General features: G+C 38.3%; 4 protein-coding genes, 2 long non-coding RNA genes and 3 pseudogenes across 11 annotated transcripts in view; 4 read left to right on the top strand and 5 right to left on the bottom strand.

Moving 5' to 3' along the window:
* Positions 1–925, bottom strand: part of LOC126623121 (uncharacterized) — a 2,831-nt gene extending 1,906 nt beyond the window's left edge. For all 5 annotated transcript variants that reach the window (XR_007623627.1, XR_007623628.1, XR_007623625.1 and 2 more), the window contains exons 1-3: positions 766–925; positions 527–659; positions 1–58 (exon numbers count right to left, since the gene is read on the bottom strand). The exon at positions 1–58 is cut by the window's left edge and continues 66 nt beyond it. This is a non-coding gene — a long non-coding RNA (uncharacterized LOC126623121). The remainder of the gene's footprint in view (positions 59–526; positions 660–765) is intronic.
* The window catches only part of LOC126623111 (nuclear pore complex protein NUP160-like), a 10,477-nt pseudogene extending 2,536 nt beyond the window's left edge, over positions 1–7,941 (top strand).
* A 5,838-nt stretch (positions 7,942–13,779) lies between these two features.
* On the top strand, positions 13,780–15,633 carry LOC126622711 (two-pore potassium channel 2-like). Its single transcript, XM_050291449.1, has 4 exons — positions 13,780–13,942; positions 14,472–15,107; positions 15,203–15,479; positions 15,592–15,633. Exons 2-4 carry the CDS (start codon positions 14,479–14,481, stop codon positions 15,631–15,633), a joined length of 948 nt encoding a protein of 315 aa, XP_050147406.1. The 5' UTR covers positions 13,780–13,942; positions 14,472–14,478.
* Positions 15,634–15,923: 290 nt separating this feature from the next.
* On the bottom strand, positions 15,924–30,825 carry LOC126623117 (AUGMIN subunit 3-like; annotated as a pseudogene).
* Positions 30,826–31,042: 217 nt separating this feature from the next.
* LOC126623112 (uncharacterized) lies at positions 31,043–33,881 on the bottom strand (annotated as a pseudogene).
* A 78-nt stretch (positions 33,882–33,959) lies between these two features.
* Positions 33,960–37,585, top strand: LOC126623135 (uncharacterized). Of its 2 annotated transcripts, XM_050291921.1 has the most exons (9): positions 33,960–34,299; positions 34,472–34,628; positions 34,875–34,960; positions 35,121–35,233; positions 35,450–35,515; positions 36,025–36,134; positions 36,246–36,311; positions 36,455–36,530; positions 36,836–36,977. In XM_050291921.1, exons 1-8 carry the CDS (start codon positions 34,205–34,207, stop codon positions 36,485–36,487), a joined length of 726 nt encoding a protein of 241 aa, XP_050147878.1. In that variant the 5' UTR covers positions 33,960–34,204; the 3' UTR covers positions 36,488–36,530; positions 36,836–36,977. The 2 variants fall into 2 exon arrangements, with proteins under 2 accessions (XP_050147878.1, XP_050147877.1); XM_050291920.1 differs by lacking the exon at positions 36,455–36,530 and having other exon boundaries at positions 33,973–34,299; positions 36,836–37,585.
* On the bottom strand, positions 35,719–38,647 carry LOC126623136 (uncharacterized). The gene is made up of 2 exons (XR_007623642.1): positions 38,601–38,647; positions 35,719–35,778 (listed from the first exon to the last, which is right to left on the bottom strand). It is a non-coding gene; the product is annotated as an uncharacterized LOC126623136 (long non-coding RNA).
* A 1,207-nt stretch (positions 38,648–39,854) lies between these two features.
* Positions 39,855–42,049, top strand: LOC126623137 (uncharacterized). Its single transcript, XM_050291923.1, has 2 exons — positions 39,855–39,997; positions 41,410–42,049. Exon 2 carries the CDS (start codon positions 41,452–41,454, stop codon positions 41,920–41,922), a length of 471 nt encoding a protein of 156 aa, XP_050147880.1. The 5' UTR covers positions 39,855–39,997; positions 41,410–41,451; the 3' UTR covers positions 41,923–42,049.
* Positions 42,050–44,202: 2,153 nt separating this feature from the next.
* LOC126624627 (uncharacterized) lies at positions 44,203–45,851 on the bottom strand. Its single transcript, XM_050293702.1, has 2 exons — positions 45,577–45,851; positions 44,203–44,804 (listed from the first exon to the last, which is right to left on the bottom strand). The coding sequence occupies exons 1-2, from the start codon at positions 45,697–45,699 to the stop codon at positions 44,520–44,522; spliced, it is 408 nt and encodes a 135-aa protein (XP_050149659.1). The 5' UTR covers positions 45,700–45,851; the 3' UTR covers positions 44,203–44,519.
* Positions 45,852–60,948: the final 15,097 nt, after the last annotated feature.

Raw genomic sequence — 60,948 nt, forward strand, 5'->3', positions numbered from 1 at the left:
AATCTTGATTCTGTTTTGTATTTAGTTCACATGCTGCTATTTATTTGTAATCCTACTTCTACACGTATATCAATTGTAATTAGTGCAATGACCCAAACAACAAATTCCATTAAAAAAAAAACTAACCAAAAAAATCAAATCATAAATCTCAGAAAGCCCAATGCACAAAATTGCAGAAATAGGGAAGGAATCATAATCAAAACAAATGATACAAACACACACAGAGAAAATATATACTTTTATGTACTTAGCTACTATACAAACCGCTCATTCAATTGCCTCATTCCCTTTTCCCCTACTAAATAAAAAAGGGGTCAGTGAATCAATACAAATATTCATTGAAATTAAAAAAAATTTAAAAAAATCCAAGATTTTCCTCAAGGGATATCCCAGAATTTAAATTCACGCTAAACCCATTCCCTAATTCTCTTAATTGTAGGCAACCCAGAAACAAAAAAAAATGAAAAACTTATTCTCAGTATCCAAACAGCTCAAAACCCAGAACCAAAAGAAAAAAACATAATACCTTTGCGGGTTTGGAGCTCTTTTCTTATAATTGTTACAGTATTGGTGTTGCGGCTCAATTCGTTGTGTTTCCGTCCGTATCAATCGAAGGTGGGGCAGCTGGTTTGGGTGAAGAAGAAGAGGAGGATCCGAGCCTACAAACAGAATCACAAAAAGCAAACATAAACATAAAACCCATTTGCAAATCTAAAACCCCAAAAAAAATTAACGCACCCACACTGAGAAAGCTGTCAAACTCACCAGGAAACGCCAACGTTTCTGGGTAAAAAATTGAATCGGATCTAATTGCACCGTTGTGGATAATTCCTCAGAGAAAGATGGAAGGTTGGAGGGCGAGAAAAATCGCCGTTTTGGAGACAGAAAGCTAGAGTTGAGAATGGCGAGAGAGAGAAGCGAAAGCAAAGAAAAGTCGAAAGCAGGTCCAGCGATGATCGACACGTGGGAAAAATGGAAACGGAAGGGAGAAGAAAAGTGGAGGAGCAGGCGTTGCACAGCCAATGGGCAAAAACGTAATCTCACTGTTCAAAGCAGGTCACAAAGGAGGAAACCAAGAAGAAATCCAGGGGTAAAACTGTCATCACACTGGTCATCCACAGTGATCAGGGGGTTTGAGTTTTAGACCCTCTCCGACCCTTGGCTAAAAGCCAAATTTTTTAGCCCGGAAAATTTGGCTTTTAGCCCAGAAACATCTTTTCTGCTTCAACCCGTCTCTCCTAAAATTTTAGCCCGGAATTATTAAAGAATGAACTTAGGCTAATTTTTTTTCTTAAATCAATTTTTTTTAAATAAATATGTAGATTATTGTAAATTAATTTTATGAACATTTTAATCTAAAAAAATTTAAATTCCGATAAATATTTTGCATTTAGCCCGGGGGAAAGCTGGGGGTATTTGGCCCAGAAATAGCATTTGGCATTTAGCCTAAAATTTTAACATGTGTTGGAGAATGTTTGGGGGTAATTTGGCTTTTAGCCCAGGTTTGAAGATGGTCTTAGTATATATGATGATATATATATATATATAATAATTTCTACCGATTACCAACGATAGAAACCGTAACATTATCATTCCCTCAGGCGTCTTGTTCATCTTTTCTCCCACTGCCATTGATCGATCTACCTAGCTCATCCGTTTTCGTTCTCAAATAATTAATCAACAATGAGGACATCCAATAGCCACCGCCCTGCCCATATGAAATATTACAGGCCTGTACCTGTTAAGGTAGAACAGTCATTCCCCCCGACGGGAGTTGTCGTTCTTATTGTGAGCTTTGTGGTCTTCGTCCTCATCCCGTCGTTTTTGGTTTACTCGCCCTTCCTGGACCCATTGGGCCCATTGCAAGTAAGTGTCGAGTCGATTACCGTTTCCCGACTCAGCGCGCCCGGGTCCGAGTGTAGCTCCGAATGGGAGCTGAAGCTCGTAGTCACAAACCCCAACGGCAAGTACGGCTACGACCTCTACTTTGAAGATCGTCTGCAGGCCACGCTCTTCTTGCACGACCGCTGGTTTTACGGCAGCTTCATGCTGGCTACCAAGTCATTGCCTCCTCCCTTGCCCTTAACCAACGAGACCAGCCAGACGGCCACTTTGAGTTTCAAAATGCAGACTGACAGTGCCTACTTAGGTGAAGTGCTGAGCGAGGAAATCTCGCGAGGGATAGTTGAAGTCCACCTGATAGTGACGGCTCGGTATATGATCTTGCCCACGACTGGGGAGATTGATGATGGGGAGACTGACGGATTGTCTGTGTTGCGGCTCTTCTGCCCCAATAGCATGGGGCTGTGCGAGGTCGATTCTACCCGTGGGAGGGAAATTGTTTGACTTTTTATTAAATGTGTTGGTTAATGTAGTTGCTTGCCGTAGACAAACTGGTGTTATGTAATTGGAGATAAATTGAGTCTAATCAATTCCAAATTAATCCAGTGATGTCTTTTCTTATCTGACGTGTGATTACGTATTACATACATTGCTGTTGGGAAATGCAGGGTTGGGCTCATTAAACCGATTAAGTAATTTAGTGATTTTATTTTTAAGTAATTTAGTGATTTTATCTGTTATATGGTAGTGAATCATGTAACATTATTCTTCATCTTAATGATACACTTGAAGGGAAGTGTGCAAGGTGCAGCGCTACATTTCCTAGTCATAATTCCCTCTGCACCTTGTTGTATTATGTTGTCGGAGCTGGTGAAAGTAAAACGAATTTGACGTTTTTAGATGGCACAGCTGTTTATCACGGTATGCTTATTGTGTTCTTGTTCTGAATTCTCCAGATTTATATTTGTTTGATATCGCTTTTAGCTTTTGTGGGTAAAGCAAAAACGCTGGCAACACCAAACTGAACCAAACAAAAACGATGTGTATAAAGGAGTTGACTGATTTTAGATGTTTGAAGAAAATGCCAGTCCTTTGAATTTTAGTGGTAGATGATATAGTGCCTTATGTGTATGTATGATGCGGACAAAACATGTGTTCCCTCATCCCCAATGCCTGATTAATTACTCCTTTGGAATAATTAGTAGACAGCACCACATTTCACATAGTTGGCCATCATGGGAAGAGTTCTGCACATTTCTATACCCAGCAATCCTACACCGAACACGTCTTGTATAATCTTCAAAAGCTGCTCCTGAGCTCTTTCCTGTTATGGTTTATGTGATTATTCCTGTCTGTCCAGGTGTGGTAAATGAAACCACTCCAAGCAAACTTTATAACCAAAGTTAATAGAATATTGTCATCAAATTTTCTCACAACCCAGTCCGGCTAATTTGATTAGTCTCCTAGTTGCCTATTAACTCTTGCACTTCATCTTGTCATGGTTCTCAAGATTTATTGTCATGCTCTTCATTAATGATCTGACACCCAGATTGTTTTTGTAGTGTAAGATGTGAAACCCCTTATTCATGGTATCCGCTATACGAGAGTGTTGCTTGTGCTACCTTTGCTTTGGATCTATCTGACTACTTTGGTCCGGTTGTTATTGAAGTGTCAGATACACTCGACTGACTTGATTTTGTTGCAGGACAAGACAATGGTTTGGGGAGCTGGCAAGGTCATACCTGGGAAGGTCAACCAGATTCGAGATAAATTTGAGTATGACCGAGAAAGGAGAATGAGAAAAAAAGGGTTAGTTGAAAGTACTTTGACAAGTTTTATGTTGTGAACTTTTTCTTTTTGGGATTTGGTTTCCGGCCAGATCAACACTCCATTTTGTTGAAGAAGGTTCTTCGACCAATGTCTTTGATAGTAGATTATTTGGTGCTCATTAGTTGGCTACTCCACGATGTTGCTCACGTCTTTTGTTGATTCCTAATGTCATCGGCTATAGAACTTCCAAATTTCTGTGCATTGATGATTGAGTTAGCTGCAGTTGCCATAGACTGACTTTGATTTGTCCTGTTATTGTTGCTGCTAGAGAGGTGACCTCATATTCGCAATGCCCAGAGTGATTCTGAAATGTCCATTGCTTGCAATTTTGAGAAAGATCCTCGTACGAACAAACTTGCATTTACAGGGCAGCAACATCTAGCAAATTAGAACAGTTGACAGTCCATTAACATGTTCATTGTTAAGCTGCTTAAAAGGATGGTCCTTTCGGAAACGACTTTTGTTTATGGCATAGTTAAGTTAGCCGTTTGTTTCATATAGCAAATTTCCTTTTCTGTTCAATTATTTTGAGTTGGAAAATTGTCTCGAGTGTGCAATCCTCATTATTTCTAGTGTGGAATGAGTCAATCATCCACTTCAGTATCTTATTGAAAAAAAATGGCGATGGTTTTATGTATTTGATCTCCAGTGTTTGCACCCTTTTGTCTGGAGGAGCTCCTTCTAACTTCCATGATATGAACTCCCGGAGGCAGCCATTTATCGCTCAGAGATGCTTGTCGGATTCTGAAGGAGAGTGAAGGAGAACTGCTAATGGTCTATGTCTTATATATCTTTACTACGAGAGGCCTGGAATGATGTGCACAGGCTTCCTCGACCGTCACTGTGACGTCTTCTGATATCTACACTACCTAACAACAGGCAGCTTGTTAGTAACTTGAGTCAAGTAGTGAAAATTATATTAATTTCGTGTCATTAGTATTGTAGGTACGCCTTCTTAGTTCATGTCGATTTTTGCTCTGCTGGTTGTTTTAACAAAACATTTTCTCTTCTACAGAGGCTGGCTGACATAATCAAGCGTAAAAGACCACTTGGAGTCTGGTTTCCATACACAGGAATACAGCGTCTGTGGTGCCAACTTGAGGAATTGATCAGTACGGGCCACATGGTAGATGAATGTAACAAGCTGAAGAATTTATTACGTGGAGCTTTACTGAGCCATCTCGAACTGGTATAGCCATATTTGCAATCTACAGCTAGTAGGGGGACAAACTTTTAACATTGCTGATGTGTACGCATTGGCCAATACCATTGCCGGTGTGTTGTTTTCAGGTAAAAGTAGACTCGGAAGATGCGGTTTCTGCTTTAAGTTGAGAGATTTTTCGGTAGCCCAACAAGATGGATGGCGCACACTATGAATTCAACCTTGAAGTTGAGCATCAGCTGCAATACGGATATGCATGGTTTGTTTTTTGCAACCAGACTATGTATCAAGTTACAGTGGTTATTGAAAGCGAGGTGATGCCTATTTTGTTGTTGAGAATCTTCTGCCCCCCTCTCTTAATGTACGTATACAAGATATGAATGAAACTTTGAAACTGGGTGTTGATTTCATAGGGGAAATTTTATTGAAGATAATTAGTACATTATTGAAAAGGAAACTATAGTCTCTAGATTTTAAATATGATTTATGGAAGAAGGAATAGATTCCATGTTTACATTATTGAAAAGGAAACTATAGTCTCTAGATTTGGGTTTTGAGGGGTTTAAAAGATAATTAGTACCAGCCTACTCTATTATTATGCTGAATCTGGTCAAGTGCCTTAGATATTATCTTTTTTTTTTTCTTAAAGTTGTTTGACACAAGTTTGCGGTTCAGCAAAAATAAAAAAAATTATGCAAAAAAATTTCTTAAATTTTAAAATGAGTATGTTATTGATCATAGATTGATGCGAAAGTATATTGTAACTGAGCCTTTGGGGTTGCCCCATGTCGGTGGTGAGTGTTGCTTGTGAAATGGGTTAGGAATAGGCCAGGTGAATAGAAGTATATTGTAAATAGGATTCAGATATATAAGAATATTTGGTTCCTAGTGTGTTTAGTGATCTAGCTTCCTAAATTAAGTGTTTTATCTTCCTCTAATCTAATAGTTCTGTTTAAATTCTCTTAGGCTATCAAATTTTGATTAATTCATTTCATTCTCTTTATAATTTTTCAACACAAATGTAGGCGAGGGAGCCTTTACTGGTGTTTCTACCTTTTTCATGTTCAAATATAATACGTATGTTTAAGGAAGTTTTACAAGCCACCATGAGTTTTGTTCACTCTTTAGTCTTTACCTGTCCCCATCCTTTGTCTCTTTGCCCAAGCACTTTCATCTTATACTTCCCGTTTGATTTATTCAAAATATGCAGGACAAGTATAAAGTGTTCCATGCCAGTTTACCAGTAATTGTTGCTGAAACTCTTCTTCGTACGGATCCTCAAATTGAATTGCCTCTTTGGCTGGTAAAGATGTTCAAGGTAACTCTCTAGGTGTTTTAAATAAAAGAGGAAGCCACATTTTACAGCTTCTATATTTTTGTTTAATTGAACAATCATCTCTCTCTCTCTCTCTCTCTCTCTCTCTCTCTCTCTCTCTCTCCACCCTTCTCTCCATCTTATTAGTTTATCCTTCTTCATTAACGATGCTTCTGGTGTCCCATGTTATTTAGTTTATCCCTTTCTGTAATTATGTTTTTATATTATTAGTTCATTATTATTCATTAACTCTCTGGTTTATTGGTTATTAATGAAAAGTATAGGGTTTTGTCGCACGCTTAAAAATTTAAAATGACCCATTCTTGTAACATTGTAGCCTTGTGACCCACTTGAGTTTTGACAGGATGGTAGAAAGGACAAGAGTTGGGACATGACAGGCCAAGAATCAAATCCAGCATTATTATTCCAACTATATGTTGATTATGGTCGATACAAAGAAGCTACGAATCTTTTGCTTCAGTACCTAGGATTGTTTGCATCAATGGTAAATTGCAGAAATTGCAGCTTGTTATTTTCTATTTTAAGCTTCTGCCTTCCTGGTTGGCTAATGGTTGCCCGTGATATTAACTTGGCATTTTAAAAGTTCATGCCATTTTGTGCTTTCTGTGGCGGAGTTTGATTTAGTTTCTAGGTTTCAGGTTCATTGTGTGGACTTACGATGGGGGGTGTATGGTGGAGTTTGGTTTGAAGGTGGAGGTGGGGGCGATGAGGGAGGGGGGAATGGGGTTGGAGTGATGGGAGGCATGGAATTAGGGGAAGGGGCGGGGCTTCATAGAGGGGTGGAAATGTAGTAGAATGGTTATTGATGAGGTAGTGGGGGGAAGTTTTTCTCCAAAAACAACAGTAGCAGTGATATTTTTAATTGATTTTATGTATTGTTGTCCCTTTTAGACTATTTTGATCAAAAGGTACGGATGTAAGCAAGTCCCTGTTAGACTATTTTGATCGAGTCTGAATAGCATTCCTCTTTAATGTAATAGTGCTTCCTTAATCAAAATGTAAGTGCCTCCTGTGCGTAATACTGGAGTTTTTGGAACAATAGAATTAATGGTACATGTATAGGGAGGTTGAATAAAAGGTCTATCAAAATAGTCGGGTTGTTGATGTACCTTAGATGAAAAAGGGGACAAACTAAGTGAAGCAAAAAAAGTGTGTTAATTCCGTGTCACTAGTATCGTAGGTACGCCTTCTTAGTTCATGTCGGTTTTTGCCCTGCTGGTTGTTTTAACAGAACATTTTCTCTTCTACAGAGGCCGGCTGACATAATCAAGCGTAAAAGACCACTTGGAGTCTGGTCTCCATAAACAGGAATACAGCGTCTGTGGTGCCAACTTGAGGAATTGATCGGTACGGGCCACATGGTAGGTGAATGTAACAAGCTGAAGAATTTATTACGTGGAGCTTTGTTGAGCCATCTCGAACTGGTAAAGCCATATTTGCAGTCTACAGCTAGTACGGGGACAAACTTTTAACATTGCTGATGTGTACGAATTGGCCAATACCATTGCCGGTGTGTTGTTTTCAGGTGAAAGTAGACTTGGAAGATGCGGTTTCTGCATTAAGTTTAGAGATTTTTCGGTTGCCCAACAAGATGGACGGCGCACACTTTGAATTCAACCTTGAAGTTGAGCATCAGCTGCGGTATGGATATGCATGGTTTGTTTTTCGGTACGAGACTATGATATCAAGTTACAGTGGTTATTGAAAGCGAGCGATGCCTATTTTGTTGTTGAGAATCTTCCGCCCCCCCCCCCCCTCTCTTAATGTACGTATGCAAAGATATGATGCAACTTTGAAACCGGATGTTGATTTCATTGGGGGAATTTTATTGCAACTTTTAAATCCAACAGCTAAAATCCATTATGTGGTTCATTAAATGTCGTTTGTATTAAGTTTATGTGGTTTATCATGATTTTCATGTATTGATTTAGTGATTTTTCAAAATTTATCGGAATTTAAATATTTTTAGGTTAAAATGTTCATATAATTAATTTAGGATAGTCTACATAATTTTTTTTTAAAGTTAATTTAAAAAAAAATAGCCTTAATTCATTATTTGATAATCTCAGGCCTAAAATTTTAGGCCAGAAGGGTTGGAGCAGAAAAGTTGAAAAATGCCCCGCTCATCTAAACTCCAAAGTGGGGTACCCGACCGACCAATCATGTCATGTTTCCCCACTAATTTAAATTAAATAATGTTTTAATTGTGAGATTTCGTCGGCCAAACTTATTTTTTTAAATAAATAGAGTGGTGAGCATACACCACACTAAATAGTGGTGAGCAAAAATACTCCCATTTTCATCTGGCTAAATTTTTTTAAGTACTTCATTTTCAGAAATTCAACGAAAATTTGTCGGCTTGCAAGAATAGTTCTTCAGGTAAGGGTTGTCGATGCTCCTTTACTCAATGATTGTCGAGCAAAACTTAGAGCGATGACCTTTCCACAGCCAACTTTGCCCAATGGATATTCGTCGACTACACGTTTAGGCGATGACTATATATCTGAGCTGAGAAATTTTTTTTCATCTAGCAATGGATTACTTTGTAGTGTATGGAGCAATGGTCTTTTGGGTAATTCCGTTTAGAATTTTCATCATTCTTCCCGGTTAAGTCATTTATTTTGAGTGAAAATTCTAACAAAATTAGCCGAAAACATTATTACTCCACGTTATAACAATTTCATATGCCTAACAATTTTTTATTCAAAGACCAACCAAGAGCCATTTCCAATTGCTCCAATTTACCTTTCTTTTTTCTTCTAAACTTCAGACCCTCTCACTTTTCTTTGTGATTATCTTTAACCTTATTAATCAACCAACCAATCAACTTATAAATAAACTAACTGAAAATCTCAAAGTAAGCATCCAGACGTCCATTGTCCTTTCTAAATTGATTCACAAAGATTGTCAATTCTTTCATTTATAAACATGCCGAAAATTAGAGCTAGAGCGATACAGAGGAACCATAATGATTTTTAGAGATCTAGTACCAGAACAACTCAATGGAATCGAATGTAAAGAGGGATTCTAGACAACTCAACGGAACTCCGCTAGAGAATGCGTATGGTTCTCCAATGTGGATTAATTACGCAAAACCATAACCATCCATCCGTTAGCGTGGTCCCCCAATGCAGATTAACCGGGCATGACTACTTATGGATAATAATGTGACCAAGAAGTCAGTGACCTCTCAATACGGATTAACTAGGCGGAGTCACCCCTAGAATGCGTGTGGTTCCCCAATGCGGATTAACCAGGTGAAGCCACCCCTAGCGTACGCGTGGTCCCCCAAAGCGAATTAACCAAGCGAGACAATGGACATGCCTCCAATAGTGTGGTTTCCCAATGCGGATTAACCATGTGAAACCACCTACATAAATAATGTAACTAGGTAAACGGTGATTCCTCTAGGCGGAGTCACCCTTAAAATGTGCACGCAACCCGAGACATACATCAATTGGTATAGCTCGCTGACCAAGGTAGGCCGACTATGCTCTACCTAGTCTCTAGCCTTTCAATACTACGATCTGGTGGTATTTCTCTTCACTTGGAAGTGAGAGGTCTTAGGTTTGAATCTCATGGATGGCGAATTCAATACCAAATTAGGCTGCCCATTGTGTGCCTTTTACTGAACTCCCCATCCCCTTAGTGTGAAAATATCGATGTACTGAAAAAGAACAACGATCGATTATGAACATGTTGACCAAAAGTCAACCATCAGTCAACATGGTCAACATAACGATCAACAATCCTAGTAATCCAATCCGGAAGATTCATCCACCGAATTTCCAATCCATAACTTCCTAAGAGTCTTAATATGGTTCTAGGAGTACATATTAAAATTTTGTGACGATCTGACAGTTGGATATCTGCCAATTACAAATTTAAGTGTCGATCAATGATCGGTTCTACAAACTTAGAAATCCAAATCCGAGAAGATCCATTTGTCAAATTTCCAATCCGTAAGTTTCTAAGGTACTCAACTATTACGCACAACAATACACTGTAATTTCATAATGATGCAATGGTCAGATCTTTGTTTACTTCAAAGTTTAGCAATATAAGATTTCCTTTAATCCGGAATATCCGTAAATCGGATTTCTGATCTATAAGTTCCTAAGGTCCTCAAATAATACGTATAATAACATAATATAAATTGGTGATGATCCAACGTTCGGATCGTCGCTTACTACAATGGTCAAGTGGCGGACCTTAACAAAAGTAGGTTCACACGACGGAATTTCATCAAACGGATGGCAAAAATGGATTCAGTGCATCGAAATTAGTCAGGTAACAAAGTGGGTCTTCAAGCCCACGTGTCGCCTTAAGCGACGATCGACTGCCATGACCCGCCGGATTTTCCAACCAACACAAAAAATAGCTCAAAATATATCAAATGGAAGATCGTGAGACGTATAGCATTTCTCATACCTTCGTCGGAGTTCAATTGTGGACGGAAAGTGGTGCAAATCAGTTGGAAAAGGGCAAGATGGCCGAAAAACCTCGATCACCGTCGCTCTACCGTTAGACGTCCGATGACCATGATTTTTGTCAGGTTTTACTCCTTCAACAAAGGGCTACCAATCCCAAGTGATGCGCCACTGAGTTCCTTGCTGAAAACAAAGATCGCGGCCCTTAAGGTTTAGGGTAAGCCGAGAGCTTATCTAGCCCAATTTGTCATTTACTGTGGTCAAAAGGCTTAATTGAGGTAAGGGTTCAACTGGGCTCAAAGAGAGGAAGAAAATAGGTTCGGTCTCATCTTTCAACGGTCGCCAAAATCGAAAACTATAATCGTGACGGGCGACCCATGATTTGACCCAGATTTCTCACGGGTTGGGCATAGGAGCTGGTTTCGAATTTTGTAAAGGGAGCATTTTTGCTCACCCACACTACCTATAAGGTATGCTCACCATCCATTCCAATGCTTGCCATGTGTAATCCATTTTAACCCTAGTTAAGCCTGATTTATTTAATTCCATAGCCAATAATATTGTTTTACTAAAGCGTTATTGATTTTGAATTTGTGATCAAAGTCTTTTAATTTTGTACACATTAACATATTTGCATTTAAAACGTGACACATCACCATTTTGCTTTCTTTTCTTCAAATGTGAATTTATTTATCAAAGCCATGTATGTATTTATCAAAGCCAAGTAAAAATATGAATTTACAAGGAGAGAGTTTAAGCTGGATGAATGTGTTTACCAAAGCCATGTAAAAATATGAACTTACATCTGCCTTCACCTTCACGTGATTAAATTAAGCAGCAAAAACTTGCTTATTTCTTCATAATTTTTTGTTTGGGAGGAAGGGTAGCTAGAAAGCGTTTTCTGTTTTCCTCCTGCTATCATGGGGAGGCAGCAACAGCACAGCATAATTAAGGCAGCAGAAGGGTAGAGAAGAGGGTCGGACGAGTTGTACCGTTGTTTTGTCTTTTCTCTAATAAAACAAAAACAAAGGTATCCATAATATTTTTTAATTTCTTGGTGGACTTTCTGTTCATAAGCCAACAACAACAAAGGTATGTATACATAGGTCGTGACCAATCAAGAACGGCGTAATTTGACGAAGCCATGTTAGCTTAAGGAATTGAGCCACATTCGGTCCGGAAAGAGAAAAAGAAGCAGACGTTGACATGGTGGATGAGAAGGTTTCAGGATTTCAACGATGAATACGGAGAAATAGAGGCAGATGAGATGAAGATCCCTCTAGAAGATCGCTGAAGGGATGTGGCAACAAACGAGTTTCAGTTAACTGATTAAAGGTAGACATGTGCGGAGAAAACGCCCATTAGAGCTTTTAAGTTAGGGGGTGTAATCAAATTAGGATTTGACAGTCCTGAAGCAATAATAAGAGTATTGCTAACCAGATTTTGAATTTTGAATTTTTTTTTTTTTGAAAAAACGATATTATCTATTAAGGGGTGGGTAAGTAGGCTAAGTCTCACAATGAGCTTGTAATAATGTAGTTCAAATTAGCTTACATTAATTTTTTTAGACCATACTTGTAAATTATGTATTGTGTCACTGCTAGGAAATAAACACGTACATTACTCAACATTTAAACAAATTCAATCATCAACCGCCACATTAGGTGGTTTACAAATATGGTCTAAAAACATGATATGCCTAGTATTTTCCCTAATAGTATGGATTGACGCCCCATCATATGCCTCATGTACGAGAGTAACAGCTAGGGTCAAATTTTTCCTCTCCAATCTCGTTGTATAAAAATTAAAAGGCAGGTGGACATCCCGAATCGAGACTTGTCATAAAGAATGAGATATGTGCATTTCTCACTCTAAATAGGAGAACGCAAGTTTTATCCATAAAAAATTGAGAACGCATTTCTCACTTGTGCAAACAAGGAATCAGATAGTTGACATATTTACGAAGCCGCTAAGAGCACCTGCCTTCAACTCGTATCTTAGCAAGTTGGGTGTCATTGACATCCACACTCTAACTTGAGGGGGAGTGTTAAAGGAAATAAAATAGTCAACTATTTGATATGATTTGGAGTGATTGTAGGATACAACAATCCATCTTCGAGTGATTGTAGGAGAGCATTGTAATAGCTTAGAATTAGCTTCAGTTTACCTAGAAATGCATCACAATTCTTGTGTAAATTCATACCTCTGTGCAGCTTCAGTTATGCAATACAAATACATTCACATAACAATCGGGTTGACCATTGTCCGGCATTTCCTAATCGGATCGGACCTGTTGGTCGCCGTAATTGACAAGTCTTCCGTTGCTCTGGCGCCATCGGTGCCGGTAATGTTAACATTTTACTTCTTACTGACTGTTCGGTAGGCGGGAAAATCAAATAAGATGCCGAAAATTGTTGGGTCAAATGTAATCTGATGAAGATGTTGATTGAGCAAGGTTTGGACCCTCTGCAACTATTGGGTTGGAAGAAAACAAGTATTTTCTATGTTTCGAATGCTCGTTGGCTACCGTTTTTGTAGAAAACACTTTAGTTTATAAGCGTTCTTAATAATAAAAAAAAATTTGTTACAAACACTTTGAATTTTATATTAAAATTTCAAATGCTGCATTAAAAAATACTTGGAAGTGCTTCCATGTGGCAAACTCTTATTTAGATAGAGCTTCTGACATAACCTAGAAGCAATCTTAAATTTTTAGGAAAACTAATGAAAAGTACTTGAAAACTTTGAGTTTTAACGATAAGGAGAAAATAAATGGTAAAGTGAATAGTATCAGATTTGATTTTTTAGTGTAAAAATGTGATTTTTCATTAAAGTGAACAGTACCGTAAGCTTTTTGTTAAAACTTTCTAAATTTTTCTGCCAAACAGGACTAGAAGAGATTTTGGTTGTCATAAAATATGTTTGAAATTTCAAGTAATCCCAAATATGCTTTGTTTATTCAAATTTTGACCCGCTATGAACCTCATTGATCATTAACAGAAAAGATACTACATGTATCACGTTGTTTAGTAGCAAATTCAGTAAACAAATATTATGATCCTATTATTTTTTATATTTGTTTTGAAGGGTGAGTCTGCTTTTATAGGAAGCTTACAGTAGCATAGCAAACTTCTTCTCTCTAAATTCTCTCTCTTACACGCTCTATACAAAAATTATTCCGGGAACGGCCTCTGCCTCCGGTGACGCTCCTTTGCTTCCGCTCACTGTCACCGCCGTTGTTGCTGTGTAGTTTGGTGTTCGTTGCAGTGGTGTCTCCATTGTCGAACCGTGTCGGTGATTCCTTTCAATCGCGTTTTCGATTTCTGTGTTGAAGAATTTCAGGTGACCTTACTGTATCTTTGATTTCGGTTACTGTTTTCACATCGTTCGTACTGTAAGGCTAGTGTACTGTGATTCTTCTTTCTGTGAATTGTATTCTTGTTGCTGCGTCTGAGATTTTGCAAACCCTAGAATTTGGGGATTTCTTGAATTTTTGCTGAATTCTTGTTGTCTTTGGTGGTTAATCAACTACATTACTTGTTCATTGTGACATCTGTCTCTCTCTAAATTCTCTCTCTTACACTGTTGACTTCTCTTCAAGCTTCATACAAAAATATCAACTACTTCAAGACGAACAAAATTTTGTAATGGTTTACTCACACTTGTATACTTACCTTAATGATATTATATTATGAAACCAAAGTTTGGATGCTTTTTTCTATTTTTCGAGTTTGATTATTTACGTTTGGACTCAATGATTTATGGGTTGCTCTTTGTCTTAACTTGTTTTCTGCGTTTTGGGTCCTCGGCATTTACGGCGTTATGTATCGATCAAGATATAATGAATGTTTGTTGTTAAATGACTTGCTAGGCTTTTGATGGATAACCAAGGTAATCCAGCCGCCAATGCCGCAGCCCGACCATGGTGGTGGTTTTGGCTGCAATGTGTCGCAGTGATTCTTGCATTCGTTATTGGCATATGTGCCTATTACATGCGTGACGAGGAGAGTATCGCAAAGGGATCCGACGGCGTTATTGAATCTTTATATTTCAGTGTCATTACCATAACAACGGTGGGTTATGGTGATTACTTCCCGAACACGGGTATTTCGATGTTGTTGACATCAATACTTGCGATTTTTTTTGCACCTGGGGCTACGTCTGCCATCAATGCAGCCATTGGTTGGCTTCTATCTCAAGCAACTCAGCGGACAGGGCTTAACCATAGGCCTCGCTATATTCAGATAGTTTCTGCAACTATTTTGTTGCTTTTATTGCTGATAGGCTCAGGTATTTCATTAATATCTGTATTGGAGGGAAAGAAGTTCCACTATTTAGATGTGTGGTACTTCAATATAATCACTGTAATGACCGTCGGCTACGGTGATTTTTCTTTCACGTCCCCCAAAGCTCAAATCTTCGCCTCATTTTATGTGTTTATCGCATCGCTGCTTGTGTCACGCTATATCAACTTCTTGAATAGCTCGTGGCGGCATTGGAGGATCGGGTAACTAATTAATTTTATAAGTAAATATATATATATATATATATTTCATGTTATCTATTTTTGTGTCTTATAAGTGAATTTTATTATTTATGCAGCCCAAACTCGATTGAGCAGCAGTACTATCATACCAGAACCACCTTGGGATTGGAGAGAGCTTATGAAATTACTAGAGAGAGAAGACAAAGAGTGATGTTATTGGTGGAAAACTCTGAAATAAAATTAGAGAATGTTGCTAATGAAATTAAGAATGCAATAGAACAATTACAAGTTTGGCATGAAGTCTGTGATAACACCCGAGCAGACCATACGAAGTTATTCGATCTCCTCAGGAATGAAATACCGCTAATGGACGACATCATCCGTCCGCTTCAGGTAGTTTACAAAAATTTACTATAATACGTTTTCCATTCGGGGTTGAATTTATATTTTTATTTATTTATTTATATTTTGTTATTTTCTGACATGTGTGTTTGATTCATTGAAGGACACAAGACCAGAGAACCAAGAAGGTGCAGTTGTCAACTGAATTCTCCGGAATAATATCACTGTTTTTTGTTTAGTGGCAAATTAGTTTTGTTTTCTAGCCAAGAATTCATTAATTAGTTTTGTTTTTTTTTTGGGGGTTGAGGATTAATTAGTTTTGTTTAGTGGCCAAGAATTCAACGGCTTAGAATTTTTAAACAAGAACCTATTGACTTATAAGTCATTTTATTGGTGTGACTGAGTTTAATTTTCTTCCTATATTGATAACTACTGGCCTCTTTGGGAGTGATTTTTCTAACTGGTACGAACGAGAGGAAAGATACGGATAAAAAATCATAAAAACAGGACCACATTCGTTGAAATTGAACTTGTGAATTTGGGTACAGAGTCATTGGGACCATCCATGGCTTTGATAAATACAGCAACTGAGCTCAACCCCTCTCTCTCTAGTCTCTACCACACACACAAAGAAGCAGGGACAATGTATATGCACGTGTTATGAAACCTCAACAAAGACACCTCGTTGAAGCCCAATTTCCTTGGCTTAGAATTTTTAAACAAGAACCTATTGACTTTTAAGTCATTTTATTGGTGTGACTGAGTTTAATTTACCTTTAACCAACAATATTGAACTGAAAGTTACACTAAATCTATCAACTTCAGATATTCTTCCTATATTTTTAACTACTGGCCTCTTTGGAAGTGATTTTTCTAACTGGCACGAACGAGAGGAAAGATACGGATAAAAAATCATAAAAACAGGACCACATTCGTTGAAATTGAACTTGTGAATTTGGGTACAGAGTCATTGGGACCATCCATGGCTTTGATAAATACAGCAACTGAGCTCAACCCCTCTCCCTACTACACACAAAGAAGCGGGGACAATATATATATGCACGTGTTATGAAACCTGCAAAGTTGCTCAACCCCTCTCTATCTACTACACACGCAAAAAGCAGGGACAACATATATGCACGTGTTATGAAACCTGCAAAGCTCTGACACGCGCAGTTAGCTCCCCAACTTGACTCCTCGGACAATCAGATTACAAAAAAACTCAACAAAGACACCTCGTTGAAGCCCAATTTCCTTGGCATGATGTTTTACAATCTGCATGCCATACATATTTCCAATATTTATAACACGATTATGGTCCAGAAAGTAGTTAAGTAAACCAATATAAGCGCCAGAAAGCAGTTACCTCATTTTTCTTACGATGCTCCAGTGTCACCTCTTCAACTGCAGCAGAGACTTTTGCATTTATTTTCTCCATTTCATCAAGCTCTTTCATCAATGGCTCCCAAACAAAGACAAAGATAAATGTACAGGAACAGAGGCGAGAATGTACTAAAGAATTACCGCAACAAGCTGCAATAACATTGTGTTCAAATGGCCCAATAGCGGATCAGAAAAAGTGGAAGAAAAGTAACATCTAAAATGAAACTATGATTTCAACCCTAGGATACGTTAGGACAACTAAAGGTTTTTTTCATTCTTTTAGTCGTTCGTATAACTATCATTTTAAAAGGAAACATAAAATGTCAACCACGGTGAGTTTATCGCTATATTACGAACAACATTCTGTCTTTCAATTTAGATGTCAAATTTATCGCACACGAAAAAACATCAATTTCAAAGCAAGTTAAAACATAGAACCGTTCAAGGTTGAAAAAATATCTCAACAAGACACGATTCTCCGTGTTCAGATCTTCTACTTTGTGACTTTAAGGTGCACATGATGCATAGAATACCATACAAGGGGAAAATGAATACCAGTGAAAATAGAAACCAACGAAGCAATAAGAAAAGAAGGTTTAATAGTGATGTCTTACCCGTGGGGTCAGTATAGGTTGTGCGGTTGTCGAAGACGCAAATAGCAATTGCTGCAAACTTTGAATTAAAGTGCACCTGATACAATTAACAAGCTAGAAGTTTTCCCACAGAATGAAAAAGTGAAGAGACGCAAATTCATTGTAGATGCTTTTATGCAGAAGAGATGACCAACAACAACAACAACAACAAAGCCTTTTCTCACTAAGTGGGGTCGGCTATATGAATCCTAGAACGCCATTGCGCTCAGTTTTGTGTCATGTCCTCCGTTAGATCCAAGTACTCTAAGTCTTTTCTTAGTGTCTCTTCCAAAGTTTTCCTAGGTCTTCCTCTACCCCTTCGGCCCTGAACCTCTGTCCCGTAGTCACATATTCGAACCGGAGCGTCAATCGGCCTTCTTTGCACATGTCCAAATCACCGGAACCGATTTTCTCTCATCTTTCCTTCAATTTCGGCTACTCCAACCTCGGATATCCTCATTCCCAATCTTATCCTTTCTCGTGTGCCCACACATCCCACGAAGCATCCTCATCTCCGCTACACCCATTTTGTGTACGTGTTGATGCTTCACCGCCCAACATTCTGTGTCATACAACATCGCTGGCCTTATTGCCGTCCTATAAAATTTTCCCTTGAGCTTCAGTGGCCTACGACGGTCACACAACACGCCGGATGCACTCTTACACTTCATCCATCCAGCTCGTATTCTATGGTTGAGATCTCCATCTAATTCTCCGTTCTCTTGCAAGATAGATCCTAGGTAGCGAAAACGGTCGTTTTTTGTGATCTTCGCTAGATTGCTCTGGTCATTAGTGTGGATAAGTATATAAATGGATAGAGATAGGAAAGCAAACACAAGATGTACGTGGTTCACCCAGATTGGCTACGTCCACGGAATAGAAGAGTTCTCATTAATTGTGAAGGGTTTACACAAGTACATAGGTTCAAGCTATCATTTAGTGAGTACAAGTGAATGATTTAGTACAAATGACATTAGGAAATATTGTGAGAGAATGATCTCGTAATCACGAAACTTCTAAGTATCGGAGTGTGGTATCGTCTTGACTTGCCTTATCTGTCTCATAGGTAGATGTGGCATCTTCTCTGGAAGTACTTTTCCTCTATCCAGGGGTGGTATCTTTAACTGGTGGAGATGCACAAGGTAATGTATCAATTTCACTTGAAGCTTACTTGTAGTTTCCGGCTTGGTCAAGCGCGATACAAACCATGTAGTAGGAGTCCCCCAAGTCGCCGAGCTAGGGGATCTGCTGAAAGAGGTGACAGACAAGGTAAGCAATCAGAGCTCCGGCTGATTGTTCACCTTCTCCCCATCTTGCAGCAGCACGAAGGATAAAGAGAAGAAAAATGAAAAGAGATGATATGGGATACTTTTGCTTTTGAAGAAGTAACTTTCCACAGGCTTATTCTTGAACTGAGCTGGAGGGTTTTCTGGTTTCCTCCAGAGTATAAGGCCGACTGAAGAATTTGAGGGTCAAAACAAGTCCATCAAATCTAGAGTACGTTCGACCCTGCTGATATGGGATACTTTTGCTTTTGATAGAATAATGGATGTATCGGCACGTGTGCTGTTACGCTTGTCTCCACATGCTTCCTTGTATCCTTCGCACTTGCCCTATCTGTTCCTCAAGCAGATGCGGTATCTTCCCTGGAAACATAAGATGTTGAAGATGAGTACTCGAGAGCAATGCCAGGTAAGTAATCAGGTAAGGGGTTCCAGGCAGTTAGTTCCTGGCTGGAAGCTTGATTCCAAGTGCTGATTGATTGCTCTCTTTCTCCTTGTCTTGCAGGTAAAAACAAGGCCAAAGGAAAAGACAGGGAAAAAGCATGATATGGGATACTCTTGCTTTTAACCCTGATGATATGAGATATTCTTGCTCTAGTATAGCTTGTTTGCAGAGGTATTATCGGGGGGAAAGAAAGCTGAACATTTCGAAAGGCTTCGTTGGGAGTGCCCTCTCAGATATGAGGAAGGGTTGAGCATTTTTGCAGGTCTGCCTGTCCGTTGGGGATGGAGGTCGACATATATAGGAGTCTCCCTAACAACAAGTAGTAATGCTATTCCTTTACCCTGCTTGGTCATAGCACGGTAGTGGGAGCTGCCAGCTTCACATGTTTTAACTCTGTCAGAGCATTTTGAAAAAGTGGTCTGTGGTATCTGGCTCTCGAGAAGTCTTCGATAGAATGCCCATAATTTCCGCAAAGCTGAGTGTGCGTGTGACAGGTGCTGACAAGGCTAGAAAAGTAGGTGCCTCTTCGATTTCTGAGATCGGCCCTCGTGGTCTCTGAGCAGCCCAGCTTTTGAGAAAGCGAGCGTCTCTTCGATTGATTCGGAGAACGATGCCTCTTCGATTTTTAAGAAAGCAATCATGCTGGGGGTCTGGCTCTCGAGATTCGGGGAGCAGTATCTCTTCGATTTTTGAGAAAGTAATCATGTTGGGAGTCTGGCTCTCGAGATTCGGAGGGCGATGCCTCTTCGATTTTGGAGCAAGCAATCTTGTTGGGAGTGTTTTCTCGAATGTGAGTAAAGGTTGGGCATGTTTGTTAGTCTACCTTGCCACGAAGCACAGAGGTTGACACACAGGGATTTTCCAATTATCTAGCAATGGTACCGTTCCTTTACCCTCTCTTCGATTTTTGAGAAAGTAGTCATGTTGGGAGTCTGGCTCTCGAGATTCGGAGGACGGTGCCTCTTCGATTTTGAAGCAAGCAATCTTATTGGGAGTGTTTTCTCGAATGTGAGTAAATGTTGGGCATGTTTGCTAGTCTACCTTGCCACAAAGCACAGAGGTTGACACACAGGGACTTTCCAATTATCCAGCAGTGGTACTGTTCCTTTACCCTTGTGGGTAATAATATGGTAGCTAGACCTTCAAAATTTATGGGTCTAAACTTTGTTAGTGCTGTTTCTTTGCTATTCTTTTACCCTTCTTGGTCAGAGCGATGTAGTGGGAGCTGCAAGCTTCACGTGCTCAACTTTGGCAGAGAACTTTGGCAAAGTTATCTGTGGTACCCATGAGCTATTGTTACGTGTGGGAAGTGGGTGATTGAACAGTAAGATTCATGTGTTTTCTACTTCCCCAGAAGTCTTCGACATAATGCCCATAATTTCCGCAAAGCTGAGTGTGCGTGTGATAGGTGCTGACAAGGCTGGAAAAGTAGGTGCCTCTTCGATTTCTGAGATCGGCCCTCGTGGTCTCTGAGGAGCCCAGCTTTTGAGAAAGCGAGCGCCTCTTCGATTTCTTAGATCGGCCTTCGTGGTCTTTGAGCAGCCCAACTTTTGAGAAAGCAAACGCCTCTTCGATTTCTGAGCAGGCGCCTCTTCGATTTCTGAAGCTCCATCGAGTGCAGATTTTTATAGGGGCTGGCATTAAGTTCCAAAGCACACTTGAATCTCCACCAGTAGAAGCTCCATTCTTGCACTTCTAAGATCTTGATTTGTCCGACCTCTTCTCTCTTCAACACCTTTGAAAATGTCTGGCCCCTCCGACCGTCGTTTTGACTTGAACCTTGTTGAAGAGGCAGCCCCGCCTTCTCTAGACAACATATGGCGCCCATCCTTCGTCTCCCCTACTGATCCTCTTACCGTTGGGGATTCCGTGATGAAGAATGATATGACCGCTGCGGTGGTGGCCAGGAACCTTCTCACTCCTAAAGATAACAGACTACTTTCCAAACGATCTGATGAGTTAGCTGTTAAGGATTCGCTGGCTCTCAGTGTTCAATGTGCAGGTTCTGTGTCTAATATGGCCCAACGCCTATTTGCTCGAACCCGCCAAGTTGAATCATTGGCGGCTGAAGTGATGAATCTCAAACAGGAGATTAGAGGGCTCAAGCATGAGAATAAACAGTTGCACCGGCTCGCACATGACTATGCTACAAACATGAAGAGGAAGCTTGACCAGATGAAGGAAACTGATGGTCAGGTTTTACTTGATCATCAGAGATTTGTGGGTTTGTTCCAAAGGCATTTATTGCCTTCGTCTTCTGGGGCTGTACCGCGTAATGAAGCTCCAAATGATCAACCTCTAATGCCTCCTCCTTCTAGGGTTCTGTCCAGTACTGAGGCTCCGAATGATCCCCCTCCGGTGCCTTCTCTTTCTGGGGCTCTACCGACTGCTGAGACTTCTCCTAAGCAACCTTTGTGAAGGCTCCCTCTTGTTTGTTTATTTTGACTCATGTATATGTACATATTTGTAGCTTATCGGGGATATCAATAAATAAGTTTTCCTTCATTTCAACGTATTGTGTTAAATACACCAAAGCCTTCTTCGCTAAGTTCTTTGAATTTTCTTTTATTGAAGCTTGTATGTTGAAGCTTTGTGAGTGGAGCATGTAGGTTGGGGTAGTGTTCCCTTAATTTCCCGAGTGAGGAAAACTTCTCGGTTGGAGACTTGGAAAATCCAAGTCACTGAGTGGGATCGGCTATATGAATCTTAGAACGCCATTGTGCTCGGTCCTGTGTCATGTCCTTCGTTAAATCCAAGTACTCTAAGTCTTTTCTTAGAGTCTCTTCCAAAGTTTTCCTAGGTCTTCCTCTACCCCTTCGGCCCTGAACCTCTGTCCCATAGTCGCATCTTCTAATCGGAGCGTCAGTAGGCATTCTTTGCACATGTCCAAACCACCGTAACCGATTTTCTCTCATCTTTCCTTCAATTTCGGCTACTCCTACTTTACCCCGGATATCCTCATTCCTAATCTTATCCTTTCTCGTGTGCCCACACATCCAACGAAGCATCCTCATCTCCGCTACACCCATTTTGTGTACGTGTTGATGCTTCACCGCCCAACATTCTGTGCCATACAGCATCGCCGGCCTTATTGCCGTCCTATAAAATTTTCCCTTGAGCTTCAGTGGCATACAGCGGTCACACAACACGCCGGATGCACTCTTCCACTTCATCCATCCAGCTTGTATTCTATGGTTGAGATCTCCATCTAATTCTCCGTTCTTTTGCAAGATAGATCCTAGGTAACGAAAACGGTCGCTCTTTGGTATTTCTTAATCTCCGATCCTCACCCCTAACTCGTTTTGGCCTCCATTTGCACTGAACTTGCACTCCATATATTCTGTCTTTGATCGGCTTAGGCGAAGACCTTTAGATTCCAACACTTCTCTCCAAAGGTTAAGCTTTGCATTTACCCCTTCCTGAGTTTCATCTATCAACACTATATCGTCTGCGAAAAGCATACACTAAGGAATATCATCTTGAATATGTCCTGTTAACTCATCTATTACCAACGCAAAAAGGTAAGGACTTAAGGATGAGCCTTGATGTAATCCTACAATTATGGGAAAGCTTTCGGTTTGTCCTTCATGAGTTCTTACGGCAGTCTTTGCTCCTTCATACATATCCTTTATAGCTTGGATATATGCTACTCGTACTCCTTTCTTCTCTAAAATCCTCCAAAGAATGTCTCTTGGGACCCTATCATACGCTTTTTCCAAATCTATAAAGACCATGTGTAAATCCTTTTTCCCATCTCTATATCTTTCCATCAATCTTCGTAAGAGATAGATTGCCTCCATGGTTGACCGCCCTGGCATGAACCCGAATTGGTTGTCCGAAACCCGTGTCTCTTGCCTCAATCTATGCTCAATGACTCTCTCCCAGAGCTTCATTGTATGACTCATTAGCTTAATACCCCTATAGTTCATGCAATTTTGTACGTCGCCCTTATTCTTGTAGATAGGCACCAAAGTGCTCGTTCGCCACTCATTTGGCATCTTCTTCGTTTTCAAAATCCTATTGAAAAGGTCAGTGAGCCATGTTATACCTGTCTCTCCCAAAACTTTCCACACTTCGATTGGTATATCGTCTGGGCCTATTGCTTTTCTATGCTTCATCTTCTTCAAAGCTACAACCACTTCTTCCTTCCGGATTCGACGATAAAAAGAGTAGTTTCTACACTCTTCTGAGTTACTCAACTCCCCTAAAGAAGCACTCCTTTCATGTCCTTCATTGAAAAGATTATGAAAATAACCTCTCCATCTGTCTTTAACCGCGTTCTCTGTAGCAAGAACCTTTCCATCCTCATCCTTGATGCACCTCACTTGGTTGAGGTCCCTTATCTTCTTTTCCCTTGCTCTAGCTAGTTTATAGATATCTAACTCTCCTTCTTTAGTATCTAGTCGTTTATACATATCGTCGTAAGCCGCTAACTTAGCTTCTCTGACAGCTTTCTTCACCTCTTGCTTCGCTTTTCTATACCTTTCACCATTTTCATCAGTCCTCTCCTTGTATAAGACTTTACAACATTCCTTCTTAGCCTTCACCTTTGTTTGTACCTCCTCATTCCACCACCAAGATTCCTTTTGGTGTGGGGCAAAGCCCTTGGACTCTCCTAATACCTCTTTTGCTACTTTTCGGATACAACTAGCCATGGAATCCCACATTTGGCTAGCTTTCCCCTCTCTATCCCACACACATTGGGTGATTACCTTCTCTTTGAAAATGGCTTGTTTTTCTTCTTTGAGATTCCACCATCTAGTCCTTGGGCACTTCCAAGTCTTGTTCTTTTGTCTCACTCTTTTGATATGTACATCCATCACCAACAAGCGATGTTGATTAGCCACGGTCTCTCCTGGTATAACTTTGCAATCCTTACAAGTTATACGATCTCCTTCAGTGTTATTGAGAAGGCATGTTTATTCGAGTTAAAGATAGGGAAGACATGCTAGACCACTACCATAAAGTCCACCCAATACCAGACAGGTCCATGATGCCAAACTACATCAAATTCTACCATCAACCATGCATATTTTACATTTTTCACCGGAAATACAGGAACAGATGCCAAATATTAGATAATTAGTTGGTTTCATTGAGGTTCTGAACGTCATATTGTATAGAATTGCTTGTCAAATCAGGCTATCAGTGTTCCAGCAGGACTGCTTTTCTAACATATTTAGTGTACCATGGATGTGGATCCATTCAGCCATCGAATTTTCAAAGTGAATGGGCAAAAAGATATCAAAAAGCAGGCAAAATGCCTTATGACTACGTGCCCCTTTGTGGTCCATATGGATGAAAAAAAGAATACCATGCAGAGCAAGGCTGGTACTATGTGATGAAGGCTACAACGATCATCAATAGGGTCAGTGTCCCATCAATAGAACATATGAAGTAAGCAATGTATATTCTTTAATTCTGGGGTGTAATTTCATTAACTAATTTGTCGTATGTTGAAATCCTATTATTGCAATGAGTAGGAAAAAACCTAAGAGTACTAACTTGCATGATTGCAATAACCAACATGCACAAGGTATATTCCATAATTTGCAAACGGTTATTTATAGGCCAAGTAAAAAATTGTTAGCCAAATAACCTCAGTGGATAAGAAAAAGAAGAATAACTCACAACTCATTTACACATCTATTTCTGTCCTCTGGAAGTGAGTTCTCAAGATCAGACTGAAAGGTCATCAAGTCTGAATGAAGACTAGATATGTGCTGCACAATACCCGGAGCTGATAGATATGTTGATAGCCCAACTTGAGCATCTAATGCAAGAACGTATTGAATAAAAGAGGAAATAATGGTATTAATAAAAAAATCTTATCAACATTTATGTTTATTGAAGTAGAATGTATTGTCATTACTTGAATGGATATTTGAAAGATCTCTAACACCATGCAAAAAGTGATCCTGATCATCCACTCCTTGTTCTTGTACATCAGATGCCGCTTGAATTAATGCCAGGCAACGACCCTATAATGATTAGAAAGGAACATCAACATGCCATGATAGTGGACAAAAGGAAAAAGAGAATGAAGGGTTTAAGCATGCAACTGTAAGCAAGGTTTCCCAAATAACCCGGAGCATAATACTACCCAGTTCTGAGAAACTGAGCATAATAGTATTACAATGTGACGTGTTATGACTTCAAGTTTTGAATGCATTTAGAATCATCCAACAGTAAGAGAGAATATTTGATGGAGGTGAAGGAGAAATGGATTTTAGATGTCTACAAAGAGAGAGAGAGTAGAGAGAGAGAGAGAGAGGAGAGAGAGAGATACCACACGGCCTTTTGTTGCTGATAGGTAGGCTTGCACCTCTGATTCAATAACTTTAAGCAAGGAGTATGCTCCGAGCATGTTTTTCTTTTCCAACTGACAAGCCATTTTTAAGAACTGATGCCTTGCAAGCTGATTAACAAGATGATTTATAAACTGCCAAGACAATTGAATAAGAAAATGTTAGACCAGAAGATCAGGAATCTTTGTGATATGAACTCATTGCTATTTGATTGATAATTAGACAATTAGTAGCTAACAATACCGCTTTCTGCCGGTTAATGTAATATTCTTGTTGCATGACCTTTAAGTCAATCACCTACAAATTGATAATTCAGATCACATTAGCTATAAACTTTTTGAGCCATGGAAGGCAAATAATCTGATGCTGTTTCATCTTACAGTTCTAGATTGGTTTAGTTACTAATAATATCTTGCGATACGTGTCTTGGAGTTGAGCCAGCACCCAACAAAGACCAGGAATAGTCTGAGAAAGGAATACACAGTAAATCAAACAGTATAACTCAAACTAAATCAATGATATGAATTTGTTTTGAAGGCAGAAATAAGCATACAGAAAAATCTTGTAGAGTATCAGTCTGCGTCACCCCCAAGAAAAACAATTTAAAGAGAAAACCCCAGAAGATAAATGAAAGTACAAATACAAGCAACATGATTAGCAGGTAGCATGTCCACGATCCTTTCCCCATGGGGGTCTTCTCTATGACTACAACTTGAACTAGAATCCAACTTTTTTTCTGAGGAAGATTTTGGAAATTTGGATATAACAGGTAAACATAGGAAACTTAAAACCCAAGAGCACATTCAAACCTCAAATAATAATTTCTCTTCCTTGGGATAAGAATTTAATAGTTCTCCAACAAGTTCTGCATGCTTTCTGCTGTACACATATTAGATAGCCTTTCGTCAAAAGATATTGTCAAATGTAGCAGATATGGAAAAATTGAAGTCTACCACTATACAAAGCATAATGAATTGACATGTAAAATGCATTGTACCTAAGGGAATGAAGATCAAGATGGAAGTGAGCTTCATCTGATGATACTTGAGATTTAAGTGCCATTAGAATTGCCTGCTGCTTAGCATTCTCAATTTGGGCTTCCACCCATTGTCTTTCACTTGTCCCAAAACTGCACAATATTTAGCAGTAACAGAGTCAGCAGGGATTCCATATTTACGAACAACAAAAAATGCCAGCATGACAGTTGACAAGAAAAAGGTTAACCAGCCACAGATATAGAAATACCACATCTATTCAAGTACCAAAAATAGATAAGTCATCTAAACAACAGACGTATGGTTGAATTATTAAAATACCACATCATTTCAAAGAATGTGTTTGTATACACAAGCATGTGTGTAGAGAGAGAGCGATTGATGATGAAGAAGATATAACAGAATACAAACAAATAAAAAGGAAACTTTCTGTACCTCTCAAGTGTCAGAGAAGTAAAATAATTAATATACCCTCTCACTCTGATTACACAAAAGGAATACATCCTCTAATTTCCATCATACCGTAAATCAAAATATCAACATTTTTGGACCTTCTTTGTGGACTTTCATAAAGGCTATCAACCTTTTGTATCTTCTTTGTAGATTCTTAAAAGAAATAAAATGATTGAAGTAAATAATAACAGCAATTGTTCTGGTTTCTTAAAGAGGGTGTAGTGATCTGAAATCTGACAAAATAAGTAGGCATCATATCATTTTATATAAGTTAAAACTTTGTAAGTAGGGGGAAAAGTTACATACATAGAAAGAAGTCGTTGCAACTCAAAGACACGTTGATGATGAGATTTTTCTAAATCTGCTGCAATCAAAAGACCAAGTAAAAGGAGTCAATATTTGCTACTCTATATAAGTTAAAACAGCTTAAGATATCCAAATACCTAGGCAACTCTAGATTATGAATATTCGCTTATGCAAATAATCAACATTTACATCAAAGTGATAATGACGTGAATACACATGGATTGCACATACTTTCTGGATTGAGAAAAGTAAAACTACAACGTTACAAATGATAACATATCCCTATTTTTCATTTTTCAAGGACGTATGGGCAGAAAAACAAGAAGAAAATTATTTGTGGCAGGCATATTATCCTTCTGTACATGATTAAAGCTGTGCATATCACTCCATTCATTGGTCTGTGTAATTGTCTTTTCTTTTAAGAGGAGGTTCAAGTTATTTTATGACTCGACTCTTCTGCTTGGTTAAAAAGATCCATTTGATTCAATTCATGAATTAGCCGGAATTAATATTTTCAAAACGAAAATAGCATCTGGTACCAGCTGAGACATCAAATAATATTATTATTTTTTTTCAAAGTTAAAAGCATCCAGCATGCTCATGTAATCTCGACTCTATTACACCAACAAAGTGGAAAAGCAACATATTGGAAAAGCAAAAACAATCTGTAGATATTAATCTTGAAAACTTAATGGGGAGTGAGAGGAAAATACAAGAGTGAAAAATAAGCAATAAAAGCCAATAGACGGGTTACCTCTTACTATGATGTTTGAGATGTCTTCAAGACTCACCCATGAACACTTAGATTTGCCCTCTTCAGCAACTAAACGAAAAGGACCCTGTTCATATCACTTAGTAAGGCCTTCATTTTCCTTTTAATAAAGGTCGTACCCAGTGCACAAGGCTCCCGCTTTACGCAGGGTCTGGGAGAGGTGAATGTCGGCTAGCCTTACCCCCATTTATGGAGAGGCTGCTCCCAAGTCTCGAACCCAAGACCTACCGCTCATGGGCGAAGGTACTTGCCATCGCACCAAGTAAATTCTTAAAAGGTGCAACTCTAGTACATGAAGTATACAATAGAGAAACTGGCAAGAAGCAAAAAAGATAGTGGAATAGATAGGTCCACAAGAAATTTACAAGAGATGAGAGGAAAAACATGATTTCAAGAACTTATCCAGAAGATTTTCAATACTAACAAGATAGAATTCCCCAAGATGAACTTGTGAAATATGAATACTAGAAATCTGAATTTTTCTAATTTTTTTCTTTTGATAAATAGCGGTCTTGAAATTATTCCCAAAAAAAAAAACATACACAGTATTACAGTTTACTTTCAATGCAGAGGATCTAGAAATAAAAGCTGGCAGCCTGGCACGAAGTTTTGATGGATTTCTGAAAAGTAAGTTGCAGCAATACTGGCTAAATTTCCGTCCTAAGTGAAAGCAACAATGACACACTGATGCACGACCAATTAAATTAGCAATATTAAAACTGGAAAAGAAAAGGATGATCGTTCATACACAATCCGTAAATAAATAAGATTAACAATGCTGAGAGGAGAGGGGGGGGGGGGGGGGAGAGAGAGGAGGAGCAGGAGGAGGAGGAGGAGGAGAGGGGGTGGGGGGCGCTATTATCTACATACCGTGTCTAACTGCCTGGCAAACCACTGATTTAACTCCTTGATACAAGATGAATCTCCAATTAAGTATGGATGAAAGTCTGAGTAAGCTAAATGGATGCCATCCCCTGCAAGTTAAGTAGTGCTAAACATTCATAAATATGAAACGCAGAAATAGTGAGCTTGATTGTTGAATTCGTAAGCAGAAAAAGTGATCTCGCATTTCTCCATCAGTTGTGCACAAATCACATAATAATTCTCATATTAAAATGCAGAACGTATACTGGCCATTAAATAACAAAGATAGTTGTAAAATGTCCAAATAGTCAACAAAAGTACTGAAAGGTAAAAGAGTATAATACCATCCCCAGAATGATAATGGGCCGGCCAACTCTTGTGCTGTAGAAGCCATCCTTCCAAGAACTGCATTCATCTAGATTACAATGAAAAAATTCAGAATCTTATGAAATTTTAAGTAGAAATAAACTTCTAAAGGTACTTTTCTTGTTAAAAAATCGATCAAAAACCCTATACGCATAGTTGTTTGTACAAAGGCAGGTTAAACTGCAGGTTTTTGTTTGCACACAAGTCACTAAGTATCCAAATGCTCATTCACAGGGTTGCAGACAACATAGTATACATATTATATGGAAAACCAAACCCAATCAAATATTTTACTAATACAAAAAACCTAAATGGATCAAACTTATCAATTATCATTGTCCTCAATTTGCTACACCACCAATGTCTGAGAAATTGATTTTCAACTTAGTCAAGAAAATGACTAAATCCATTTCAAAATTGATCACCAATGCCCAGAATATATTTCAGTGATTGTAGCTATTCTAGTAAGGGAATCTTCTTTTTACTAATATACCTGCAAATTTCTTGCAGAGAGGCTATCGTCTATAGTTGTAAGATGTCCATTAACAGTAGATGTTCCCTTGGATCAGACTAGAAGCCTGATCAGTAAGCATGTCGAATTGGGAATGCAGATGCCTGAGCTGTCTCTGCAACTGTAAAGCTTCAGCTTTATAGGCCAAAGTTGCATCCCTAAGGAAGAAAAGAAGTCCATAAGTACTGGGAACAGGATTCCACAATGCATCACCAAATAGCTAGAATATGCAATTACCAAGCTTAGCTTTTTGTTATCCAAACTACTATAGGCATACTAGTCCTCCACCTATTTCTGTCCATTATCCTTTCATTAACACCTCCCTTCTCGCCATGATTTACCGCAAGAAAAATGAAACAAACAAATCAAATAAGCAATACACCCACATCAAGAAATTTCCTATGCTGCCAAAATCTCTTCTCGATCCTCATGTACAGGCCAGAACTCAAAAATATGGATGAACTAATGCATCACTAGAGGAAAAATAACTAAAAGAGTATAAAAGAATGTAAGAAGTCTGTAGTAAAAAGTATGGTACCGGATATCTTTGAGTCCCTCCTCGGCTGCAAAAACCGCCTCCTGGTTGTCTGGCCTGGAAGCAAAGGCCGAAATGCTATCGTAGGCAAAGTCCAAATCTTCTCCCTGCACAATCAACATTTATATCAAATTATCAATACACAAACAGTTTGAAGTTCGAACACAGCATATAAAAACTCAACAATTATGACTGCAAACAACAAAAACGAGAATTATATACAAATTGCTCATATCTACACAAAAACACAAAAACACAATAATTTCAGAATTATATACAAATTTTCAAAATTCACCCAAATGACAATGAATTTGGGGGGGGGGGGGGAGGATAGAGAGAGAGAGAGAGAGAGAGAGAAAGAGAGTAACTGGGAGAGTTCGGGGAGAGAGAGGACGTTGGAAGGGCGGAGGCTGGAGCAGATCCAGTCGAGGATGGGTCGACCGTCGTCGTATTGGAAGGGCCATTCGAAGCTGTCACGGTTCAATGCGTCCGCCCCCTGGTACCCTAATTCACCCAACAGAGTGCACAGCTTCACCCCGCTCATTCCCCGGTCGTTTTCTTGTCTCTCTTCTCTTGCTCCGTCGTGAACGGCGTTGCCTCGTGATCAGATCTTGCGATTTTTCAGCTTTCAATTTCAAATATTTGCTAGCAACTGAGTGAGAGTGAATTTTTGGGCCGTTTTGGCGCCGGCCTTTACAAATTGGCGTCGTCTATTTTTTTTTTTCATGATTCGGTTAGTTGTACATTGTGAGGACATTCTTGTCCCATTTTCTTCGGATAGAGGATATTTTCATATTTTTGCCGAGTTCGGGGCCTTCTGGCGCTCTATCGTTTTCAATTGACTCGAAAGTTTAAACGACCGGCTAGCTAAAAACAACTTCTTTTTTTATTTTTTATTTTAGCCAAATCAGATAAATGATCCACGTAGTCAAAAGGTATTCGGAAGATAGTTCTTGTGCTAAAAAAACTCGGACTACTCTGTTAATAAATTTAGTTCAAAGTGATTTTTTTGTTAACTATCTGTTCATACATGGGTAAAAAATTGTACTTTGACATGTGCACTAAAACCTCAAGTAGTCCATAAGCGCCAAAACCCCCGTCCAATTGTTGTTGAACGCTGACAGGCTGACAGCCACATCAGCTCCGACGACTAGCAGCGTGAAGTCAGCTTCTAGTCCAATCAGATTCGTTTAATGGATGAGAGATCTTCTTCTCTCTCCGATTTTTCTACTCGGGCGTGTGAAATCAGCTTCTAGTCCAATCAGATTCGGTTGCTGAAACAGAAATGCTTCAACTCCCGCAGATAACAGAGCTCTTTGACTCGATTTTTCAGATTCAGCTCTCTGTTTTCAGTTGTACAAAAATGGCTGTTTGAAAACTGGTTTTGATTTCGAATCACTCCTCACCAACATTCAAACCAATCTCACTACTACCCAACTTCTGTCGATCAATCCCGATTCTCCGTTTTCAATCAGATTGTAAAATTGTTATAAAAAAATTCAGATATAGTCTTGAGTTTTGTCATCTCTTCAGTAAACTCCAGGTGTTGGGTTTAACGTTTAAATCCAAATTCCTACAAAATTAACAAACCAACAATTCAATTAAAGTTCTCACATAAGAAACTTTAAATGTTACTTCAATTGTCTAGTGCTGCAATAAAAGAATCTAGTTCAAATGGACCAAAGAGCTTTGAATGGAATCGATGGAGCAAAGAATTCATAGCTTTGGATGAATGAGATTTTTTTTTCCCTTTTGCTTATTAAGGCTGAACGGGTTACCGGAGTTTATAGAAATGTTAATTATGGTATTCATTGTTCCCTTTTATGGTATTCTATGCATCATGTGCACCTTAAAGTCACAAAGTAGAAGATCTGAACACGGAGAATCATGTCTTGTTGAGATTTTTTTCAACCTTGAACAGTTATAGGTTTTAACTTGCTTTGAAATTGATGTTTTTCGTGTGCGATAAATTTGACATCTAAATTTGGTTGAAAGACAGAATGTTGTTCATAATATAGCGATAAACTCACCGTGGTTAACATTTTATGTTTCCTTTTAAAATGATAGCTCTAGTGGCAACAATAACAGGATGAATCAACGTCAATCTATGGGAACTGTAGCGCACTTAATCATTAGTCCACAGAATATTGGAAGTTCTATAGCCTATAAAATCTAGGAATTTACAAAAGACATACAACCTTGGACTACCCAATGAATGAACACCAAATAATCAAACCACTGCTCAATCTACAATCAAGGATATTGGTGGAAGAACATTCTTCACCTAATGGTGTACGAGGGGCCATTATTCCAGAAGCCAAATCACAAAAGCAGAAGCTCACAACATTAAACTTGTCAAAATACATTCAACTAACCTTTCTCTCTCATTCTCCTTTCTCTGTCATACTCAAATTTATCCCGAATCTGGTTGACCTTTTCCCAGGTATCCCCTTGCCTACTTCCAAAACCGTTGTCCTGCAACAAAATAAAGCCCGTTCAATGTATAGCGGGATACTATGAATATAGAGGTATCACATCATACACTCTAAAAACATTCAGGGTCTTGATGACAAAATCCAATTTACTTCGGTTATAAAATCATTGGAGAAAGTGAGAAATACTTAATTCAGAATAACACAAAGGACCAGCTTTGAAGATTAAACAACATATTAGGCGTGGACTGTCTACTCATGATTCTTAACGTATCATTAGTGAGGTGTAGGCGCCGAGAGAACACATGTTTTGGTGCATCATATATACTCCGCAAAGCTACAACATATTCCACCAAGTCCAATTAATTTCATCAAATTTGTACCTTATATGGCTTAGGATGGAACCGCTTGCTGCTGAAACACAAGCAACCGGAGCAAAATCAGCATCCGAATATCGAGTAATAATTACATTCATATGCATTAACAAGTCCAGAATTTAATCAAGTTTCGAACTTTTATATAAGCAAGTTACGAAATTTCAAAATTAAATAACTGCCGATACCGAATTTTTGCAATACAGAAAAGCATTTGCAGAAATTTATCAAGATGACATACCTATACGGAGAGAAATCGTGATCATCGTCCTCGGCGGATTCATAATTCGCATGATCCTGAGCAATTTTTTTGGAAAAACCCTCGTCCCAGTACAGCCTCTCCCAATTTTCCTCAAGCTCCTGGTAAAGCTCCATGTATTTCTTGCACCAAGGCTCGTGTTCCTGTGAACAAAATAAAGTAATAACACATTAATACAAACCCTAATTAATCCAAAATCACAGAATTAGAAAAAACGAACCGTTTCCTTGAGGACGAGGCGAGTGCGGCGCATGAACTGGTCTCTGAGCTGCTTACGGCGCTTGTTGGGGATGTTGTCCCTGGGAATGACGAACCGCTCACGTGGAGGCACGTGATCGCCGATCTCGTGGATTTCGCCGTCTACGATTCACCACTCGGACTTCTGCTCTTGCTTCCGCATGGCCATGGCGGGAGACTTGTGGCGGCGCCGAGATGGCCCGGACTCGGTCCTGGCCCAGCGAAGTTGGGTGGCGGCGGCCGCACTAGCCTGGAAGCATGACGGCGAGTTCTTGAGTCGTTTTGCGAGGGACAGCATTTGGGAAGCAGTGTTTCCGAGTTGGTGCAGTAGAGTGTGCTGTTGTGGGGGTTTTGCTACCGCTAGAAGACCCGCCGAGTTTATCGAAGGCTTAACCGGTTCGAACCGGTTGCATTTGTTTCTTATTTTGTTTTTGTTCTGTACACGTGTCAGTATCAGGGCATTGACATCTGGAAATCGAGGAAACTACCAGGGGCTGGAGGAACTCGAATCTCAAGCCAGTTGAAATCAAACGGTCACCAAGAGTTCTGTACGGGCAGAAAGTCCCACCGCACTTGCTCGCTTCCCGCCCTTTGTTCAGTTGCTTCGAGTGTTGTATCGAGATGTGTGGAAGGGCTCGCTGTACTCTCAGAGCCGATGACGTCACTAGGGCTTGCCACCGCACCCACGCCCCCGTCCGCACCGTTAACATGGACCGGTGAGCAAACGTCAACGAAATACTCTTTCCCCTCTTTTTATTTTATTTTATTTTATTTTTATTTTTTGTAATTTTCTCTCGTTTTCCTAGCAACCAAACAGGTCTTATGGTCTCTTTAATTACTTGCTCTTACTGATTGAGACGAATTTTTTGTGTGTATAATATGAATTAGGTATCGTCCGTCGTACAATGTATCGCCTGGATCGAATTTGCCTGTTGTTCGGAGAGAAGACGGGGCCGATGGCGACGGCGTCGTTCTTCAATGTATGAAATGGGGGCTAATTCCTTGTTTCACCAAGAAAACCGAAAAGCCCGATTTCTACAGGATGGTAATAGCTTTAGCATTAGCATTAGCAGCCACTGTTTTTATTAATAGATTGTTTATATTAATTTAATGAGATTTGCAAGGATGTTATGGAAATGAGTGGTGATTTAAACTTCAATCTATATGATGTGTCTCAAGTTTCAATTTTTCATGACCGACACGAGAAAGATTGGTTTTTTATGACTGAATAGTAAAATTAAACAGTTTTTGTTGGATGATTACATGATTTGGTTTGTGCTAAATTTTGCAGTTTAATGCTCGGTCTGAGTCCATTTGTGAAAAGGCTTCTTTTCGTCGTTTGGTTCCTAAAAGCCGCTGCATTGTTGCGGTTGAAGGGTATGTATGATTCAATTTACTATGCTTTTTATCGTTTGCGACATTTTTTTCAATGTTGGTTGTATTGAAGGGACTCCATGTGTCTTTCCCTTTCATAATTGCTGTTTGATTAGTATCATAAAGTGGTTTCTTATTTCATGTTTTAATTTTCATCCTCCAGTTTTTATGAATGGAAAAAAGATGGTTCTAAAAAGCAGCCTTACTACGTCCATTTCAAGGACGGCAGGCCTCTTCTGTTTGCTGCTCTTTATGATTCTTGGGAGAACTCTGAAGGTAGTTAATGACAACTGTTTTGTCCGAAAAATCCCCTCCCCATGACCACCGCCTTTGTTAATTTGTTTTGCTATTATGTCTGTGTTTGTTTTGGTCTAGGCGATGATAATTTGTTTTCAATACCGACTTTATCTGAAATTTCTTTGTCAGTAGTTGTCAAGTTTAAAGTAAGTTTGTTTCTAGGTGCTGATATGTCCAATGTACGTTATCCTTCAGGAGAGAAACTTTACACATTCACTATCATAACAACTTCTTCATCATCAGCTTTAGGGTGGCTGCATGGTGAGTCCTGCTCATGTTTGTTGATTTTTACTACATTTCAAATACCATAATATGTGTGGGTAGTTCTACGTTATGAATTACCGCGTGACTATTTAGCTTATGCTGATGTGATTAACTTGGAGTGATTTCTTATTTTTACTACATATACATATAGTGTGATGGCAAGTGTCTTCGCCCATGAGCGGTAGGTCTCGGGTTCGAGACTTGGGAGCAGCCTCTCCATAAATGGGGGTAAGGCTAGCCGACATTCACCTCTCCCAGACCTTGCGTAAAGCGGGAGCCTTGTGCACTGGGTACAACCTTTTTTTTTTTTTATACATATACATATACACAGTAATTTTCTAGTTACAGTTTCTTGGCTCAGCTCTGTATTTACTATTTAGTCCTTGTTGTGTGAAGTACCTTCCTTTTACTCCCACTAGTTAATTGTCGCAGTGATTCTTACTGTGGCACTCTTTGCCAAAGTTGAGTAGCATTTCTCTACTATTTTGGTTAATTTATCATTATAGACAGGATGCCTGTTATCTTGGGTGATAAAGAATCAACTGACACATGGCTAGATGGTTCTTCATCATCCAATTTTGATTCATTACTTAAACCATATGAAGGTCCAGATTTGGTAAGTGGTTGTTGAATTTAGAAAGGAGAAACATAACATTTACCATTCAAAGATCTGGGTATGAAACGTTGAAAGTACATTTTATTGACTGCTAAAATTTTTATTCACCAGGTATGGTACCCGGTGACATCGGCAATGGGTAAGGTGTCTTTTGATGGGCCAGAGTGCATCAATGAGGTGAGGCAGTTTCATGTTTTCTTTAATGTACATGATGCTTATATTTGAAAAATATGAAGGGGGACTTAAAGGCAATAATCTTCACTTTAATCTCTACGACACAGCAAAATTGGAAATTTTGACTGCCAGCTTTTTTCTTTTAGAGAAACACTGCCAGCTTGAATCAGACAAAATGATTCTTGCACTTGCGTAATCCTTTAGCTGGTGTTCCGATAGAAGGTAAACTTTGTAGAAGTGACAAGATAAAGGTGTTAAGGTGGTGGTCTCATGGACAATTTGCCTAACAAGAGAATCATGATGTAGCATTCCCCACCCAAGTTTTAAAGACTGGCTTTTTCATTACATTTTCCCCTTCGTATCATGTGTTGCATGATTTGATAGACAAAACAGTGACGCTGCTTTCTTTGGGGCATATCGGGTTTTCATGGTTTGGTGATTGTGTCTTGGTTTCCACTTCGGAGATTGGAATCCTCTTTTCATTAAGGTTTAAGAGGACTGGTTACGGATTGTATTATTTTCTGCAGATACAGTTGAAGACCGAGGGGAATAATTCAATCACAAAGTTTTTCTCGGCGAAGGGTACCAAAAAAGAAGAATTAAACCCAGAGGACACAAGTTCTGATGACACGTCTGCAAAGAAAGATTTGTCAAAAATGGTGAAAGAAGAACCTGAAAGCAAAGAGGACGCAGAACAGCCGTACTCTACTCAACAATGTGAAGATGAATCAAAATGTAATGTGTCTACATTGTCTCAAGAAGGTGTATCTAAGGGCCAAGCAAAGCGAGACTATGAAGAATTTTCAGCTGATTCTAAGCCAGTTGCTTATGTAACGAATAAGAAGTCTGCTAGTCTGGCGAAGAAGAAAGTTAACCCGAAGAGTTCTCTAGACAAGCAACCTACCCTATTTTCGTACTTCGGTAAAAGCTAGTTGTGCATGCAGTGAACTTCAGATATCGTTAGAACATGCTCCATTCGTATATGGACACAGGTTGATAATTTTGTGTTGTACAAATTCGTTTCTGCCTCATCAGCCTAACATCGTCGTTTGCTAGGTTTCCCTCCTCTATTTTGGCTAGGCAAGATAGTTATCCTTTGTGTTGTATCTGTAGTCTTGTATTTTAATTTCTGGTTTACTGAAATCAGAGATTTAGCATGTTTGTCAAACATGTTGGTCTCTCTGCAGTTGGTTTTTGCGAAGTTTCTTGTAAACTTGAAGATCTCCATGTAACATCTGCTCGATTTTCGCTTAATGTTAAAAGCCTGATTTGATTTAGCTTGTGTCAATTTTAAACAGAGTACTTTTTTTCAATTGAGAGGTTTTGTTACGAACCTCCTTACAGATTTCGACAAGAAATGAAAAACAAGCCAAAAGAAGTTGCAGAACTAACAAAGAGGAAACATTTGGGGACGTAAAATCGGTAGAGACCAGTTGTAAGCGTCTATCCAACCTTCATTAGGCACCATCTTCATGAACATCTTCCTTATCATCCAAATAGAGCCGCCCACATCCCCCAGTTGTAAAACCGGCCGCGACCCTAGGCTGAACCGTCGGCGCTTGTTCCCTAGCCACATGGTGCAGCCTCTCCGTCTTCTCAGCTGCCTCCGTGGCCGGCACCAGCCGACCAACACAGTGGCATTTGACAACATAGATATGGTGACACTACCCCTCCTCAACATCCCTATTGTTGTTATGTAATTTTAAGCTTAGTGATTTTGTGATGCTCATTCCTAATTACATATATAGTGTGGATTAAAGATGAAATGATGGTGTTAACAATGATGATTAGTCATGATGGCAGCAATCATGATTTTTGATGGCCTGATGCCAGTGTGGAATAAACAAGTGTAGCTTAGAAGGAACTTTATTCTAATTATGTTTAGGGTTATGGTAAGCATGATCAGAGGAACGCTTTCTGATCAAAAGACAGTCAGCTTATGATCAAAACACAATCCCTTTATTGAACTTGTAGTGAGACGTGTTACATCACAAGTTTGTAGTCCAATTGTTCATGTCTTACTTATCACGTATAAACACGTTGCAAGTAAGTTTCACTCGTCGAGGTGGAGATTAAACATCTTTTTTGCTCACAAATCTACCCTTCACATATCTGGTTTTAAGTTTATGAAGGCAACTTTAATTAACTAGATTATTGATCTGTCCGCAAGAGGTCGCACTTGGTGCGATGGCAAGTGCCTTCACCCATGAGCGGTAGGTCTCGGGTTCGAGACTTGGGAGCAGCCTCTCCATAAATGGGGGTAAGGCTAGCCGACATTCACCTCTCCTAGACCCTGCGTAAAGCGGGAGCCTTGTGCACTGGGTACGACCTTTATTGATCTGTCCGCCTCTTCGACATGCGGCATGAAAATGTTCTGAAATCTCTTGATCAGAAAGATGGCTTAGATCAATGATTTGATTTGAGTACAACATGCAGGCCGGTAGTTGTAATCAGCTTTATGCGGCATGCGCCTGAGAGGGATCGGTACATGTTTTTCTTTGCACACAAGGATGTTCTAAAGACTTGGGGAATTTCTATTAGTATTATGATTGAGTGATATTTCTTTATTTGTAAATATGAGGTTTTAAATTTGATTTCGTGAATGGTGAGTTTAATGTCCAGTTATAACTAGCTCATCGGTTGATTTATTCCAAAACTTGCTCGATTTTAGGGATTGTACATTTCTCCTGCGGACTATTTTATGTAGATATAAAATGCATACAGTTTTACATTGTTTTTTTTTTCTTTCAATGAAAAAGATATTTTATTAAAAGGAATTGAAAATTTTGAGTTTTAAGGATAAGGACAAAATAAAAAGTAAAGTGAATAGTACATTTAGTGTAAAAATATGATTTTTCGTTAAAATGAACAATACCATGAGTTTTTCGTTAAAATTCCCTAATATAAAACCCAAACATGACTGTCCAAAACGAAAATTGCATTTGAAAAAGATACCGACTAAAATAGTATGCCACAACAGTACACTAACATAAAAAATAAAAATTAAAAAAAAAAAAAAAAAAAAACAAATCTCATGGAATGGGTAAAGGTTGGCAAATTTAAGGACAAGGCTCAGTGTTTGTTCTTTTTCAGGACATAGCAAAAATATGTTTTTAAAGAACCACATATTATAAATCGTTTATTTATTTGTTACAGTTGATTAATTAAACGATTATAATTTTAAGATATATATTTACAAAGTGACTTATAAAATGAATCATTTTGATCATAAACACAAAATTCTATAAATAAATTAAAAATCATTAGTAAATTAATGGATTAAAATAAGAGGAAAGGGATCCTCTAGATCTCTTCCTCCTAATTCACCAAATCAATAGATCTGTACCATTGAAATTTGATCAAACGACTACAAATAAGGGCCCACTTTAAAAGTTATAAAAACTTCAGCCGTTGAATCAATTTTCAAATACACAGATCTACTGATTTGGTGGATTAAGAAGAAAGGATCCGAAGAGGTCCGAGAGGATCCCTTTCCAAAATAAGATATACAACTGAAATGACGTGGACTAAAGTGGAACCTGAAGTAAATTAGTGGGACCAAAAGTGAATTCCGCCCCCTTGGATCTCAAAACCCCCAACCTCACCCTTTCTCCTTACTCAACAAGGAGGAGAATCCTGTATTTCGTCGACTCTGATTCCAGCCTCTCAAGGAGAACGTCTTCTTCCGCGTGAGTTCTTCTAACATAACCCATCTCTCAATTTTGTAATTCTGCGATTCTTTTTCATGGTATTGAATTTTGATGATGACTCAACAGCGTTTGAATCCTACTGGATCAAATCAAATCAAATTCGTTTCCAAAAAAAAAAAAAAAACAAATCAAATCAAATTCCCGATCAGAACCCCAATTTATTTGATAATTTTGTGATTTTGTATCTTGGCATTAGGTTGATTTGTTTCCTCTCAAGTACCCATATCTCAATTTTGTGATTGTGTGTGATTTGTGTTGGGTTTGGAAGCTGAATGTTTGAATAAGAGTAGGAATGGTGGGTATGCTACTTTATGGGAAAATGTTTTGCCCCAAAAAAGTTCTAATGAAATTCATGTGGTAGTAAGTGTTTGTTGTAAATGTACAAACTGGAGAGAAGCTGGCTGTTTAGCTGGTAGGTAATTTTTGATCCTCGAATCGCAGATTATTCAGTTTTGATGTTTAGTTTGGTGCTAAATCCAAATGTTCTTGTGCATTCTGTAGTTTTGTGCCTAAAACATGTATGGGTAGGGCAGCAGAACAGATGGCCATTTTTTCGTTAACATAGCTTCTGGTAATTTGCTACTTTTGGTTCTCAAAAGCAGTATGATTTTTTCGTTAACAGTCAGTTTAATACCCCACCAATACAAAAAAGTGGTCCTTCTCTCGTACTTGCTCATCTTTTCTCTGTTCTGACACGGAAGAAAGGGCAGTAGAGGCAAGCGGAGAGCCCTGACCTTGAGTAGACCAACCGTAGGAATGAGGTAGATGAATAAGAGTAGGAATGGTAGTATGGTATTCTGGGTTGTGTGGGATGCATGTTATCTATTTATTTATGGAATTTGTGAAATTTGATTACTCTGTCAAACTATAATTTTTGACCCAAGGTTACGGTTTTATTTGTTGGTTGCGCTTAAGTTGATGTGTCATGCTTGAAATATTCAGAATGTGCATGTTTTGATTCTAATGGTGACTCCAAAAGACTAAGAAGGTGTGTCATGTTGTCTCTGAAAATTTTGTTCGGATCTTATGTCTTGAAACTTCATTTGGTTATTGTATTTGAGTCAAGAGACATGAAGGCTCATAGGAGCAAATTCCAAAACTTAGGAGGCTAACTTCCCATAAATGCTGAAAAAATTCAGCTTAGGAATATAGTGTGTAATCGGTGTGGTGCATTCGTGCCACTGTGACTTTGCTTTTACTGAAGATCCCTTTTGTTCTTCTTAGTTCTTTTTCCTTTGTGTTGATTTTTCAGCTTGTTATTTTGAAATACATTTTTTTCTGATTTTAAATTGCTATTGCGAGCGCAATGGCGTTCTAGGATTCATATAGCCGACCCCACTTAGTGGGAAAAGGCTTTGTTGTTGTTGTTAAATTGCTATTGCATGATTCAGTAGGATACTGTGATCATCTTCAAGCAGTGGAAACGAAAGAAAATGGAGGACAAGGGCAAAGGAAGCGAAAGATGGAACGGAGCCATAGGCAATTTGACAGAAATGGCTTTCAATTTGGAGTCACTCCAGAAGCTACTTCTTAAAAAGGCTGTCTTTGTTGAAGAAGAGACCTTTGCCAAAGCCTCACTTTGTTCCGAACAAGCTCGAACCATCAAGGTTCTTGAACAAAGGGTAGAAACTTTGGAAAGAGAACTTGATGCTGCCATTACAGCTGCTGCTCGTGCTCGGGCAGAAAAACGACAGGCTGAGGCAGCAGAAAAGGCTGCTGAGTTGCATGCGCAAGAAGTTACAAAAGAGCTCGAGAACACCTCAAAGGTATTTGAGCTGCACATGGAAGAGTTGCGTGCCAAACAAGAAGAGATCGCCAAGCGTGATAAGGAAATCAAACTTTTGGAAGCTATAATTCAGACACTTGGGGGAAAAGAATCGTCCTCGCATTCAAAAAGAGGCTAGAACATCTGTGTTGTGAAATGTTTGTGTCAAGTTGATTCTTTTTCTTTTTCTTGTAAATTTACATAGGAAGAAACAATTCAATGTGTCCACTTTCAAACATAAAAAAGTGTTTAATTCGACTGGCTAAGACAGCGTGTCTGTTCCATTGCAAGTTCCCATGCCCTTGCTCATACAACAGAAATGTCTAGGATATACTCTTGATTTACAAAAAGTAGTCCAAAAGCTCATTTATCGGGAAAGCCCAATCCAAATATTTTGGAGCTGTGTGGAATAAATTATTGGCATGGTCCTAAAGAAGTAAAGCAGAACTTGAAGCCCATATCTCCTTAGGATTCACCAATGGCAATGGACAATTCTAATGGATTAGCTCTTAGTCTTACTATACTTTTTCTTTCAGGAGCAATTTATGGGGTGGTAGCAATTGAGTAGAAAAATTAATTCGCTACTCCAAGTAGGAAAAAAGCATCTTCAGTGGAGGTAGCAATTTAATTAGCAAATTAAGTAACAACTGATTTTGTGTATTTACAAGGTCAATTGCTACTTCTTCAACATAACAAATCGAGTCCCACGGTATATTTTAATAGAAAGTATTGTTTAATAAAGCATTAGTAAAATAAAACCGAACCCCACAAAAATTAGGCATACTTTAGATTATATTTTAAGATGAAGAATAAGATCTGAAGAGTTGGTTGAAGAGCGAGTTGGAGTAAAAAAAAAGAAAAAAAAATTAGAGTAGCATATAAGTGTCACATAGGTAAACAAAGGACACTTTTAGAAGATAATTTGCTAACTCCCTTGGACATGCTCAATATTGAAAGATGTCTAAAGTCGATCTTTCCTCTGTTGAGTAAAAGAAAAAAAGAAACACACACGATTATTTTATACAACTACCCTCTTATATCCAATATTTTAGACGCCCAACAGGTGATTTGTTGTTTTGAGTAATTACTTTAAAAATTTCTCCAAGAGATCTATTTTTCGTACCTTTACCAATATTGACTCTAGGGTCGTGACAACGATTTATGATGCACAATTACTCTAACCCACGTTTCGCTGCTGGATGTGTGATGTATGCCATACAATCACTCTTCTTTTGTGAATGTTGACCAATAATTTCCATACGCCCAACTACCTTGAGGTTGAAGTACCTGTGATTGTGATAACACAGTCGGTGAAAGGGAAAGGAGGTGCCAAAGTTTGGTCCAATTTCTCTTAAGTACTTACATACACTCAATAGCAACATATATTTGACTGCTAAATTTCACTAATTGCTTAAACTGAGTGATAGTTTACGTTGGATCAAATCTAGTGGCCAAATAAGCGTCGGCTATAAGTGTCTGCATTAAACCTCGTTGATTTCTTGCGTTGAGCAACATTCACTTCACTTGAGCTGCTTCTTTCAGTTTAGGCTTTACCATATGTCTATATCCATATATGACTTGTATCATGCTCTCAGCTATCCATGCTGCACTTTCACCGTTTCTCAAGTCACGCTGTTATATTTTTCTAATTGATTCACGTTTTCGTTGTTTTATCGAACTGAATTTAGCCAAGTTAATTACAACAACATGCTTCATATTCCTAGTTCACCTAGTTCGATTGATCACGATACAATATCCCGTTATTGCTGAATTGTACGGCAACGTAATACAAAATCGTAAATACAACACATTCAAATAGGAATCAATTCGATGAATTTTTCAAATTCGAGTTACTAACTGTGTTGTTGAATTGTCTGATCGGACGGACATAAAGTAAATCAGAATTTTAACAACTCATTACCCTGTCAACAGGAATAACTTCATTAGGAAATACGAACCCGGATCGATCTTTTTTGTGAGGATCTCAAAAATCCGTCAATCCTATTTATTCATCGTGCGAGGATCCATTTTGTGAGAATCCCAAGAATCCAACAATCATGTTCGTTCATCGTGTATTGTGCCGTTAAAAATTATTTTAAATATTTTTATTTAAAATTAAGTACAAAAACTGACTGTACAATGTTCTATAAATAGACACGATTCACAGATTCCCACAATCCTCAAAAATGGATCCTGTTGGAGAAAATACCACGTAACTTGTGAACAACTTCCAGTGTCCAAGGCATGGAACTATTTAAAAAGTAGGTAAAATCCCATCAATAGATTTGACCATTGCACTTGCGTGAAGGTGATTTTCGCACGTTAATTCATTTTCTTTTTTAACTATTCATCTTTCGTCTTCAAATTGAATAAATACAAACAAATCAAATAGACAAAGAGTGTCCAGAAGGGAAAAAGATGGATAAACAGGAAATTCTAGCATATGTTATGAAGGAAAATATACACAATACCATCAAACATATATATCAGATTTGTCAGAGAGATTCCCTTCAGTGAACCAGTACTGCCAAAACAGTAAGAAAATATCTGAGAATCGATACACAAAATCTCTGACTCATGCAATGAAAGGTTGGAAACCATCCCTAAATAAGCTCCCTATCCTAAGCCCCAACCCCACACACTCCCCCCAAAACACACCAAATATAGTATTGACAGCTCGGCAAAAGTAAAACTTTTGGTTGGTGTTTGGAAGCCAAGAAAATTTCACTCAGAAAATTAACCCATCTGTGCAATTTTCTCATTGGTGGCAGTGGCAGTGGTTGTGGTTGTTTGGCTCTGTTTCTGTGAAACAGGATACTTAATGGCATTGAGTTCGACCTTGCGCAGGGCAGCTTTGCCAAGATCAACACCACAAATGTCAGAGAGCCTGACCAGATAAAGCAGCACATCAGAAAGCTCTTCCCCCAGGTGCTGCTTTTCGTCCTCTTTCCAATCTGGCAGCCCCTTTGGAACCTCCCCTTTCCATTGAAATATCTCAGACAGCTCTCCCACTTCGCACACCTGAGATTTCATCAAAAAGGCCAGACCTTTGCATCAATTTATGAACAACATCCTTCTGGTTGTTTGAACAAAAAGTATAAGGCCAATAAGCACTTTTGGGAAAAGGGTAACATAGAAAAGTGGGGCACTTGAAGATTTTGACATGACAAAAACGAAAAATAGAAAACATCTCTTTCCAAATTGCATAGAAAGTCAAATTTGAACATTTCGCACTCACCGCTTAACAAGTTCGAATTTCCTTTCTCCTAAGTAGATTAGATTGATTAGATTAATTAGAATATTGCTCTAATACGAACAAAGTCACAAACTTTAAGAAAAACTTAATTTGGGTGTCACAAACTTTAAGAAAAACTGAATTTGGGTTTTGATAAGAGAGTGAAAAGGAATTGGAAACAAACAAAAATAAGAACCGACTTGAAGGCAAGAAGCGCGTGCAAAATAGAAAAAATAAGCCAGAAACCACAAAACCCCAATTTGTTTATTATCAAATATGCAAAAACCAAAATACAGTGAGTCAGCTGTGGTTAAATTTGGTCAAATCTTTCACAATCCCATGATGAAAGTGAATGCAAAAATATGAAAAAAAAATGAACAAAAATAGCAAACCAATCAAATTTTTATTAATTTGGTTTCTCCCCATTTCATGGATTACCCAAATTATTAAACAAACACATATCAAACAGTTAATGGACATGAAAAATGGCATGAGAAATTATCAACCAAAATAAAAAAAGCAGAAGAAATATTTATGGGGTTGGAAAGATGAACAAACCAGAGCTAGGAGAAGGTTTCTGGGGCTGTGGAACTGATCCCAGTTTCTCGCTTTGGCAAACTCAGCCATTTTGTTCTTGAGAAGATCAAGGGTGACATTTTCTCCTTCTGCAAAACCAGTCATCTTTTCTCTATCTCTCTCTTTCTCTCTCTCTAGAAACAAAGGGAAATATGGAGAGTGATCACACGGAAAGGGAAGGGATTTAAAGAGGGAGGGAGCAGGAAAGATAAGACGGAGAGCGAGACAGCTAAGCTCTCTGCCCTCTCTGCAATTACTCCTCGTCAGGCGACTCACGGTATTTTATTATTTTAATATATAGAGTTCATGGTGAGAAAATATTTACATTTTCTTTTTGGGATTCTCGTATATACCGCTGTTTGTTTTTAAAATAATTCTTAATTTACTATTGTAAAGTTTCGTAAAATTTTATATTTAAAATTTTTTCATTCTCTTTTTATATTTAAACTTTAAATTTTGTGATATTTTTATTCTTTTATTTCTGTTTAGAACTCAATTAATTGATAACGTGATATGTTATTAGACAAAGATTATGCAAAAACATGAAACTATAGGCCCATATGAACATATAAAACAATTAATTATTAGAGTTTTCTCACTATTTTTAAGTGATAGTAACGCTCATCATTTTATTTATTAATTATATTTTATTATTTAATTGAGTCCACTTGGCATAATATGGCCAAATCAATAAGCCGCGATGCACAAAGTTGGCGAGTCATCTTCCCACATAATTTGTTAATTGAACAATTGACAAAAATGTTAAGGATAGAATAATTGACAAAAATGTTGAGGACAGAATGAAAGTGACACAAAAATAAAACTTTTGGTATGAAAATAAAATAAAATAAATTTAGTTATGAAAAATGAAATTCCACAATATATGAGGATAGTGAAGTAAGAATTACTTTTATTTTTATCTGTTTGTTTCAATCGGATGATACACAAAAAGAAACATTTAGTACATGTGTATAAAAAATGTAATGTGTAACTAAATATTGAATTTGAATTTGGTGAGTTTTTACTAAACTTTTTGTTAAAATAGCCGAACAAACTCATTTAGTTAAGGTATTTTATTTTATTTTATTTAAAAAAATAACAACTGGTACTAAACCACGGTTATTCACTCTTTTCAGGAGTTGGAAGACTCACAGAGGCATTTCAGCATTTTCCTAACCACAAATCTGACTTTCACATCAACGACAAATTTCGAATACAAAACCTCAAGTTTTTAGATCCTCTATGTGGCTGAACAACGGGGGTATGAATCCTTCTTCTTCCCTCTTCTTTACATTAACAACAAAAAAACAAACATACTTGGAAAATAAGGCGTTACTTTGGAAGGGGGTATAAGAAATTTTTATGGGTGCAAATTACGTGGCATATCTCTCTTTCCTGTAAAAGCAAGCGGTCGACACAAATACAACTGTCATTGTAATATTTCGAGGGACAAACATTGTTTGCCCTTTACTTTCGGTGTCCTGTGCCTATCTGTTTGTGTGGTCACAGTTAAGTCACGTCAATATTTTATATTACTATTCATTTTTATCTTATTATATGTATAAAAAAAATAATGTAAAATATTAATATGACTTAACCGTAACCACACAAAACAAAAAAGCACAAGATAAACACCAGAAGTGGAGGGCAGCCAACCCTTATCCTATTTCGAGATGTTAATACAAATATTATGTAGATAAAAGTGGACATGTAAGTTTCGGAGCAGGTACGACACAATCATTGTACGAGTGATATGTAAGTTCACCTCTAATTATAAAGTATATTAGTACATAAAAGATTCAAATATTTAAAGAATATTATTTGACTACTTAAATATGAGTAAAAATTCTTACTCAAAACTCTTAGTATTTGAATTACAAAATTTTGTATTTATGATCAAAATCGTTCATATTATCATCTCAACAAAAAATTAATTAAAACTAAGATCGTTTAATAAATTTATTTTAGTAAATACATAGACTATTTATAATACTTTTATCAATTTCGTTCATTTGTTTTCTATACAGTTCAATGACTAAACGACCTTACCTTTAATTGATTTTTTGTAGATAGGATCTTTACAAGGTGATTTATAATATGAACAGTTCTAATTACAAAATCGAAATTCTATAAAGTAACAAAAAACAATTTTGAGTAGGAATTTCTACTCATTATTTGAGTAGCCAAGAATTGTTCATATTTAAATTGGAGTGAAATAGTAACGTGATTTACCTATTTAATGGAATATAGTTTCATTGGTGTTATAGTGACGTCACCTGTTACATAACTGTTTTCGCCTATACGAAAAATTGATAAAGAAATAGAGAAGCCGTTGTTCATATATAATGGGCACTGACTACTGGCAGTTGTGTTGTACGGAATGGACACGTGTCGGTTGGCATGATTCTCCGCTTGGGAAAGGGATCCGTAGAACCAAATCTACCCAATAAATCAATTTGGACTCTTAAATTTTATCCAACGGTTAAAAACAGATGACCCTTTTAAAAATTATAATAACTTTAGCCGTTGAATTAAATTTCAAGGATCTAAATTGATTGATTTGATGAATTTGGTAGAAATGATCCATAAAGGATCTCATTCCCTCGGCTTGGTACGTGGTGAGCCACATGTGCTATGTAAGGACCCATGTGTTCTGCATCTTCGAACTCTCATTGGAAATTGGCCCGATCCCCTTGTGAACACGGAAAATTCCTGAAACGAAAGAGACAAGAACAACGTGCACAAAATAATATTTGTGTTTGATGATTTTGGGTTACAATCTCTCTCAAATTTGATCATCTGATTCGATCTCCGTAAGGTGTTGATTTGTGGATGTTTCGTTGATCCAAGGGCCGTCGAGGCTTGATCTTGGATGAACTGTTGGAAGTTTCTTCAAGGGGCCGTGGGCTTGATCTTTGAAGGTGGATTTGAGCGGATCTTCAAGGAGCCGTTGGGGTTTAATCTTGATGATGAGTGTTTCTTCAAGGGTCGTTAAGGCTTGATCTTGAATAACGGTGATGAACGGATCTTCAAGGGCTTTTGGGCTTGATCTTGAAGAACGGTTGAATGTGTGTATTTGTTGATGTTTGTTGATCCAAGGGCCGTCGGGGCTTGATCTTGGATGAACGGATGATGAACGATGGTGCTTTCTTCAAGGGCTGTCGGGGCTTGATCTTGAATTGGTGGAAGTTCTTCAAGGGCCGTTGGGGCTTGATCTTGGAGGAGGAATTTCTTCAAGGGCCGTTGGGGCTTGATCTTGAAGGAGGATTTGACGAAGAACGAAGAGGGCTTTCTTGATCCTTCGTGATTTGCTTGAATTTGGGAGGTTGGATGCTTGAAAGCTTTAGAGTTTCAAAGCTTCAAGGATTTTGGATGTGTGGGGAGTATTCTCTTCCATTTTGGGAGTAGAGAAATGTATTTGTGAATTGGTTTCTTGATTCTTTGATGGAGGAGCCTATTTATAGGCTTTGGGAACGAATCACCACCATCCATTTGTTTTGGTGGATGTTGTAGGTGAATTTTGGTGGATGTTGTAGGTGAAACTTGGTGGATGTTTGTAGGTGAAACTTGGTGGATGTTGTAGGTGAACTTAGTGTATGATGTAGGTGAAGTGAATGAAGGTTGTAATTTTAATACAATGGTCAACATTTATTTCACCAAAATTTCAATGTTTACAAATGTAATCTTAATGCAATGGCTAACATTTATGCCACCGAAATTTCAATGTCTACACCCCTCATATATGGTTCTCACACAATGTCCAACTGTTGTTGCATGAGACTTCTAAGCCTGCCATGTCACCTTTCAAGAGTTTGAGTGTCAATCTACAAGTTCAGCACAGTACCAGAGAGACTTTTTATATTAAAAGGGTGTTTGTTTGCCCTCACTAAAGTGTACTGGATTGGACAGGACTAAGAGTTAGTCTAGTCCCATGTTTGTTCTCGACAGAGACTAGGTTTAATGAGACTAAGTCTCACTTGCTCCGACAAAAACGCTCGCTAGGGGGTCTTAGCGAGACATCCCGAAAAGGAACGGACTGCTAGTCCCTGCTTTGCTCCATCTCTACTTCCCTTCACCCTTCCTCGCTTTGCCCCATCTCCGCTTCGCTTCACCCTTCCCCACTTCGCCTTCCTTCCCTTCCCATATCCCAATTGAGCTTCGTCGTATTTCCTTTCCCAGAAAAGTTAGAAACGTCTATCAAAGAGATAAAAAGAGAGAACAATGGAGTTGCTATGGCTTTGCTGATGAGAAGAGCATCAAAAATCGGGTACGAGATTTCGGTTCAGTTGGGCAAACATGGAACTTCGATTGTCGTCAGGCATTTCTGTAAATTTCTCACTATTAAATTTAATCCCTATTTTTTAACTACAATTTGCTCCAATATATGATCATCTCAGTATTTGTTAGTATCTTGTGTTTGTGTTGTTTGTTGTTGATTTTGTTTTATGGGTTTTATTCGGTGATGCTTGTTTTATGAATTTTGTTTTTTGTGTGCAAAAAACATGTATAATAGATTGTTGTATTTGTTGCAGGCTATCGTATTTGAGGTCGATATGCGAATTTATATATATATTTTTTATGATTAGAAAATTAAAAAAGCAACAATGCTAGAAATTGTAGGATTTGAGGGCTTGGATTTGTGAATTGTCTTTGAAATCTCAAATTATAGGATTTTTTTGCTCAATGATTTCCGCAATCATGGTTTAGGGTTCTAGAGGCTTGGGTTTTGTTGGGTTTAGCTTTCAATGATTTTCCATAATCGATTTTTGTGTGTTTTTTTAAATAGTTGAGGTTGATGCATTACTTGAGCATGAGTTTGTTCTTATGTATGCTTGTTATAATGAGGTTTAGCCAAAGTCATAAAAGGTCGTCGTAGGAGTGAAAAGGGAGACTGAGAAGATCAATGTGATGATAATTTAGGTCATTGAAAAGAAGATAGTGAAGAATACAAGTACCACAAAGGAAGGATCAAAATCCTATATGGAAAAATATTGATACAAGAGGGGACGCATTGATGAACTAATAGGTAACACCCATAATAAAAAAAGAGAGATAATGATGTAAATAAAAAATGATTCTCTTTCTATCTTTGGCATCCCTTATGTGCAATAAGATCGCTTATGTTAAGCAATATGAGACTTGTTTCTTTTTTCTTGTGTGAGGTATATCCTAATTATGTTTCCATTGATTTGTTGTGTTTGTTTTTGCTATTAGGTTTTTGTTGGTGTTTCTCTTGGATGAGATTTAATTGATATATGCATTTGACTAGCTATGTTGCAACTCTGCATAAAATCATTTCTTGATTTGCAGTTTCTCATGGCTGCTGAAGTCCATTTGAATAGGATAATTGTAAATGTATTGCTGAGAGCGTATCCCATCACATGAATTAGTTTGCATGATTTGTTGATGCCATTTGATGATCATAGTGATGACTGGATTTGGTTGGTGCAAACTTTTCACAGAAAGAGTTTGTAGTTTAATTTTGTGCTGAAATTTGCAAGTGAAACCACTGTTTAAAGAATTGGCCAGGATTGATGGACCATTTGGGTTGGTATGTTTCAACTCATTAAAAGTGATTGCTGGTTATTGTGCTATTAATTTATATATAGATAAAAATCGCAAAAAAAGCCTGCTCAAGGTGAGCAAATACGTTGTAAATAAAGAGAGGCAGTCAACCAAGTGCTGAAGCCATATTTACAATTACATAGCGGTTTCTTATTCAGTCCCAGTCACAGAAACAAATGGTAAGGGTTCTTGCTAACAAAAAGAAGTAAAGAAAGTAGTGACTTGATTCATCAACAATTCTGCTTCTCTGTTGAATCAGTTCCAAGTGAGCCATAAGTAGTCATCGGTGTTCCTAGTTCTTTTGGTAATGCTTCTCCAGAAGACATTGATGTTCCAAGTTTTCTCAGAAGTGCTTCTTCAGTAAACATTGGTTTTCTAAGTTCATTTAGGAGTGCTTCTTCAAAAGACATCGGTTGATCGGGTATGCTGCTTGAGAAGACATTGACTTTCCAAATTCTTTTTGCAGTGCTTCTTCAGAAGACACCAAATTTCCTAGTTCTTTGGGTAGTTCTTCAGAAAACATTGGTTGATAGGGTAATGCTGCTTGAGAATACATCGAATTTCCAAATTCTTTTTGCAGATGTCTTCTGTTTTTTTACACTAAACTAGCAATTTTTACAATGTCTACTTGCAGGCAAGTGGTTTACTGTGGACATGCTCAAAGCTTTGTACACTTTGCTTTGTTGCTGGAATTGTTGTTGGTTATACGCTGAAGCGACATGTCTGAAGTTGGGCTTCCAAACTTCTCAAGAAGATTAGAGATGATTGATTGCAACTGGATCACATTTATACTGATCCATGTAATGCGTTGTTCTCCATAGAAGAATGATTCTCCAACAATAGTTGTTTTCTCTAGAGGGTGCAATTTTGATTAGCTTTCTGCAATTATAGTAACACTGCTTCTGACGATTCTGACCTGATCAACATATATTGTTACCAACCTTTGTTTTTTATTATGTTAATGATAAATTTTACAAGCTAACCATCAGTAGTGCCTCTGTTCCTATACTTTGGAATTGTTGCAGCTGCTGATTTAGCCTCGCTTGCATGATCAATGTGATTTAAGTCGGATGAATTCTGAATATCAAGTCGGAAAGGTATCTCTTTTGCTTGTATTGTCTGCCATGAATACTTGTTCATACTCTCCAGGCTAGGTTCTTGTCCTTTTCTTGTTTTTCCATCGAAATTTCAATATGTTGGGTGCATATTCACTTGAATTTGTTTCGTCGTTGTAGATTCTTATTTTCGTCATTGTCAATACGACCATGTCATCTTTCTTCCCATGTTTTACGGAAAGTTTGTATTATATTGGATATGTATGAAAAACAGTTGCATTTACATCTTTCTAAGCTACTATCATTATACATCTATATTTATCTTTCTCTACGGATACTCCATATGATTAGAAAAATATAGCTACTTGGTACTTTGCCGATGGTGGTCTTCTAGTTTTAGAAATACTCTGAATTCAAACTGTGTCGTTGTCTTGTGACTGAGTTCATGTGATAGCACCTTTGGCTCCTTTGCCAACATTGGCATCCCATAGTAGAATACCCCTACAAATTAGCTGATTCGTTTAATCTCTCGGTTCTTTGTTTCGTTGCTCTACTAGATGCATGATTAGGGTTTCGTTGCTCTACTAGATGCATCAAGTTTGGACCAATGCTACTTTTGAATAATGTATGTTTCTTTCGTTGGCAAGAAAATTCGGTTTTTGTATTTTTATTGAGTCTCACTCTCATCCTATATTATTAATTTTAATAATATCTTTAATTAAAATAAAACAATAATGTAGTCCTAGTCTGAGAAAACACCAAACTGGTGATAGTATTGTTTTCATTATCCTGCTTCTTAGTCTGACACTGCACCAAACGCTTCACTAAGCTAGTCCAGCTTAGTCTAGTTTAAGCCAGTCCAGCTTAGTCCCTAAAGCTAATTCAGTCTGAGACAATCTGGTGCCACAAACGCACTCTAAAGGGCCAGTTTTGAATTTTCAATTCAAGGCAGAAATTTGTGTACTCTACGTTAGCCAAAAGACGGTTATTTACGAAAGTATTGTGTTTGGATTTTTGAGGTTGAGAACGAGTAGGAAAAATGCATTGATGTTATAAAAATGTAAAAGTTATAGAGAGATAACCTTTATTCGGGACAGGAACGAAGCAGTTGTAGAGTATTATACCAACACAAGCTGTTGCAGAGGAAGTAATGTATATTATTACTATTAGATATTTTTCTCTTCCTTTTCTCTCTGCTTTGTTGAACATTTGTAAAGCTCTATTTATAGAGCATCACCATGGAAACAAACAAAAACACTGTTAAACATATGACATGTTCACTGTATGCATGTGGGCATACATATTATACTATTTACAACACTCCCCCTTGGATGCCCACATATCAACATCAGTTGCCTCATTAAAACCTTGCTTGGAAAAACCCTGTGGGAAAAAAAACATAGCGAAGGAAAAAGAGTACAACTTTATCCGGATGGTGTTGAGCATGCTTATGTTGCCTCGTTAAAACCTTGATAGGAAAAACCCAGTGGGAAAAATCCTAAGCGAAGGAAAAAGAGTACAACATGCATGTATCATGGATGCTCCCCCTGAATTGGATCTCCCCCTGATTCTGCATTCTTCAAATTTGTAAGCCGACGTAATCCGATTCCCTGCACCAGCTTCTGAAATATGCACTTTGGTAGAGATTTGGTGAACAAGTCTGCTAAATTTTCATTGGAACGGATTTGTCTGACTTCAATAACTTTAGCCTTCTGAAGTTCATGTGCGCTGAAAAATCTTGGAGATATGTGTTTAGTCTTATCACCTTTGATAAATCCTTCCTTCATCTGGGCGACACAGGTTGCATTATCTTCATGGATGACAGTTGGAGTGTCTGTCTTTGAAGGTAGACCACATGAATTCCGGATGTGATGGATCATTGATCTTAACCAAGAGCATTCACGACTTGCTTCATGTAGAGCAATTATTTCCGAATGATTGGAAGATGTTGCAACTAACGTTTGCTTCGTTGATCGCCATGAAATTGCAGTATCTCCATTAGTGAACACATATCCATTTTGTGAGCGGGCTTTATGCGGATCGGAGAGAAAACCAGCATCTGCGTATCCAACAAGGATTTGTTCATTTGTGGGCTTGTCTGAGTAGAAGAGACTCATATCTGTTGTCCCACGAAGGTATCGTAGAACATCTTTGACTCCCTTCCAATGACGAATTGTTGGAGCAGAGCTGTACCTGGCTAACAAGTTAACTGAAAAAGCTATATCTGGTCTAGTACATTGTGCTAAATACAATAAAGCACCTATTACGCTCAAATATGGTACTTCTGGACCAAGGACCAGTTCATCATCTTCCTTTGGACGGAATGGATCTTTCTTAATGTCTAAAGAACGAACGACCATTGGGGTGCTAAGTGGATAAGCCTTGTCCATGCCAAATCGCTTCAATATTTTTTCAATATAAGCTGATTGATGGACCAAAATTCCACTAACACAATGCTCGATCTGCAGGCCTAGACAATATTTGGTTTTCCCAAGGTCTTTCATTTCAAATTCGCTTTTCAGATATTCAGCAGTTTTATGGAGCTCTTCAGGAGTCCCAACTAAGTTCATATCATCAACATATACTGCCACTATAGCAAATCCAGAGTTGGATTTCTTAATGAACACACAAGGGCAGATGACATTGTTGATATATCTTTCTTTAATCAAATACTCACTGAGACGATTATACCACATTCGCCCAGATTGTTTCAGCCCATATAGTGATCTCCTTAACTTGATTGAGTACATACCCTGTGGCTTGTTTGTTGCTTCAGGCAACTTAAGTCATTCTGGGACTTTCATATATATGTCAGTATCTAATTCCCCATATAGATACGCGGTGATGACATCCATAAGGCGCATGTCAAGTTTTTCTGAAATCACCAAACTTATTAAGTAACGGAACGTAATTGTGTCCATTACAGGAGAGTATGTCTCCTCATAATCAATTCCAGGTCTTTGTGAAAAGCCTTGTGTAACGAGTCGTGCTTTGTATCTAGCAATCTCGTTTTTCTCATTGCGTTTCCTTGTAAATACCCATTTGTAACCTACGGGGTTTACATCAGTTGGGGTTTGGACTACTGGTCCAAAAACACTTCGCCTTTCCAAGGAATTTAATTCTGCCTGGATTGCATCTTTCCACTTAGGCCAATCTTGTCTTTGTTTGCATTCATCAATAGAGCGGGGCTCAATATCATCACTTAATATGATTTCAGTGGCTACTGCGAATGCAAACATATCGTCAATGATTATTTCATTCCGATCCCACAATTCATTAGTACATGCATAATTTATGGAGATTTCTTTGCTTTCATGTACTTCTGTCTCTTCATGGCCATTTTCTTCTTCTGGAAGTCCAGAGTCATGAATTGTGGATTTGTCATTTACTCTCTCTTCCTGAATGATTTCATTTGGATTCAGTTGTGCCCTCGTCTTTCTTTTCCGAGGGGCTGAATCTTTTGAACCTGGTGGTCTACCACGCTTCAGGCGTGCACCAGATGAATCATTCGCTGCCACTTTATTTTGTCCAACAGGGACATCAATTTTGGCAGGTGCATTTGCAGCTGGTATATGCGATTTTGTCACTTTCATAGCGTCATTAAATGCATCTGGCATTTGATTGGCAATGCTTTGAAAATGACGATCATTTTCACTTCATTTTCACATTGAAGGGTTCGAGGATCAAAATGAGACAAGGTGGGAACAACCCATGTCAGCTCTTTCCGTTCTTCTGGAACGGTCTTTTCTCCCCCTAACGATGGGAAGACTGTCTCATCAAAATGACAATCAGCAAAACGAGCTGTAAACATATCACCTGTCAAGGGTTCCAAATATCCAATAATATATGGTGAATCAAAACCCACATAAATTCCCAGTCTACGCTGAGGTCCCATTTTAGTGCGTTGCGGGGGTGCAATAGGCACATAAACATCACAACCAAAAACTCGTAAATGTGAAATGTTTGGCTGATGTCCAAACACGAGTTGTATTGAGGAGTATTGGTGGTTGGCTATAGGTCTCAATCGAACCAATGATGCAGCATGTAGAATGGCATGTCCCCATGCAGAAACTGGCAATTTGGTTTTCATAAGCAGAGTGCGGGCTATTAACTGAAGCCGCTTGATCAATGCTTCTGCTAAACCATTTTGAGTATGGACATGAGGAACAGGGTGTTCAACATCAATGCCCAATGTCATGCAGTAATCATCAAAGGTTTGAGACGTAAATTCACCAGCGTTATCAAGTCGGATTGATTTAATGGGATAATCTGGGAATTGTGATCGTAACTTAGTTATCTGAGCAAGAAGTCTCGCAAAAGCTACATTCCGAGTAGACAAGAGACAAACATGTGACCATCTGGTGGATGCATCAACCAAAACCATAAAATATCGAAATGGTCCACAAGATGGTTGAATAGGTCCACAGATATCCCCTTGAATTCTTTGTAGAAATGATGGGGATTCAGCATCAACCTTTAGTTGTGATGGTCTAATTACCAACTTCCCTTGAGAACAAGCCTTGCAAGGGTTATCATTTGAGATAGCAATGTCTCTGCTCAATAATGGATGTCCATTAGAGTTGGTAATGATCCTACGCATCATGGTGGATCCTGGATGACCCAGACGGTCATGCCAAAGCATGTAAACCTTTGAATCAATGAACTTCTGGTTCATGATAGTATGTGATTCAACTGTCCTTATGTATGTATATTATAATCCACTCGAAAAACCACGCAACTTCTCCAATATACGCTTATGGGTATCATTGGAGGTAATGCATAGATACTCCACATTTTTTGCACTTTTCGTTTCAATGTGGTATCCATTTAGACGTATGTCTTTGAAACTCAACAAATTTCTAGTAGATCGAGTAGCATACAATGCATTTTGTATGGACAATATTGTTCCATTTGGTAACATAATCTGGGCTTTCCCTGAGCCTTCAATCACATCTGAAGGTCCTGATATTGTTGTTACCCCTATTTTTGTAAGCATTAAGCTTGAGAAATACTTTCGATCACGAAGTATTGTATGTGTGGTTGCACTGTCTGCAAGACAAATATCTCCACCATTTCTCATGTTCTGAGAATAACCACAGTTTTTATGCATGCTTTCTGAGTAAATGGAATCACAGTTAACAAACAATTTATAACAGGAAATTTACATGCCATTTTTATTGAATTTGAAAAACTAGTTTTAGACAACAAGTTCAGCATAATAAAAGTACATCAAACATAAACGATTTAGTCGGACCGATATACTTCATTCCCCCTTTCCATAATGAAGTCTGAAACATCTAGGTGAGTTGCGTCAAATTGCCCTGATAAATCAAACATTGGATCAGGTATATCCATTGGTTTAGCCTGGTCGAGAAAATTGGTCTCGACACCCTTCTTCTTGAGGGAGGCTTGATACAACTCCACCAGATGTTTTGGGGTACGACAAGTTCGCACCCAATGCCCATTGCCACCACACCTATGGCAGGCTCCTTCAGAGTTCCTGGGAGCATTGGTCATGTTAGCTTTGCCTTTGTGACGATTCACATGTTTGAAGCTCGAGCCAGAATTATGCCTCTGAACCTGGTTGTGAAACTGACCACCATGGTTCTTGCCTTTCCTATTCCATCGACCTCGTTGTGGCCACGTCCTTGTTTATAATAATTACCACCAGAGGATGTGGCGTTCACTTCGAGGGAAGCATCATTTACTTCTGGGAATGGTGCAGATCCAGTAGGTCGGGAATTATGGTTTCATCAGGAGCTCATTGTTCTGTTCAGCTACCAGGAGTACAGATATCAGCTGGTTGTATTCAGTGTAGCCTCGCGCTCTATACTGCTGCTGCAGGAGCACGTTATTGGCATGAAATGTGCTGTAAGTCTTTTCCAGCAATATTTCATCAGTAATGGTATCCCCACAGAGCTTCATCTGAGAGGTAATCCTGAACAACGCAGAATTGTACTCCACCATTGATTTGAAATCCTGAATTCTCAGGTGAGACCACTCATAGCGAGCTTTTGGAAGAATCACCGTTGTCTGGTGATTGTATCTGCTTCGCAAGGCCTCCTAGAGAGCTAACGGATCTTCAACCGTTAAGTACTCACTCTTTAGTGCCTCATCAAGATGGCGCGAATAAAGATCATAGCCTTCGCCCGATTTGAGAAGATGAGCTGCTTTCTTCCCTGATGGTATCTCCAAGATTCCCTGCTTCCAGATGGATCTTGGTATCAAGTACCCAAGTAAGGTAATTCTTCCCGGTAATGTCCAGGGTAGCATATTCCAGCTTAGCCAAGTTCGTCATTTTCTTTTCTGAAAGAAAATGAGATGTGTAAGAACTTGCAGTAATAAGTATTCCTAGAGGAATGTGATGTTAGAACTTCTGGTTCTTACAAATTTTTCATTTTGATCTTCAGGCCAAAATGATAAGCACTCGAAACTTCTGGCTCGAGATTTTCAGGGTGAATGAGAAGGGCGATTGTACCGCACCATTCTCATTGAAAGAATGTAACATGGAATGGGCGATTAGCCCGCACCACTCAAGTAGCAAGAAAATTGAAATACGCAGAGCAGGGTGGGCGATTATACCGCACCACCTAAAATTGCAATGAAATTAAATAACAGGTAAATTTAAATTTGGAGAGCAAGGAGGGCGATTATACCGCACCACCTAAAATTGCAATGAAATTAAATAACATGTAAATTTAAATTTGGAGAGCAAAGAGGGCGATTATACCGCACCACCTAAAATTGCAATGAAATTAAATAACAGGTAAATTTAAATTTGGAGAGCAATGAGGGCGATTATACCGCTCCACCTGAAATTTGCAATAAAAGTAGATCTGCAGTCCAAGATAGGCGATGATACCGCACCATCTTGGATCGCAGTAAGATGAAATTTACAGTTCAAGATGAGCGATTGTACCGCACCATTTTGGATTGCAGTAAAATGAATATAAATACTATGTTAGTAATCAATATCCAAACCAAACAAGTAATCAAAGATGTATGTAACCGCTAGTTGGAGAACTACGAGCAGGCATGGAGCAAATAGTTCGTCGCGAGGATATACCGCGCAGTTGAGGCAGATGAAGAAGATGAACAGGAAAAACCTTAGAGGAAACATTTTTTTTTTTTTCGTTCGGCGGAGAGAAATGAGAGAATGATTTCCTTTATTGTTTAGTGAATGTAAATGAGACATGGTTATACTTAGAAACTCATGCTGATAACGTGTTATAAAAATGTAAAAGTTATAGAGAGATAACCTTTATTCGGGACAGGAACGAAGCAGTTGTAGAGTATTATACCAACACAAGCTGTTGCAGAGGAAGTAATGTATATTATTACTATTAGATATTTTTCTCTTCCTTTTCTCTCTGCTTTGTTGAACATTCGTAAAGCTCTATTTATTGAGCATCACCATGGAAACAAACAAAAACACTGTTAAACATATGACATGTTCACTTTTATGCATGTGGGCATACATATTATACTATTTACAACAATTGAGTCAATATTAGAGTTGTTAAAATGATTCTTGAATACGGGTCAGCAACTATCACGATTCGTTAAAGATTCAACATTATATCACTTCGATTTCTTAAAGAAAAGAAATTGGGTAAATTATCTAGAGTTTGACTTTTGGTCTCAAATTTTGATAAACCAACAACATTTTTCAAATACTCAACCAATATGCTGATAAAGATCGGAGATGACGTAAAAAGTTAACAGCAAGTTAATGGAATTTATGATTCAGCATTTGGACGAGTGCGTACTTGAATCTTATCATGAGCAAATTGTGTTGGTCTTGTTGATGTGGATTTCATATTAATGTATGTCTTGTGATGTCCCAATCAAAATGTGTAACTTTGACTCATTTTATTGTGACAGGAACACGGATGATACACTATGTATTTTTACGTAAGTAGTGAAATTTTTTATTTTTTAAGTTATTAATTTTTTAACAAACATATCTCATCATTTGTATAATGACACATGATGTATCACTCCGTGTACTGATCACATTGAAAAATCTCTCGTGAATAAGATGTGAAGTCACCAAACCTGAAGACAAATGTGATGCGACTCAAGCACATATTTGTTGCATGGGAAAATCAAAAGAAAATGCATGTGAAGGGATAAATCTCTCTAGGCTTGACTTTGACGAATGGCTTGCATGGAACTTCATTCCACACAACTTTCCTTGTACAAACACGTTAGGCAAGATACATGCCCAAAGGTTTGAGTGTATGTGTACATGAAGATTAGGCAAGCCATGATAGGTGCAATTGTAGTCAAAACTGAGAAATAACAAGTTACCTTAACCAATGAGCAATTGTAGTCAAAACTAAGACAATAAAATTACGTGACATGTTGATTGACGTTGCAAGTTACATATGCATGAAAATTTACTTCATTCGTTGGATCTTTTTTTTTTTTTTTTGGAAACTCATTCGTTGGATCTTTATGTCATGTTGCTTGAGCTATTATTTGGTAACTCATTCGTTGGACTTTAAGTCATGTTGCTTGAGCTATTATTTGGTTAATTGCAAGAGAAATCAAAAGCTAAAAGATTTACCATATTAGCTCTTCTACATACAAAAGTATTGTGTGTGAGACCTCTTGTGACATTCACTGCACCAATATACAAGGTTCTGTATAAGATTGGAATCCGCCATACCCAAAAACAGTCAAAAAAGGGGAAAAGAAAATTGAAAGACAATTACATCACTAAAACAAT

The sequence above is a fragment of the Malus sylvestris genome, chromosome 5 (genome assembly GCF_916048215.2).
Source record: "Malus sylvestris chromosome 5, drMalSylv7.2, whole genome shotgun sequence".
Lineage (NCBI taxonomy): Eukaryota > Viridiplantae > Streptophyta > Magnoliopsida > Rosales > Rosaceae > Malus > Malus sylvestris.

What these genes read in the sequence shown, in the direction of transcription:
- LOC126622711 (XM_050291449.1), top strand. Translation starts at nt 14,479, where the DNA reads ATGGATAACCAAGGTAATCCAGCCGCCAATGCCGCAGCCCGACCATGG. An exon ending in TGGCGGCATTGGAGGATCGG is followed by an intron (nt 15,108 to 15,202) that starts GTAACTAATTAA and finishes TTATTTATGCAG; the next exon opens with CCCAAACTCGATTGAGCAGC. An exon ending in ACATCATCCGTCCGCTTCAG is followed by an intron (nt 15,480 to 15,591) that starts GTAGTTTACAAA and finishes GATTCATTGAAG; the next exon opens with GACACAAGACCAGAGAACCA.
- LOC126623135 (XM_050291920.1), top strand. Translation starts at nt 34,205, where the DNA reads ATGTGTGGAAGGGCTCGCTGTACTCTCAGAGCCGATGACGTCACTAGG. An exon ending in CGCACCGTTAACATGGACCG is followed by an intron (nt 34,300 to 34,471) that starts GTGAGCAAACGT and finishes AATATGAATTAG; the next exon opens with GTATCGTCCGTCGTACAATG. An exon ending in GGCCAGAGTGCATCAATGAG is followed by an intron (nt 36,312 to 36,835) that starts GTGAGGCAGTTT and finishes TATTTTCTGCAG; the next exon opens with ATACAGTTGAAGACCGAGGG.
- LOC126623137 (XM_050291923.1), top strand. Translation starts at nt 41,452, where the DNA reads ATGGAGGACAAGGGCAAAGGAAGCGAAAGATGGAACGGAGCCATAGGC.
- LOC126624627 (XM_050293702.1), bottom strand. Translation starts at nt 45,699, where the DNA reads ATGACTGGTTTTGCAGAAGGAGAAAATGTCACCCTTGATCTTCTCAAG. An exon ending in GAAACCTTCTCCTAGCTCTG is followed by an intron (nt 44,805 to 45,576) that starts GTTTGTTCATCT and finishes ATGAAATCTCAG; the next exon opens with GTGTGCGAAGTGGGAGAGCT.